The sequence below is a fragment of the Oncorhynchus kisutch genome, linkage group LG14 (genome assembly GCF_002021735.2).
Source record: "Oncorhynchus kisutch isolate 150728-3 linkage group LG14, Okis_V2, whole genome shotgun sequence".
In the NCBI taxonomy this organism is placed as follows: Eukaryota; Metazoa; Chordata; class Actinopteri; order Salmoniformes; family Salmonidae; genus Oncorhynchus; species Oncorhynchus kisutch.
Window position 1 is genome coordinate 30,520,489 of NC_034187.2, and position 72,089 is coordinate 30,592,577.

Here is a 72,089-nt window from a genome sequence, read left to right on the forward strand (position 1 = left end):
TATGCCCCATAGAAAAACATAACACATTTTCATTACCACCAGTGGATAAGTTTGAGCTTTGCATTTCAGAATCTCCTCGTCAGCTTATGAAGCAGAGTCATGGTTTTAATGGGATCATCAGGATTGGATTGGTAGTACAGAGGAGTCTTGTGTTCTGTAAATTATGTAGCCTGCATGGCAGAGGCAAAGGTTGGAAAGGTTACATGAAACATGATCACATTTGCTACATTTGAACAATAATGATGCATTCTGTCCTTTGTAAAGGGTATGCAGTGGGATGTGAATTAGTCTTCACGTGTGTAGATCTACACGCATGAGTGCGCTGGGTGGAGTCAGACATTTTAAAGCAACACGTGCACCTTTGGGTAACCTGATCCCTCACCCATCCCAAATAGCAACATTCATCAAGGGGTGACAGAGGTTTTCTTGTTGTCTTCTCATTTCTTGTGAAAGCAAAAGAAGAGTCTGGCTTGTCTTGTCTTCCCCTGCTGGCAAGTTGGCTAAACACTGCGTGCTAGCTAGCCTTTTAGCTTCCCAAATCTCATGTGAAATAATCTGATGTATAATTAAATAATATGCCCTGTCAAATATTCTTATAGTTCCCAGTGTAACCTACAACATTATCCCAATTTGATATGCTGCTTCAATGTATTCATTCCCATATCATCTAAAAAATATAAAGTCAAACTTTTTTTGTCACAGAGTAGATGAAACAAGCACTGCTTTTACATTTTCAAATAGCCTAGAATAAAGTTATCACTTCTAAACAAAATACCTTTTTGTGGGGGATTCTAATAAGGCTTTAATGTTGTTTGGTTTATTGTTTGAATAGTCGCTGAGATTATATGTATTTATCAATGCAAAATAGGTTACTTTGATACATAGCCTACAGATCAGATCAACAAACCATGCGAGCTTCAACGCTGCCCCCAAGGCTACGCGAGGAATGATACAGCGCTTTACAATTTTCATGTGGTGTGGCACGGGAGTACGTAGAATGTCGGAATGCACTACAAGGAGCCACCCCTTTTGTGACAAAAGAAAAATACATTGTGACACGGGGTCCGTATTCATAGGTAATAAATAGCCCTTAAGCCACCTGTGCAGCTGTGAGAGCAGACTAGAGCACCATACCAAAGACAGACGCATGGAAGACTCTCATAACAGTGATCATTACTTTTCTTTACCCAGAGATTGAGTAATCAGCCAATGGGCCTATTCTCTGATATGTTAAACTGAAAGGGCCTTCTGCCAATGCATTTTTAAGTCTGTGTCATCTTGTTCTGTCAGGGCAAGTTAATGCTCTTTCTCTATGCCACTGTGATGGGTGCTGCTAGATATTTTACTTGTCAGAAAGAATCTGTCAGCTTTTACCGTTTTTATACAAACCTCATTACAAAATAGAAGCGCCTGCATACAGGCCAAAATATGAAATCACCATCTATGCTACAAAATAAATATGCAATATGTAGATATGTCCTTCCAACATATTGCCAGCAAAACTAACTGGGAAAACGAGTTAAGTCTGGATTTTTGAAGAATGCCAAAACTTCCCTTTCAGACTCAGAGTTCTAAAAATAATCTTCCAGCGACAGTTCTGTCACCCTCTTTATTCCACACCCAAATGCACAGGCCTCTATGTATGTTATGATCATTCCAGTCAATGTGGTTGGCTGAACATAACTGCTCTCCTTTCAGACCATTGTGCGTGGGAGTATGATCGGCCATGGAGACTACATCTCAGCCATGATCTCCGACATGAGCAGGCTGTCCGTGACCAGCTCCAACTCCCTAAGGAAGAGCAGCCCTTCAGGCAGGAAGAGGGCCCAGTCCCTTGGCAGGCTGGGGGAGGTGAAGGAGGGGGACACCTACCAGTATGAAGACCTGGGAGAGGATGACATGGAGCAGCAGTGGAGGGACAGGGCTCATAACATCCACAGTGAGAGTGGGATGCCCCAAATGGGCATGAAGAAGAGCATCACCCTGCAGCCCAACGGGGATCTTCCCAGGGCTAAGTCCACCTACGAGGTGAGTGTCAGCTCTCTGGAGGGACCCCCGGTTCCATCCCAGCCCATACAGGTGCCTATTAAAGGGGCTTATATCAGCTGTGAGGTGGGCAGTCCCACAGAGAGACTGATGGTGAGGAGAGATTTCCAGGTGCCGAGGGTTATGCCACACAACCAGAGGCCCTTCTCATGCTTCTACAACCCAGCCATGGCTGTCCAGCAGCCCCATCCTGACCATGGGCGTCACCCCCCTCCGGAGTACCGCACCAACCTCTACATCCACTCACATAACAGCCCTAGCAGACCATACTCCTCCTACGACCTGAAGGTAAGCATGTCACTTCATCATTATCTCTCATCTCTATTTTAGATGTACATTGTCATAGCTTAGCTGATGTAATCAACTATGATATTTTATTTACAGACATACGTCAACCAATTTCACATTGGCCAGTAATGGCTGGCTTGTGGTAATGGCTGGAGAGGAATATGTATCAAATCCATCAAACACATGGTTTCCATGTGTTTGATGCCATTCCATTTGCTAATTTCGTGCATTATTATGAGCTGTTCTCCCCTCAACAGCCTCTTGTGGTGTGGTATATACAGCAATTAACACCTTTACTCATTGAAAACCCTGTGCATATAATGGACAGTGAGCTACTTCATAGACAGTTTTTTAGGTGAAACATTTATAGAAAACACTTGTAGAGCCCATAGCTCCTCTCCATCTTACAGCAGACTGCATCACTGTATTCTACAGTCGTTTACTCAATTAATGCTGTTGTTTTTTCAGAGGTGCTAAAATGTGATTTGTGACTTTATTGCTTGAATGTGCTTGTAAACGTTGAGAGATGCTATGTTTAGCAAGATCTCAAGGGTACATTGAGGTACCTACAGGTGTAGGATCTTAAGTTGACCTATATTATTACAGCAAAATAATCCTGCAGCAACAGGATTTGAACGTTAAGTCCATAATGTTGCTTGATCGGTGGTTAGGCTATTCACTGGCAAAAAGTAGGCTTCATGAAAAGAGCAAAAATTCTCAGCAACAAAAGAGTGATCAAATTAAGATCCTATATCTGAATGGCGTTTTAGCAAGGGGCGTACCAGGTGAAGTGAATGCATAGTGTGAGAGTAAAGCACTGTTATTTACATCCAGTAATAAAGCAGGGGAGGGACCTTGGGAAGACAGCCAACTCTCTCTCTCTTACTCTCTCATCATCCAGGCAGAGTCGGCTCTGAGGCACCACCAGTCAGGCTTCCTACCCAGCACCCCCAGCAGTCCCTTCATGAGTGGCATCAGACCCCACAGGACAGTGCGCTCCTCAGCCAGCTACACCCTGGGACTGTCTCCCAACATGGGCCTGAGACTCAATGGGCCTGACCCTTTTTTGAGACACTCAGGGTGCCCTAATGCTCCCTTCCCCAGGCAGGACAGCCCCTCCCAGCCCCGGCCCTCCCCCACCGGCTCCCTGGCCACCAGCCCCCCAGGCACATGCTCCCCTGCTTTCAGACCCCCTCAGCACCCCCAGAGGCCGCCACCAGACCCCCCCAGGGTGACCCATGAACAGTTTAAGGCTGCCCTGCAGATGGTGGTAGACAAGGGGGACCCTCGGTCGTACCTGGAGAACTTTGTGAAGATTGGAGAAGGGTCCACAGGGGTGGTGTGTATCGCTCGGGAGAAACACAGTGGCAGGCAGGTGGCCGTGAAGATGATGGACCTGCGGAGACAACAGCGAAGAGAGCTGCTTTTCAACGAGGTATGAAGACCTCCAGTCAACACCATCCTTAATGACCCCCAAAACCTCACCCCAAATCACCAATAAATCACGTTGGATACATCATATACATACAGTACCAGTCAACAGTTTGGACACACCTACTCATTCCAGGGTTTTTCTTTGCTTTGAATATTTTCTACATTGCAGAATAATAGTGAAGACATCAAAACTATGAAATAACACATATGGAATCATGTAGTAACCCAAAAAGTTGAACAAATCAAAATATATTTTATATTTGAGATTCTTCAAAGTAGCCACCCTTTGCTTTGATGAAAGCTTTGCACACTCTTGGCATTCTCTCAACCAGCTTCATGAGGTAGTCACCTGGAATGCATTTCAATTAACAGATGTGCCTTGTTAAAAGTTAAGTTGTGGAATTTCATTCCTTCTTAAAATGCGTTTGAGCCAATCAGTTGTGTTGTAACAAGGTAGGGGTGGTATACAGAAGATATCCCTATTTGGTAAAATAACAAGTCCATATTATGTCAAGAACAGCTCAAATAAGCAAAGAGAAATGACAGTCCATCATTACTTTAAGACATGAAGATCAGTCATTAAGGAACATTTCAAGAACTTTGAAAGTTTCTTCAAGTGCAGTCGCAAAAACCACCAGTGTTATGATGGAACTGGCTCTTATGAGGACCGCCACAGGAAAGGAAGACCCACAGTTACCTCTGCTGCAGAGGATAAGTTCATTTGAGTTAACAGCCTCAGAAATTTTAGCCCAATTAAATGCTTCACTGAGTTCAAGTAACGGACACATCTCAACATCAACAGTTCAGAGGAGACTGCGTGAATCAGGCCTTCATGGTCTAATTGCTGCAAGGAAACTAGTAGAAAAGACTTGCTTGGGTCAAGAAACACGAACAATGGACCATAGACCGGTGGAAATCTGTCCTTTGGTCTGATGAGTCCAAATTTGAGATTTTTGGTTCCAACCGCCGTCTCTTTGTGAGCAGCAGAGTAGGTGAACGGATGATCTCCGCATGTGTGGTTCCAACCATGAAGCATTGAGGACTAGGTGTGATTGTGTGGGGGTGCTTTGCTGGTGACACTGTCAGTGATTTATTTAGAATTCAAGGCACACATATTAACCAGAATGGCTACCACAGCATTCTGCAGCGATACCCCATTCCATCTTAGTGGGACTATAATTTGTTTTTCAACAGGACAATGACCCAACACACCTCCAGGCTGTGTAAGGGCTATTTGACAAAGAAGGAAATTGATGGAGTGCTGCATCAGATGACCTGGCCTCCACAATCATGCGACCTCAGCCCAATTGAGATGGTTTGGGATGAGTTGGAACGTAGAATGAAGGAAAAGCAGCCAACAAGTTCTCAGCATATGTGGGAACTCCTTCAAGACTATTGAAGCTGGTTGAGAGAATGCCAAGAGTATGCAAAGCTGTCAAGGCAAAGGGTGGCTAATTTGATAAATCTAACATTTAAATATATTTTGATTTGTTTTTGGTTACTACATGTGTTATTTCATAGTCTTTCATGTCGTCACTATTATTCTACAATGTAGAAAATAACAACAATAAAGAAAAACCCTTGAATGAGTAGGTGTGTCCAAACTTTTGACTGGTGCTGTATATCCTATCTTAATTTGATCTCTCTGTTGTCGCAGAAAATGTCCCTTCACAGCAGGAAATGCACATTGTAATGTATTCAAGATTTTAAAACGTTTCTAAAGTTTATAATTTACATTTTCAAATGTCAGACTTCATTTATCCTAAGAAAAAAATGATCACCCTCTACAAAAATGTCCATTCATTATAATCCACATAATAATTCACATTTCCTGTTGCTGCAGGATTATTTTCTGGCTGTGAGAAACTGGTCAAATTAAGATACTATATCTGTAACAGAGCCCACCTGTTATCAATTGAAACTGCGGAGGCACATGCCCCTTTAGATCCAGCTAGTCCTTATTTTGTCCATCAGTTAGTTATTGTCCCTGACAATAATACCCAAAGACCCTATTTTGCCCATCAGTGCCCACTTGAAATCATCAGTAACCTCTGTTATCAACTGTATTTGTTTGTCCAGGTGGTGATCATGAGGGACTACCAGCACAGGAACGTGGTGGAGATGTTTAAGAGTGCCCTGGTGGAGGAGGAGCTCTGGGTCATCATGGAGTACATAGAGGGTGGAGCACTAACCAACATCGTGTCTGAGACCAGGTATGGAGACACAGCACAGATCTGACCTACTACCCCATAAACAATTGGGGGCAAATTGTATTGAAGGAACAATGAAAAGTAAAATATAGTCATTTTTAAGAGACAAGAATTCAAAGACTTGTGACAGAATGATAAAGCAAAATTCTAGTCATGTCTTCAGTACCTATTTTCACCATTATGTGGTAGTGTGGTACTGACTGCATGAGGGGACAGGCACCTAAGCACAGTTGCTTTCATTCTCACTGATACAAGAGCAAAACACTGTGTCCTCCTATGGGAAACTATAATCTGATGACATAATTAGATTTGTGCATGTTGAAATGACGTGGTTAATTTAATTTGATCCAAAAACACAAATCAATCTATGCTCCCATGCTGTTAAATATATCAGAAACTGTATGCATAAACAAATTGTCAATGAATATTAACACTACCTGTCAATGTATTTGAATTCCAAACTGAAAGTTGACACATTCTCACTATATAGATAGGAGTTGACCCCAAAACCAGGTATCTAGAGACATGGGGACAGAGTGCATTTCTATCTAGCCAGCTGACATATTAAAATGGTCCAGATGGAGTCTGCAATTTTCATTGGTTGTCTGAGCCGTAGATTAGTATTTGTTTTGATTGAACAGTCTGGAATAAGACCCCTTTGCTAAAATATACCTCCTTTCCTTTTGAAACAATCAATATCGCTCTGGAAGCCTTAAAGGAACAATCTGCGATTGCTACTTACATTTTTTTACTTTTAAATTAATGATATATACCCATTGATTCTTTAAGAATATAACTAAGAATATAGCTTAAAAAGAGCATAGTTCAACTGTCGTACCCCATCAGAACCCAAAATCTAAGCTTGTTTTACCCTATTTATTTGTCAAAATTATATTTCTAACAAACATTGTATGGCCTCAGAACATGATCAAAACGATACATTTTTATATCATTGAGGTCAGTCCTTGCATGCATAGCTCTGTCTATGAATTTGAGAGCTCCAGCCCCATCCCTCAGCTATTTACCAGAACAGTGGTGAGGAGCCTGATTTGTTATTTGAACTGCAGATGTGTGCTAAGGTATTTACTGAGGAGTTTCTGAAACACAGTTCTTCAATGTTCAAAATATCCTAGGCTATATATTCAAAATGCATAAACGTGATACTCTGAATGCACATAGTCATCTGAACCTCACCTATGCCACCATTAATTTATAGCATCACCTGGGTGACACAACAACAGCCATTCTGCAGTGCAGTTTTGAGTGTTGTGTGTATCTATGTCACTCCCCCATGCAGGCTGAGTGAGGAGCAGATAGCCACAGTGTGTGAGGCTGTGCTGCAAGCCCTGGCCTACCTTCACTCCCAGGGAGTCATCCACAGGGACATCAAGAGTGACTCCATACTGCTAACACTGGATGGGAGGGTAGGTCTTTTGAATTGAGTTGAGAGAGAACACACCTGTTCATGTATTCATAACTGTTGATCATTTAATTGTAATGCTCCTGTCCTGTACAGATCAAGCTGTCAGACTTTGGGTTCTGTGCACAGATCAGTAAGGACATTCCCAAGAGGAAGTCTTTAGTAGGAACACCCTACTGGATGGCTCCGGAGGTCATCTCTAAATCTCCATACAGCACTGAGGTGAGAAAGAAGATATTCAAAACGACTCTGTATCCTAACTAACTTTACAGGTATATTACTGCATACTAACTGTGTCCAAACACATAATCATGATGTCCAGTATTCATGTGCATGTCAACACTGCTGATATCCAGTATACTGCGTACTGGTTTGTTGTGTCTGCCAGGTGGATGTGTGGTCTCTGGGCATCATGGTAGTTGAGATGGTGGACGGAGAGCCCCCCTACTTCAGTGAGACCCCCGTTGCAGCCATGAGAAGACTGAGGGATGAGCCAGCTCCCACCGTACGGAACACAACCCAGGTCAGAGGTCAAACAGAACACATACAGTACATAGAGAGACTCTCTTACACATGCACAGAAACACACACACATCTTTTCTCTATTTCAACATGTCTGCTGAATTAGCTTGGACTTTACACTATAGGTATCCCCGGTGTTGAAAGACTTCCTGAACCGTATGTTGACCCGGGACCCAGTGGAGAGGGCCAGCGCCACAGACCTGCTAGAACACCCCTTCCTCCTGCAGAGCGGCTCCCCGCAGTGCCTGGTGCCCCTGGTGGAGCAGTACCGCAAGCGCATGTCTCACTGCTGATCCCATGGTGGACCCTGATCCCTGATTACTACTGTACCCACCCTGAGTGTGATCTGCCCAGGCCCAACCCACCCAGCACCCACCCCAGTGTGGGAGCAGCACCAGAGAGCAGATCCATACCCAGAGATCCTGGTGCTGTTACAGAGCTCATGGCATCAGGCCTGTAGGCTTGGTAAACAATGGCACAGCATGGGCCTAGAGACCTACTGTAAGAAGCACTTTAGCAGTGAGTTGGTGTAGTGAAACAGTAGCATGCAAACAAACAGTATTCCTAACTCATTTCAACAACGTCTGGTTCTACCTGTGATAGACAACATCCAATGGGATTCCTCCCGACACAACACCAATCTAGCCTTGGTACATTATATACAGACTTGAAATCCAAGGGAACTGTAAACTGCATTGTGAACTTTTACTGTAATTGAGCAGTTTCCCATTGTAGTGTTTGGATAATAGTGAATTTTCAGCTTGTGCTATAGACTCAAGTTATGGTAGCTCATGACTTGGAGAGAAGCTTGATGTTACATACCTCTACAACCATATGGGACACTGACTGAAGTTCACCTTGTCAGTAAACAATTTGCATGGCCAAATGAAGGCAGACCTGGCCTGATCAGAATGTTTAAAACATGCTACTATGAGAGACCTGCCGCCAGTATCACCATGACTACCATAAATGTGTAGATGAGAGGATGTCTGTTCGTTTTTATTGTGCTCAAGCAATCATTTTCCTTTTAATATTTATTCTATTTTGCTTTCCCGAAAAGTGTTGTGAATGGTTTGTAACGTGAAATTGCAAATAAGTTTTCAGTTTATAATATCAACTTGAAATGTAGCAGATGAACAAATAATGTAAATACATCCTGTATATTAGGACTTACTTGCAGAGCCACTGTACTTAGACTACCGCTCAAAAGTTTGGGGTCACTTAGAAATGTCCTTGTTTTCCATGAAAACATACATGAAATGAGTTGCAAAATGAATAGGAAATACAGTCAAGACGTTGACAAGGTTATAAATAATCATTTTTAATTTAAATAATTGTGTCCTTCAAACTTTAATTTCGTCAAAGAATCCTCTATTTGCAGCAATTACAGCCCTGCAGGCTTTTGGCATTCTAGTTGTCAATTTGTTGAGGTAATCTGAAGAGATTTCACCCCATGCTTCCTGAAGCACCTCCCACAAATTGGATTGGCTTGATGGGCACTTCCTACGTACCATACGGTCAAGCTGCTCCCACAACAGCTCAATAGGGTTGAGATCCGGTGACTGTGCTGGACACTCCATTATAGACAGAATACCAGCTGACTTCTTCTTCCCTAAATAGTTCTTGCATCGTTTGGAGCTGTACTTTGGGTCATTGTCCTGTTGTAGGAGGAAATTGGCTCTAATTAAGCGCCGTCCACAGGGTATGGCATGGCGTTGCAAAATGGAGTCATAGCCTTCCTTATTCAAGATCCCTTTTACCCTGTACACATCTCCCACTTCACCACCACCAAAGCACACCCAGACCAACACATTGCCTCCACCATGTTTGACAGATGGCGTCAAGCACCCCTCCACTATCTTCTCCTTTTTTCTGCATTTCACAAATGCTCTTCTTTGTGATCCGAACACCTCAAACTTAGATTAGTTTGTCCATAACACTTCTTTCCCCATCTTCCTCTGTCCAGTGTCTGTGTTCTTTTGCCCATCTTAATCTTTTATTTTTATTGGCCAGTCTGAGATGGCTTTTTTTGTGCAACTCTGCCTAGAAGGCCAGCATCCCGGAGTCGCCTCTTCACTGTTGACATTGAGACTGGTGTTTTGCAGGTACTATTTAATGAAGCTGCCAGGTGAGGACTTGTGAAGCATCTGTTTCTCAAACTAGACACTCTAATGTACTTGTCCTCTTGCTCAGTTGTGCATCGGGGCCTCACAGTCCTCTTTCTATTCTGGTTAGAGACAGTTTGCGCTGTTCTGTGAAGGAAGTAGTACACAGCATTGACGAGATATTCAGTTTCTTGGCAATTTCTCGCATGGAATAGCCTTCATTTCTCAGAACAAGAGTAGACTGACGAGTTTCAGAAGAAAGTACTTTGTTTCTGGCCATTTTGAGCCTGTAATCGAACCCACAAATGCTGATGGTCCAGATACTCAACTATTCTAAAGTAGGCCAGTTTTATTGCATCTTTAATCAGAACAGCTGTGCTAACATAATTGCAAAAGGGTTATCTAATGATCAATTAGCCTTTTAAAACGATAAACTTGGATTAGCTAACACAACGTGCCATTGGAACACAGGAGTGATAGTTGCTGATAATGGGCCTCTGTATGCCTGTGTATATATTCCATTAAAAATCAGCTGTTTCCAGCTACAATAGTCATTTACAACATTAACAATGTCTACACTGTATTTCTGATCAATTTGATGTTATTTTAATGGACAAATAAAAGTGCTTTTCTTTCAAAACAAGGACATTTCTAAGTGACTCCAAACTTCTGAACGGTAGTGTATATGGTATGAATTTAACTTAATTTTTTAAAGTGTGTGTTTATGCCTGGATGCTGTTTTAGTGTTTGCCTCAACCATCCCTTCCACTGTGTTGCAACCAACTTTTTAAACTACAGAATGTGTGTGTTGCTACAGAAAATGTATGCGTGACAGCATTTGCATTGGTTTGCAAAGATAAAGCACACAGGCTTGGCATGTGATGCTGAAGAACGTCCACCAGCTGAGAACACATTGCACATTGTCTTTGTATTCTTACCAGTGATACAATATATTTAATGTATTAGTATTTCTATGTAGGACATTTATGACATTTTGTAAAAATCAATAAATAATGCATATTAACTCTTGATCTTGATCAACTAATCACTGCTATTTATCAACTAATCACTGCTATTTATCAACTAATCACTGCTATTTATCAACGAACCACCGCTATTTTGTTCCAATTGAGTTTGATGTTTAATGTCCCCTTTCACACAAGAGCATCTTTCTCTGTCTCTCTCCCTCTCTCTCTCTCTACTCTACTTCAAAGATAATATAAAATGCAGAAATTTGAATTCTGTCACATTTGGAAATATTTGTATAAATGTATTACAATTCATATAGCATAGCCTGTGCAAATTAACAACATTATTCATTATAAATAAGTTTACATTAGAATTAGAATATACACTACATATTTCAATAATAGTGTAATATATTATTATTTTGTCAGATAAAAGCAACATTGCCATTATTACGATTTGTGCAAATAGCACATGATTTGAATCTACAGACAAGGCATTGGAATAAATTCCTTAGTTACCATACTGTTTGAACATGTGGAATCTAAAGTGCTTTATCAAATGGACCGCCTCTAATTTTCCAAATTGAACAGTCAGTTTTCCTTTTACTCGAGGGAGACACTGCTCTCAAATTCACACTTCAACCCGCTGATGCTGTCCCACTTGGCTGACTGTAAACCTTCTGGTGTTATGAGAAAAGGGAAAGTTTTATCCCAGGACATCCTCCCTCTGCCCTGTGAGGAACCGGAGGAACAGTTATTTACCAGTCTCATGAACTTAGGGGTGGTGAATCGGTGCAGTAATCTGGTCCCCAGCCTGGTGAACCCTGGGGGACTGACAGGAATCTCCGACTCCATCTCTGCTCTGTGGAAGTGGAGTTTGTTTAGTCGCCCTTTCAGCGGTAGGCTGCCATGCTTCTGACTCCCTCTCCTACTTGATTGTGCAACGTCATTATTTTCATCTTTTGGCGCCCTAGTGGAATCCTCGGGCGCTCTCGGAGATTGACTTTGCCGTTTAAAAGTGCTTTTGGCGTGGAGACAGTTTTGTCAGCATTGTTTGTCACCTCACAGGTGCTCTCTTGACATTGGCTATTAGGGATATTTTGTCTGCAGCAAGGCTATCTTTAATTTCCTTGCTGATAGGCTCTTGTCAAGCACGTTACCCTGATAAAACTGCTTTTTGTTGCTCAGGAGGTGGAGGTGAAATTACTTTGCTTTGCCCCAGAGGGTTTAGAGAGCTTGTTGGGCTGTCACCACTCGGTCCCTGCCCCCTTCCCGATGCCGACCTCTCCTCATCTGACACCACCTTCTTTCTCCCAGAGTTCAGTGTCTGGACATACTTTCCGTGCCCAAAGAAGTTGGCCACCTGGATGGAAGAGTGCCCAGCCTGGTTGGCGCAGGCCAGCCTCAGGCCTATTCCTTTGAAAGCCCTTAAAACTTCTTAAGGTTAGGGGGCAATATTTTCACGTCTGGATGAAAAGTGTGCCCAAAGTAAACTGCCTGCTACTCAGGCCCAGAAGCTAGGATATGCATATTATTAGTAGATTTGGATAGAAAACTAAAACTGTTTGAATGATGTCTGTGAGTATAACAGAACTTATTTGGCAGGCGAAACTCAGAGGACAAACCATCTAGGATTTTTTTTTTTGAGGTCACTCTCTTTTCAATGGTTTTCTGTGGAGATCAAGATTTCTAAGGTTCTGTTCCTATCACTTCCACTGGATGTCAACAGTCTTTAGAAATTGGTTGATGTTTTTCCTTTGAGAAATTAAGAAGTAAGACAGTTCAGAACGAGGGTCGAGTAAAGTGTACTGTTTGTTAGAGGCACATGACCTGAAAGCTCGCTCCACTTTGTTTTTATCCGCTATTGAACGCAGTTTATCCCGTCTTAAACTGTATCGATTATTTATGTAAAAAATTGCCTAAAGTTGTATTAGGAAAGTTGCTTGAAATGTCTGGATCAAGTTTACAGGTAACTTATTAGATACTTTGTAGTCATATTGCGCAGGTTGGAACCGGTGTATTTTCAGAATCAAACGCGCCAAATAAATTGACATTTTGGGGATATAACGACAGAATTAATCGAACAAAAGGACTATTTGTGATGTTTAATGGACATATTGGAGTGCCAACAGAAGAAGATCTTCAAAGGTAAGGCATGAATTATATGTTATTTCTGACTTTTGTGTTGTGCCTGGCGGGTTGAATTATGATTTTCATGTGTATGTTTGATGGGGTGCTGTCCTCAGATAATAGCATGGTTTGCTTTCGCCGTAAAGTCTTTTTGAAATCTGACACTATGGCTAGATTAAGAAGAAGTTAATCTTTAAATCGGTGTATAACACTTGTATGTTTTATGAATTATTATTATGAGTATTTCTGGAAGGAATCACTAAGAGGTTAACAGGAAATCCAGCTCCTGGCTGTGGCCGGTGCACATCAGGGCACTGTTCTCCCAGGCGTCAGACACATCAGGGTCGGTGCTGAACTGCACCAGAATTTTGATAATGTCCAGTTGGCCAAACTCACAGGGCAATTTTAACAAGGGTCACAGGGACCAGTGGAAGCAAAATAACCTCATAAGATATAAAATGCCTCACCATATTCTACCGTAGGTATTAAATACTTTTCTGCATATGCTTTAGTTTTTCGATGTCAAACCCACCACTGATGTGCCTGCCCAAAGAGCTCTATTTTCATGTAATCCGACCATAGCACCATCTGGAGTTTGATAAACGGCATTGGCACTTGGATTGGAACCGGTGCTATAACCTTAGGAAATCACTGACATGGGCTTGGACCATAGAATGCGAGGCATGTTCCAACCAGCTCAGACAAGCTTTCATATCAGCACCTATTCTAGTTTATGCTGACTTACAGAAGCTTGTTGTATTAGTGATTGATGCCAGCCAGGGGTGGAGGCGCAGATCTATCACCTTTGTTATCAGAGCGCTCAAACCCATTGAGAGGAACATGGAGAATTACATCTCCATGAAGCTTGAGTTCCTGGCCCTTAAGTGGGCTGTTACAGAAAAGTTCAAAGAGTACTTGCTATGGACCCCCTTTAAAGTATTTACAGATAACAAGCAGTTGTGTAAGCGGTGCGTAACTGGCCGCAGGGAAGTCAGGCGCAGGAAAGCAGAAATGGGTAAAAGCCGGAGCACTTTAATGATGCAAAAACAAACTGCACCCAGAACAACAAAATACGGGTTGAAACAACCCGTCGCCAAACAGTCAGAAATGCACAAAACACTACAACAAGCAATTCCACACACAGACACGTCAAATAATGAGGGAATGTAAACCAGGTGTGTGGGAAAACAAGACAAAACTAATTTTCTATTTAAGGTGGATCAGCGATGGCTAGAAGATCGGTGACGTCGACCGCCGAACGCCACCCGAACAAGGTGAGGAACCAACTTCGGCGGAAGTCGTGACAAGTTGTGTCATCTGAACAAGGCAATCAAGCAACAGTGGGCCTCCCAGTTGGCCTCTTTTGACCTCATTCTTATGTATTGCCCTTGATCTAGGAATGGAAATGCTGATGCACTGTCCCGCCAGTATGTGAAGCCAGGCGAACTAGAGGAGGTGGTGACAAGTGGAGAGGATGAGCCAGTAAGAAAGTTGTCAAGTGTTCAATGTGAGATTTCTGCTCTTCCTGGTTGTTCGCAGGCAAACTTGACTGTTTTGCAGAAGCGAGATACAGTCATTGGACCATTCCTGACATACTGGAAGGATGCCAGAGCTCCAGGCCCAATGGAGAGAGAGAAATTGGGTGGACGTACAAAGGAGCTTCTTCGTCAGAGGTAGCAACTATGCCTCTGATGGAGGCAAGAAGAAGTATCATCTCGTACTGCCACAGTGTCACCATAAGTATAAAGGCATCAGTCTTCACAACAATCATGGGCACCAAGTGGTGGAGCGCACTTTGCAATTGGTACGGTCAAACTGTTACTGACCAAGCATGTCTGGAGACTTCGAGAAATGGTGCAGAACGTGTTGGAGGTGCATTCTACCTAAAGCAATTCAGCCAAAGGTCAATCTCTTTATTTGAAGCCTACAGGCCTCCCGCCACCATGATGTCCTAGCTATAGATTTCACTGTACTAGAGCCAGCTAGCAATGGAATCCAGAATGTTCTCCTGTTACTAATGTGTTTTTCAAGTGCATGCAGGAAATCCCTTCCATGGATCTGCGGGCAGGTACGGTTGCTGAGGTTCTGGTGAAGCATTGGCTATATCTGTTCGGCCCACCGTGTCGGATCAATTCGGAACAAGTGCAACATTTTTAGAGCAACTTGATCCAGCAACTGTGCAAACTCCACAACCCAATACCAGCCCCCAGGGTAACGGTCAGTGTGAGCGCTTCAACTGGATCCTTCATGATGTTGCCCTCTGACCAAAAGAGGCGCTGACTTCACCACCTCCATCAGGTAACCAATGCAAAAGGTTGATCAGTCTACTTGTCTGCCTGTTGACTTTTTGCTAGGTATGGACAGAGTGGATTCTGGAGAGGGCAATGTGGAGGATTAGGTGTAGGAGCACCAGGAGTCCTCGGGAGAAGCACATGACCATGCGCAGCAGTGGCTGAATGCAAGGAAGCAGCTCAGAGATCAAAGGTATCGAAGTCAAGTGAGCGACCCACAACTAAGGGAAGGAGAACTGGTCTACACCAGAAATCATTCGGTCAGAGGTCACAACAAGATCCAGGACGCCTATGGCCTGACACTCTATTGGGTAGTGTGATGGCCAGAGGACCATGAGCTGTTTATTCCATCACTCCAGCTGATCAGGATGGGTTGGTCGGGCAAGGGCACCTAACAGAGCTTCAAAGTGTTCTGACTGGTTCCCTGCAGGAAGAATGGAGTCTGGAGGATCGTGCACCATTGGATAAAGTGAGCAAAGATGACACTGGTAATTCTGATTATCTTTAATTAATTAAGATTAATATTATAAATATTCTTCAGGCTAGAGTCTATTTTTCTAAATTTCTGCCTGACTGACGTGCCCAAATAAACTGTCTGTTGCTCAGGTCCTGAAGCCAGGATATGCAAATAATTGGTACCATTGGAAAGAAAACAATCTGAAGTTTGTAGAAATTTTAAAATAATGTAGGAGACTATAACACAATAGATATGGTAGGAGACAATCCAAAGACAAACCAACCAGAATTATTTTTTTTGAGAGCCCATGCTCTTCCAATGGAACGTATAGGGAAAAATGTAATCTAGCTCCCAGTATGCAATTCCTATTTCTTCCACTGGGTGTCAGTAGTCTTCGTTCAAGGTTTCAGGCTTGTTTCTTCCAAAACGAGTAAGAAATATGAGTTTTACTACAGGGACACAGACTTGGAAATTCGTGAATGTGTGCGCGATTAAGAGGACACGCTCCTGCTAATATGGTTTTCCTATTGAACATACTTTTTCCCGTATTAAATATTATAGTTTAATTACATTTGAAGGTATCTGAGGATTAAATAGAAGCGTATTTGGACTTGTTTTAACAAAGTTTACTGGTAGCTTTTTGGATTTCTTTCTCTGCATATTGAATGAGTGGACTACTCAAATCGATGGCACCAACTAAACAGACTTTTTGGGATATAATGAAGGATTTTCTCTAACAAAACGACACTACATGTTTTAGCTGGGACCTTTTGGATGACAAATCAGAGGGACATTTTCAAAAAGTAAGTGAATATTTAATTGCTATCATTTGAGTCAATTTGAGGGGTACTTGTGGATTTATTTCAAGGCCTACCTTCAAACTCCGTGCCTCTTTGCTTGACATCATGGGAAAATCCAAAGAAATCAGCCAAGACCTCAGAAAAAAATTGTAGACCTCCACAAGTCTGGTTCATCCTTGGGAGCAATTTCCAAACCCCTGAAGGTACCACGTTCATCTGTACAAACAATAGTACGCAAGTATAAACACCATGGGATCACACAGCCATCGTACCGCTCAGGAAGGAGACGTGTTCTATCTCCAAGAGATGAACGTACTTTGGTGCGAAAAGTGCAAATCAATACCAGAACATAACAATGGCCATAATGACCATTGTTATGTTTGGAAGGAAAAGGGGGATGCTTGCAAGCCAGAAAACACCATCCCAACTGTGAAGCACGGGGGTGCTGGGCCAGGAGGAATGTGCCAAAATTCAAGCTTGTGGAAGGCTACCCGAAACGTTTGACCCAAGTTAAACAATATAAAGGCAATGCTACCAAATACTAATTGAGTGTATGTAAACTTCTGACCCACTGGGAATGTGATGAAAGAAATAAAAGCTGAAATAAATCATTCTCTCTACTATTATTCTGACATTTCACATTCTTAAAATAAAGTGGTGATCCTAAGTGACCTAAGACAGGGAATTTTTAATCTGATTAAATGTCAGGAATTGTGAAAACTGAGTTTAAATGTATTTGGCTAAGGTGTATGCAAACTTCTGACATCAACTGTATATATTTTGAGTCCTACAGGCAGTTGGAGATGTTTGAGTAACCTCTATCAATTGCTTTAATGAGTTAGGCGCAAGTACTTTTTACATGTTATGAAGAAGAACCCTACATTTTTCCCTTTTCATAATGTTCTCCCTTATTCCTCATTTTCCCCTCCCTTTTCTTCTCCCGCCTTCCCATTCTTTCTTCCTACTCCCCCATCCTTAACATACTATTGTTCCCCAGCTTTGGCGCAAGTCAAGCACTGTTAATATGTTGAAAAGGGACGCCTACAGACAACAGCTTAAAAACGTAAATTGTGAATGAATATAAAAAGGAGCTACTTCTTTCTTCATCCTTGCTAACAAACACTGCTATTGTCCACTAATCATATTGCATAGGCTGTAATACATGAACTTATACACCTAAATGTTGGCCTACAAGTTTAATATGCATTTTTTAAAATAATAATCTGCTTTGTCTCATATGCGTTATTTGACTAGAAAATGGTGAGCATTTCAACGTGTACAGTAGGTCGTTTGCACTCTCGTTATCATCCTACAGATGGAAGTATTGCAGTTATTTATTTTTGCAGTTACTTTTTCTAAATTTCCGCCTGAATGACATGGCCAATGTAAACTGCCTGTTGCTCAGGCCCTGAAGCCAGGATATGCATATGATTGGTACCATTGGAAAGAAAACACTATGTAGTTTGTAGAAATGTTAAAATAATGTAGGAGAATATAACACAATAGATATGGTAGGAGAAAATCCAAAGATAAAACAACCAGAATTGTTTTATTTTGAGAGACCATCAAGTTTAAGGGCATAGTGAAAGTTAGCTCCCTGGATGCAATTCCTATGGCTTCCACAGGGTGTCAGCAGTCTATGTTAAAGGTTCCAGGCTTGTAACTTCCAAAACGAATAAGAAATATCAGTTTTAGTACAGGGACACAGTCTTGGAAATTCGTGCTTGCGCACGCCATGAATACAGAACGCACCTGCTAAAATCGGTTTCCTATTGAACATACTTCTTTCCCTAAGAAATATTATAGTTTGATTACATTTTAGGGTATCTGAGGAGTAGATAGAAATGTATTTTGACTTGTTGAAACAAAGTTTAGGGGTAGATTTTCGGATTCTTTTCTCTGCATGTTGAACGAGTAGATTACTCAAATCGATGGCACCAACTAAACAGACTTTTTGGGATATAAAGAAGGATTTTATCTAACAAAACGACACTACATGTTATAGCTGGGACCCTTTGGATGACAAATCAGAGGAAGATTTTCAAAAAGTAAGTGAATATTTCATCTCTATTTGTGAATTTATGAAACCATCCTCAATCAATCGCATGGCATGTTTTCGCTGTATTAGCTACTGTAAATCGGACAGTGCAGTTAGATTTACAAGAATTTAAGCTTTCAACCGATATAAGACACTTATATGTACCTAAATGTTTAATGTCCATCATTTTTATGATTATTTACTTGAATTGCGAGCCCTCCAGTTTCACCGGAAGCTGTACCGCTAGCGAGACACTTAGGCTTATTAAAGACATTCATCACGAGTCTGCAGGACTCGAAATCGACAAGTCTTGTGTAGGCTACATGTACATCTAGGCTAGCCGCTATGCATTATTATATTCATCTACTTCGTAATGCGTTTTGAATCGAGCATAAGGACCAGCAGTTAATAGTTTTCTCCTCAACAAAAAAAAAGCTTACTGTGGAGGGGGCTGGAACCCACTGTTACAATCTATGGTTAAGGTACACTATCAATTGCGAGTCAACATCTGCCACAGAGAAGCGATGACGACAATGATAGCCTTCATGACTGCAATGATAGCCTTCATTGTTGATAAACTTACATGTTCTAAGGACCTCATTTATATTTTTCCAATTAAAGCATAACTGTGGGAAGTATGGGGTGCTCAGAGTTGGGTAGGTTACCTTCTAAATGTAATCTGTTACAGTTACTAGTTACCTGTCCAAAACTGTAATCAGTAACGTTACTTTTTGATTACCACAAACTCAGTAACGTAATCTGAGTACATTCCGTTACTTTTAGGATAAATCAATGTTAAAGTTTACATAGCTGGACATATATGGATGTTACATTTTACTCTATGGGTTGGTTATGTAGGCTTCTTCTAACCCATCACTTTTTACTACATATAATAATACGATTAAATTATATTATATATAATATTATATTATATTAAATTTAATGCTGCGCTCATGGAATGGCATGCTTTGAGCACTACTGAAAAGTACTATTTACATGTGAAAGATGGTGACACTTTGATATCTTGATAATATGCAGCTGTTTAAAGGGCAAATCCACAGATGAAACAATAACAAAATGGACAAGCTTATATTTTGGGTTCTCATGGAGTGTGACAACTGAACTAAGCTCGTGAGGCATTTATAAGTTATATTCTTCAAGAATCAATGGATATACACTACCGTTCAAAAGTTTGGGGCCACTTAGAAATGTTCATGTTTTTGAAAGAAAATCACGTTTTTGGTCCATTACAATAACATCAGAAAAACAGTGTAGACATGATATTGTTGTAAATAACTATTGTAGCTGGAAACGGCTGATTTTTTATGGAATATCTAGGCGTACAGAGGCCCATTATCAGCAACCATCACTCCTGTGTTTCAATGGCACGTTGTGTTAGCCAATCTAAGTTGATCATTTTAAAAATTCTAATTGATCATTAGAAAACCCTTTTGCAATTATGTTAGCACATCTGAAAACTGTTATGATTAAAGAAGCAACAAAACTGGCCTTCTTTTGACTAGTTGAGTATCTGGAGCATCAGCATTTGTGAATTCGATTACAGGCTCAAAATGGCCAGAAACAAATAACTTTCTTCTGAAACTCGTCAGTCTATTCTTGTTCTGAGAAATGGAGGAATACCATGTGAGAAATTGCCAAGAAACTGAAGATCTCGTACAATGCTGTGTACTACTCTCTTCACAGAACAACGCAAACGGGCTCTAACCAGAATAGAAAGAGGAGTGGGAGGCCCCAGTGCACAACTGAGCAAGAGGAAAAGTCCTCAACTGGCAGCTTCATTAAATTGTACCTGCAAAATATCAGTCTCAACGTCAACAGTGAAGAGGAAACTCGGCAGAGTTGCAAAGAAAAAGACATATCTCAGACTGGCCAATAAAAATAAAAGATTAAGATGGGCAAAAGAACACAGACACTGGACAGAGACGCCTCTTCACTTCTTGAATTCAACCATTATTGGGTTCAAATACACATTTAGATTTGTGAACAGCCATTGACAACAACCACAATCCGTAAGGTGCAAGTAGCTAAATGAGAGAGCAGCAGTGTGATTCACATCAATGCGCTATGTAGATATCCATAATAAGTGATATCCGTATCGCCGTAGACAACACCACTGCTGTCATCCTTACCTCCTAGCATTTATTCAAATGTGATAATCTTTGCATGCCGACAGCAGTCACACCATTTGAAGACTGCTCTTTTCCCACGATTCATCAAACACATGTGGTGTGTCATCATAGTGGTCTCTGACTTGTGGTCAGACTTGCTCAGGTGGAACAAATTTAAACATGCGCCTTTTTTCAATGTCATTGAGAAAACAATGAAGTGTCAAAGATTTTTTTCCGCAAAAATATTTTCTGAATTTAAAAGTAATCCTCGATGTAATCATCTAGTTTTTCAAAAGTATCTGTAATCTGATTACAATATTTTTGCTGGTAACGTAACAGATTACAGTTACCAGTTTTTGGTAATCTCTTACATGTAAGGGATTACATGTAATCTGTTACTCAACAACCCTGGGGGTGCTGAGGGTGCTGCAGCACCCCCATCAAAGTCTGGCATTCTCTAGATTTAAGGTTCTTTCAAGACAACTGGGAAAAAAACAAGGTTGAATCATGACGTCAGTAATCTTCAGGTCGGAGCTCTGGAAAGAGGCCCGAGTTCCCAACTTGGAATTCTGAGTTGGTTGACGGTTCAAAAGGTATTCACACAGTCGGAGATCATTTTTCCTGATTTCCCAGTTGTCTTGAACTCACTGAAGTCTGAGAGTACCCAGTTTTTTGAACGAAGCAGAAGTCATGCTGGATTGACAGCATGACCAATGTATTCAACCTTTTCTGGCCCATGGCGTTGCGTGTGAATGTTTATCCTTATAAGCTTTGAAAAAAATAAAACTTAGACCACACCCTCTCCATCGAATTGAAGGCAGGGGAAGCAAAATAGTGATGGCTTGGCAACCCTTGCAGTTAGCCACTGATTCCTTCCAAAACACTCATTGTTAAATTTGCGATTTACACTTGTTGTCTAATGTTTATGTCCAATGGCCAATGAGCACCAATATGTTTTATATATATAATTTATCTTCATATGACAACGATTGAAAAGGATTTGCCAGTAGATTGTTGACTTGATTCATGATGATGACTGCTTGTCTAGCTTGCTAGCTAACATTTGAAAGTATGAGGTTGACATGATCAGTCCAATCAAAACTACGGTAGATATAATGTGATTTGATGTCATTTAATCTGTGGCCAAGGACCTTGAGCCTTCTTGGATGGGCACTTCTAATGTAATTCTAGGGCAGCACCCAAGTGGGCTTGAACTTTCTAGCTCTCCCTGTAGATTTTGCTGTGATGTAGTGTCCCCATGAGTGACAGAACACTGAGCCAATCATGGTGCAACTAGAGAAGCTTGCCAACCCCTGTGCTCTATATTTTCTGCTGGCTGCCCCTCCACCACAGAAAGCACTGTGCTAAGCTGAAACACCTGCATTTTGAAGCTGCCTTACTCAGAAAGGCAAAAAAGAGATATCCTGTGTGCTGCTTTATCAACCCAATACATTTTTTTTTACATTGTTTGCAAACTGATATGTGACACGAGTGGCGCAGTGGTCTAAGACGCTGCATCTCAGTGCAAGAGGCGTCACTCCAGTCGCTGGTTCAAATCCAGGCTGCATCATATCTGGCTGATATTTGGAGTCCCATAGGACGGTGCACAATTGGCCCAGCATCATCTGGGTAGGCTGTCCTTGTAAATAAGTATTTGTTCTTAACTGACTTGCCAAGTTCAATTTTTAAAAACATTCATGCAAAACAAGAAAAGTACTACTTTTTAAATGTTTAGCTAAATAGGTGGGGGCTGAAATAGGTGGGTGCTTGGGATTCTAAATCGATTTGCTCTTTTTAAATATAAATCATCTCATTCATTCATTTCAATCTCTGAATTGTTTATTCAAATTGTTTGCCACTAGCTCAGGGCTTAAAAATGACAATCTGTCTACTGAACTAGCATGTCACTAGGCCCAAGTTTATTTTCCCCGGTTTTCATTGGCAAAAATAGCTGGCTAACTAACTATGCTAGTTTTCGTCCATTGCCAAACTTCATAAATACTGCAACTTCAACTTCAAAACTCATTTTCTAGTTATACAATCAGGCAACTAAGAAATTAGCTGGAAAGAAATTTGAAAATGATTTAATGTTTTATTGTTTTGTTGAATAGTTATGACTGGTTCAAGATATCTGTCCTAAGACTACCGTGACGAAGGATATCATTGCTACTTAACGCAGATCCAAATTCAGTTTTGAGATCTACCAGTGTCATTGGCGTAGGGTTAGCTGGACATTTCTGACTGTTCTTGTCCAGCGTTCAAGGCAACTGGGAACTTGCAACTCATAATTCCAAGTCGGAAATTCAGGCATTTTACTAGAGCTTAGACTTTCTAACCTAAAGATCACTGATGTCATTATTTGACTAGATTTTTTTATGAGTTCTCAGTTGTCTAGAACGCACCATTGGAACTGTGACAACGTGCAGCCTATCCCCGCTTGGCTCGATGGGATATGTAGTGATTTTGGCAACACAGACAGGTATGTACACATTTTTGTACCCTTAACATTTTTTAAACGGACTATTGCATTTGTTGATTAAATCGGACTTCATTCATATAATGAGGAATCCAGGAATGTCACACGTTATTGACACATGAAAACTAGAGAAAATAGCAACTCTACAAAGCGCAATGTCACCGGGTTAGATTCCAGGATGTATCACAACCGAGAGTGGTTGGGAGTCTCATAGGGCAGGGCACAATTGGCCCAGCATTTTTCGGGTTTGGCCGAGGTATGCCGTGATTGTGAATAAGAACTTGTTCTTAACTGACTTGCCTAGTTAAATAAATGTTTTTTTAAATGAATGGCTAAATTACTTGTGGAATCAAAGAAAGGGTCCACAGAGCTCCTCCTCACCACTCTACTGGGAACTCAGGAAAAATTTGCTCCCCTTGGATTTTTGTTGTTGTTGAAAGGTCATCCAACTTGGCAGAGTCGGAAACTCTGGCATCTTTCTAGAGCTTAGACTTTCCGACCTGAAGATCACTGATGTCATGATTTTTTTCAGTTCCCAGTTGTCTTGAAAGCGCCACTTGTCAAGGATGTATCAGTGCAATATTGGCACGCAACATTTTGTTAGGGACCAAAGGAACAAGTACAACTTCAATTTGTAGGTTTAAAATGTCCCTCTCGTGGCCAGGGTTGACCTATTTTAAGAAATGCTGTTGGTTGGTGGATTTAACGTCTAAATTCTTTCACAGGCTGATGGAGAAGTTGTGTCAAGATATATTTAGTAGGCTACCACCTTTTGAGGTTAACATAGGGCTAACTTGTGCCATGTTATCTTATGGGACCTGAGGTGCGTTCAGTTCGCTTGAACGTTTGCTACATTCCCGTAGGATTTGTACTGAATGACACGTTTCCGCGAAAAATTTAGAACAGTTTGAGGTACATTTTACGCGTTTGGTGGGTGTGGCCTGAATCAATGAGTGACGTTTAACTTTAAATTGTTGCTTATGTTTGCAAGTACGGCTCTCAGATCTCTTAGTTATATCCAACGTTATTAATTAACAACACATGTTTTTCTTGACCAAAAGCGACACAATCCCATTGCCTTCCAGTCAAAAAAACACACTAACCACTGTCTGCATTGGGTCTTATTTCACCCAGGACAGTGTGCAGAGTTGTATCTCTCGTTTCACACATGTCACTCTGGCTGTAAACCAACACTCACTTCCCAGAAATGAGTACTGGGCGGAGATCTCGTTCCTGAAGCTGGAAAGTGAAACTGGGAAAACCAGTTAGAATGCGTGATGCTGCTTGTAGCTGGAAGGTTAACATTATCAAAGGTTTGTAAAATTACTATCATCATTATAACCTATGTGTGCTGTTACCTCGACCAATCGGATGGCACGCATGTAGGGTGGTCGGCAAAAGAATGTGGAGTACAGATTATTATTATGACTTTCTCAAAAAAGAGGTGACGACGAATTAAAAAACAGAAAAAGTTTGAATACCACTGACTTAAGGTAATGTATGTGTGTGCAAAAAGACCTATCATTTGGAGCTTACTTGTGTTTACTTAGTGTTTTCAATATTAAAGTTAGTCATTTGTAATTTAGGGGTGTGCTTTCAATATTCAACTACATCATCTGTTATAGATGTTGTTTCAAGATCCGATGTGGGCATTCGTTTTTCGATGCGTGGTGATTTGCTTTTACAGTAGACGCGTTATGTTTCAACGTTCCATGTGACCTTTTGTTATTAGATGTGTTTCGCATTCAAGATTTGTTGTCATCATTTTACATTTTAATTGTGGCACAATAATGTTCCAAATACAGTACTTTCCTTTAACTCTATAGAGTTATAGAGTGCACTTTGCCCTGCCTTTTGAAATGTGTGTGTAATGAGAGAGTCAAATGCTGTAACTTTTCTCCCACTGTTTGCAGTTTGCATCTAAATTTCACCCGGAAGTTGCACCAACCCTGACTGAGAATTTGACTGAAACCCAAAGCGGTTAAACCCAAAGCAAACGAAGATGGCACCAGAATTAAACAAGTCTCCACCAACCAAATTTCTGCTGGTACCCGGTGAGCCGCAGGAGCCTTGGAATGACTGGATAGAATATTTTGAGTTGTACATAAGAGGCTCGCCAGAGGAAGAGAAGATAGCACTGTTAAACATTTACCTTGGGAAGGAGGGACTGCACATCTTAAATACTTTGACAACGATTGAAACATATGCAGCAATGATTGATGCCCTCAATGCTTACTTCAGCAATGCTCAGGAGCCTCGGGACTGTCAGGAGCCTCAGGACTGTCAGGAGCCTCAGGACCCGGATGATTCACAAAGAATCTATCAGAACGGTGAGTCAAACAGAACTTCCCAATTCTGATCATCAAAATGCGAGCACCATATTCAACATTTGTACTAATAGCAACATGCACCCATAATGTTTAAAGTTCATAAATACTTATGAAAACATTTAATAGTTGGCCAGAGAGTGTTAAGTACACAACACTTTTGGAATTTACCAAAACAGAACATAATGTGTTGAATCCAGGTCACAGCAACATGTCTGTATCCATCCAAGTATTATCTCACTGAGATAAAGCCCACCAAACTCACAAAGCCAACTCCATGACACTCATAGGTGGTATTCAGTAGTATTAACTATGACTAGCAATCCTGGAAAATATCCACGATAATGTGTTTTGTGTCATGGATATTTTCCAGGTAGTAAATGTAGGGTTTCTATTAGGATAGCTGTGAGGCTCTAGTGCACAATGTAATGATATCTTGGGAATATATGAAGGGTGGACTGGAGGAGGGGTGGGCAAACTTTATTGGCTCGAGGGCCACATCGGGATTTTGAAATTCAACGGAGGGCCACATTTTTGGGGGGACCAATTGTTTGTTAAAATCAATTTGTGGGGGCTTCCTGAGTGGCGCAGCGGTCTAAGGCACTGCATCACTGTTCTTGAGGTGTCACTACAGACCAGGGTTTGATCCCAGGCTGTGTCACAGCTGGCCGTGACTGGGAGACCCATGAGGCGGTGCACAATTGTCCCAGCGTCATCTGGGTTAGGAGAGAGTTTGGCAGGCCAAGATTTTCTTGTCCCATCGCGCTCTAGCAATCCTGTGGCGAGCCGGGTGCATGCACGCTGACATGGTCGCCAGGTGTACGGTGTTTTCTCCGACGCATTGGTGCGGCTGGCCTCCTGGTTAAGCGGGCATTGTGTCAAGAAGCAGTGCGGGTCGCGTTTCGAAGGACGCACGGCTCTCCACCTTCACTTTTCCAGAGTCCATCCGGGAGTTGCAGCGATGGGACAAGACTAACTACTGTCATGGAAATATTCAGTCAATCATATTTCTCAAATAGCGGAGCCTATGGACATTTATTCAAATGGACATTTATTACAACATAATAAAAGCCGAGCTGGTTCATGAAATCAAGTCACTTTCACTCTTGGTACATACTTCTTATACATTTTTCCTCCTTAAGTCACACTCATAGTAACTCCTCTTAATGACTCATCCCCTCTGGCATTTAGCCACCATTAGCTTATCGCCTTGTTCATTTTAGTTTGGTTTCATATTAGGGCATGGAAACTGTAGAGCCACACCTATAGTTCAAAAATATGTCGCTTTAAGACCGGTGCATGCATGTAGGACCACAGCAACAGTCATTGGCACAGAAATAGGCAGACATGTCATCCTGCCAACTCCTCTGAAAGGGACACCCATGATCTGGAAAAAACCCAAGAGGTGTAACCATAGCAACAGTACATATTAGGCCATAACACAGTTAAAGAAATAACCAGTCTTGTCCACTCCCCAGACAGGTGCATGTCTAATGGTGTCTAATGACATAGAGCACTAGTTTTGCTGACTATCCTGAAATGTATCCACACATGTGGATGTGTGGATCTCAATACTTCCAATTGTATACCACGAAATTGGGGAGAAAAAAGGGCTAGAAAAAATGTACATGTTTTGCGAGCCGTACTTTTCCCCCCTTGGATTAGATGGTTTATGAGTAAAATGCACCCTTTTAACCTTTCAAATCCCAAATAGTGAGTAGCTAGTTTACTATCTGTCACGATCGTCGTCAGGGAAATGACCGGACCAAGGTGCAGCGTGGTGAGCGTACATTTCTTTTTATTAAGAAAGTTGCCAAAAAAAAACAAGAAAAAAACACGACCGTGAAGCTTACTAGGGCTATATGGGCCACTATAACAAAGTAAACTACCCACAACTAAGCTGGAAAAACAGGCTGCCTAAGTATGATTCCCAGTCAGAGACAACGATAGACAGCTGTCCCTGATTGAGAACCATACCCGGCTAAAACATAGAAACAGAAAACATAGAAAGAAATAAACTAGAATGCCCACCCTAGTCACACCCTGGCCTAACTAAAATAGAGAACCAAAATAGAGAACCAAAACCTGACTCTATAGGGGAGGGTCCGGGTGAGCATCTACTTCGGTGGCGGCTCCGGTGCGGGACGCAGACCCCGCTCCACCTCTGCCCCCCCCCACTTTGGTGGCGCCTCTGGACTAGGGTCCCTCGCTGCAGGCCCCGGACTGGGGACCCTCGCTGGAGGCTCCGGACTGCGCATCTATGCTGGAGGTGCCGTGCCATGGATCCTCACTGCAGGCTCTGGGCCATGGATCATCACTGGAGGCTTTGTGCCATGAATCATCACTGGAGGCTTCGTGCCATGAATCATCACTGGAGGCTTCGTGCCATGAATCATCACTGGAGGCTTCGTGCCATGAATCATCACTGGAGGCTTCGTGCCATGAATCATCACTGGAGGCTTTGTGCCATGGATCATCACTGGAAGCTTCGTGCCATGGATCATCACTGGAGGCTTCGTGCCATGGATCATCACTGGAGGCTTCGTGCCATGAATCATCACTGGAGGCTTCGTGCCATGGATCATCACTGGAGGCTTTGTGCCATGGATCATCAATGGAAGCTTCGTGCCATGGATCATCACTGGAGGCTTCGTGCCATGGATCATCACTGGAGGCTTCGTGCCATGAATCATCACTGGAGGCTTCGTGCCATGGATCATCACTGGAAGCTTCGTGCCATGGATCATCACTGGAGGCTTCGTGCCATGGATCATCACTGGAGGCTTCGTGCCATGGATCATCACTGGAGGCTTCGTGCCATGGATCATCACTGGAGGCTTCGTGCCATGGATCATCACTGGAGGCTTCGTGCCATGGATCATCACTGGAGGCTTCGTGCCATGGATCATCACTGGAGGCTTCGTGCCATGGATCATCACTGGAGGCTTCGTGCCATGGATCATCACTGGAGGCTTCGTGCCATGGATCATCACTGGAGGCTTCGTGCCATGGATCATCACTGGAGTGAGGAGACGTACAGGAGGCCTGGTTTGCGAGCAGGCACAGGACTCACCAGGCTGGGGAGACATACTGGAGGCTTGGTTCTTGGAGTAGGCACCGGATACACTGGGCGGTGGAGGCGCACTGGAGGTCTCGAGAGCCTGCACAACCCGTCCTGGCTGGATGGTCACCTTCGCTCGGCAAATGCGGGGCACTGGCACAGGACGCACTGGGCTGTGCAGACGCACCGGAGACACAGCGCACAGAGCCGGCGCAGGATATACTGGGCCGAAGAGATGTACTGGAGGCCAGGCGGGCTGAGCCGGCACCATCCATCCTGGCTAGATGCCCACTCTAGCCCATCCATTGCGGGGAGCTGGAATGTAACACACCGGGCTGTGAACGAGCACTGGAGACACCGTGCGCTCCACCACATAACACGGTGCCTGACCAGTACCACACTCCCTACAGTAAGCACGAGGAGTTGGCTCAGGTCTCCAACCTGACGCAGCCAATCTCCTCGTGTGTCCCCCCCAAAAAATTGTGGGGGGGGGGGAGAGGCCTCCCGGTGTTTCGTGCCAGCCATGACCCTGTGTAATCCTGGGCCCTTTTACTCGCTGCCTCTGCCTTCCTCGCTGCTTCCACCTGCTCCCACGGCAGGCGATCCTTTCCTGCCAGGATCTCCTCCCACGTCCAGGACCCTTTCCCATTCAGGATGTCCTCCCATGTCCATTCCTCCAGAAAACGCTGCTCCTCTCGGCCACGCCGCTTGTTCCGTTTGTGGTGGGTAGTTCTGTCACAAACGTCGTCAGGGAAATGACCAGACCATTTTCCTTTATTGAGAATGTCCCTATAACAAAACAAGAAACACCAAAAACGACTGAAGCTTACTAGGGCTATACGGGCCACTAACAAAGTCAACTACCCACAACTAAGGTGGAAAAACAGGCTGCCTAAGTATGATTCCCAATCAGAGACAACGATAGACAGCTATCCCTGATTGAGAACCATACCCGGCCAAATCATAGAAACAGAAAACATAGAAATAAAGAAACTAGTCACACCCTGGCCTAACCAAAATAGAGAATAAAAGCCTCTCTATGGCCAGGGCGTGACACTATCAACAAATTACAATAGGTTAGGTTACTGTTGTGAATAACAAGTTGACTTACTGGCTAACACATACAGTATCTTTCTCAACAAGCAGGATATCATAAAGGAAAAAGGATGATCATTACAGGAGCAGCAGCAACAATGGGTGCAGGTAAGAATCTATTTAGTCTTTCTATTTTAGTATTTCTATTTGATCCCACTTATATGATTGATCTGTATTATATTTGTTGATTTTTGCTAAAAAGCTACACTTTCTGGTCAAAATCCATTGTAAACATACTTTTGATAAGTTAAAACAATGTAAATGGAACAATAATTGCCAGAAAAAAGAAACACAATATAAATGGCACAATAATTGTCAGAATAAGAAAAGGAATCTCTAGTCTATGCTCTGAACATTATTGGTTAAGCCCTTTCTAGGTGTTACCTTCAAATAATTTCACAGTTGTGTTCCTACTTTCTTTTGTCATTTAGGCCTAAGTCATTCACATTATAGTGATACCATTGTCAAACCTATAACAGGGAGCCATGTATGTTTTTGGTTGTTTGCTTGTTGCATTCTCTTGTCTGCTGGGCCTTCACAGCTGCAGCAGTGTTGGGGGCACCAGTAGCCCTGGGAGTGGCAGGTTTGACTACTGTTGGGGTTGCTGCTGGAGCAACTGCAGGGAGCGCCGCAATAGGTAAAATCAAAGAAAGCTTTAATGTCATGATGGAATAAAGGAAGCCAATGGTAGTGTTTGTGATTATACTGTTTAGATCATATGACTTATTGAGTAGAATTTATCATTGATGATTGACTTAGTCGTTTTCTTCTTTGCTCTTATAATATAAGGATGTGTATCCTGTGTGTATCCATTTTGGGTCACCCATGTTCTTTGAAACTATTAGCTCACTGAGCTAAAGCCCACTAAAGTCACAAAGCCACCTCCATGACATTCATAGGTTTAAGTGGTATTCCGCATGACCAGAAGTCCTTCAACATATCTATGATGATGCATCAAAAAGCATAATCATAGATTTTTCCCAGGAAGTAAATATAGTATTTTTATTGGGATAGCTTAGGATGGCTTTCGTATGCAATGTATATAATTATATTTTGGGACTATATGAAGGGTGGACTGACGGGCTAGAACATTTTTCTTTTTTAAAATCACATTTATTTTTCAATCAAATTGATTTATAAAGCCCTTTTTACATCAGCCGATGTCACAAAGTGCAATACAGAAACCCAGCCTAAAACCCCAAACAACAAGCAATGCCAATTTAGAAGCACGGTGGCTAGGAAAAACTCCCTAGAAAGGCAGGAACCTAGGAAGAAACCTAGAGAGGAACCAGGCTCTGAGGGGTAGCCAGTCCTCTTCTGGCTGTGCCGGGTGGAGATTATAACAGTACATGGCCAAGATGTTCAAATGTACATAGATGACCAGCAGGGGCAAATAATAATAATCACAGTGGTTGTGGAGGGTGAATCAGGTCGGCACCTCAGGAGTAAATGTCAGTTGGCTTTTCATAGCCGATCATTCAGAAGTAGAGAGAGAGAGTTAAAAACAGCAGGTCTGGGACAAGGTAGCCCTTCCGGTGAGCAGGTCAGGGTTCCATTGCCGCAGGCAGAACAATAGAAAAGAGAAGCAGCAGGTGGACTGGGGACAGCAAGGAATCATCAGGGCAGGTAGTCCTGAGGCATGGTCCTAGGGCTCAGGTCCTCAGAGAGAAGAAAAAGAGTTAGAGGGAGCATACTTAAAATCACACAGGACACCGGGATAAGGCAGGATAAATACTCCAGATAAACTGGTAACAGACTGATCAAAGTCCCCTGACAAACAAACAATTACAGCATAAAGCCCTTTAACCTTTTGAATCCAAAATGGTGAGTACCTAGTTTACAATCAACAACCAATGTTTCTCTGATGGATTGGGTGAATTACAAGTTGAGTTGCCATAAAAGGAAGTTATTGTAAAATAAGCAATATTTTCTTTACCATTCAGGAACAGGTACAATTGCTGCAGCAGCAACAGCAACAGTGGGAGCAGGTAAGATTATTTATTTAGTCAGCATGAATTCAAATGATCAATTACCAGCTTCAAATAATTTGTATAGATGTACAGTATTGCTACTTTGTTTTGTTGTTTAGGCCAAACATTCACATGACAGTGGTACTATTGTCAACCTATAACATGAGGCCAGGTATGTTTCTGGTTGCTTGCTCAAGTGTTTCTGCTGGGCCTTCATAGTTGCGGCAGTGGCAATGGCACCAGTTGTCCTAGGAGCGGTCGGATTCACTGCTGGTGGGATTGCTGCTGGATCATATGCAGCAAGCATGATGTCTGCAGCGGCCGTGGTAAATGGAGGTGGGGTAGCAGCAGGGGGTCTTGTTGCTGCTCTACAGACGGCAGGTAAATACGAAGAATCCTACAATCCTTCGATGAAATAAAGATAGCCAATGTTGGTGTTTGATGTCATAAATTACTAAATCATATGACTATATATTTTATCATTGCTGTTTGGATTTATTTTTATGTGGGACAGTGACAGATGTGTATGTGGTCAACCTAGGTGCTGCAGGGCTTTCCGGAGCAGCTACAGCGGCGGTGGGAGGTGCTGGAGCTGCGATTAGTGGAGCCATGGGATGGTTGGCCGCAGGAGCAGGGTTCTCAGGAGCAGCAGCAGCTACTACAGCAGCTACGGCAGGTGTGTGAGTGGCAGTGTAATGTAAGCAAGTTTGTTTTTCATATATGGGATAGTGACGTGTGTGGTCTTCTCTAGGTGCTGCAGGGCTCTCTGCAACGGCTACAGCAGCCGCGGGAAGTGTTGGAGCAGCAGTTGGGGGAACAGCAGCATGGCTGGCTTCAAGGACATGGATACCTGAAAATGAGGAAGGAAAAGATACAGGAGCAGCTACAGCAGCTGCTGCAGGAGGTTTGTCAGATTCATTTATCATTGATAAATTGGTCATGTAAGTCAAATTAATGTTTGTCCTCTAGCGCCATGGACTATATAGGCTAAGGCTGGTTCTTGTAGGTAAGCTACCACTATGGGGCAGTATTCAAAGTGCAAGCAGTAGTGGTCACTTTATTGCATACATGAAAGGACAAGGTACTTTTGGTAGGTAAGGTAAATGCTTGATCAGGTGTGGTGAGTTGCTGGGACGGGACGGGACGTGGCCAGAAGGTAATTGGGATAAGAGCCATGATCTTTCACAACAGTAAGTATGTTTGTATCGTATGTGGGACAGCAATGTGTGTGGTCTTCCTCTAGGTGCTGCAGGGCTTTCAGGAGAGTCTACAGAGGCTGTGGGAGGTGTTAGAGCAGCAGTTGTTGGAGTGTCTGAAGGGGAGGGAGGAGTCGAGGAGAGAGAGCTTTCAGGAACGACTACAGCAGCTGCAGAAGGTGTGTGGGGAGTCATTTATCATTTTAATTTGTAATGGAAGGATATTTGTGTCTCGTATGTGGAACAGCGATGTGTGTGGTCTTCATCTAGGTGCTGCAGGGCTTTCAGGAGAGGCTACAGAGGCTGTGGAAGGTGTTAGAGCAGCAGTTGGTGGAGCGGCAGAATGGCTGTTCTGGCTGACGTCTAAAAAGGAGGGAGGAGAGTAAAGAGGGAAGAGAGGAAGAGAAGAGATCCCGGAAGAAAAAAAAACGTATTGATACTGCAACATTCATGAAAGTGTTTTGAATGATTTCATAATGGTGTTATGAGTGCATGTGTATACCCCCTTTGGTGTTGCCAAACATACATATACAGTGCTGAGACTATCACAGTGCAGGTGCATTTATACGGAGACTTGATTACACACAGGTGGATTGTATTTCTCATCATTAGTCATTTAGGTAAACATTGGATCATTCAGAGATCCTCACTGAACTTCTGGAGAGAGTTTGCTGCACTGAAAGTAAAGGGGCTGAATAATTTTGCACGCCCAATTTTTCAGTTTTTGATTTGTTAAAAAAGTTTGAAATATCCAATAAATGTCGTTCCACTTCATGATTGTGTCCCACTTGTTGATTCTTCACAAAAAAATACAGTTTTATATCTTTATGTTTGAAGCCTGAAATGTGGCAAAAGGTCGCAAAGTTCAAGGGGGCCGAATACTTTCGCAAGGCACTGTATATCCACTCAACATGTGGTTAGAGCGTTGGGCCAGTAACCGAGCGGTTGCTGAAACGAATCCCCAAGCTGACAATGTAAAAAGAAGTCGTTCTGCCCATGAGAAAGGTAGTTAACCCAGTTCCCCGGACGCCGAAGACGTGGATGTTGATTTAGGCAGCCCCCCTGCACCTCTCTGATTCAGAGGGGCTGGGTTAAAAGCGGAAGACACATTTCAGTTGAAGGTATTCAGTTGTACAACCTACTAGGTATCCCCCTTTCCCCTTTACAAACAGACGCATGCACATCCACTCAGAGGAACACATAGGCATGTGACACACATACTTTCAAAATAAAACTGTTGTATACTGGAAAAAGTTTTTTTTAGTTGTCACCGTACCAGCCCTATGACATACCAAATACAGAGCAGGTGTGTAAAGCACTTTGCAGGTGTGGTTCCCTTGCGCATTCTGGATAAATGCAATTTAATCACTGAAAACCCTGACCAACTGTCACACCCTGACCATAGTTTGCTTTGTATGTTTCTATGTTTTGGTTGGTCAGGGTGTGAGCTGAGTGGGCATTCTATGTTACATGTCTAGTTTGTCTAGTTCTATGTTTGGCCTGATATGGTTCTCAATCAGAGGCAGGTGTTCGTCATTGTCTCTGATTGGGAACCATATTTAGGTAGCCTGTTGGTGTTGGGTTTTGTGGGTGATTGTCCTTGTTACTGTCTCTGTGTTACTTTGCACCAGTATTAGGCTGTTTCGGTTTTCGTGTTACGTTTATTGTTTTTGTATTTGATTCATGTTTACTTTGTTTCATTAAACATGGATCGCAATAGCCACGCCGCATTTTGGTCTGACTCTCCTTCACATACAGAAAACCGTTACACCAACAGATTTTGCGGTGGAGTTCTCATTCAATAGTGTTTTCAGATGATTTATCTAAAGCCATCCCTTTAAATTTGGTGTAAAGTACCTTTAATTCAAATTTTCTCAACAGACTCACTGTAATATATGGAGAGAATTTTCAGAATATTAGAGATCAATGAAATAACCCCATTTAAATATACGCATATTCGTCTCCTTTCAGCACCAATTTAAAAATACTCTGATCCTGTGTATTGTTTTTTTTAGGGTTTGGAAATCATTTATGAATAAAAAAAAAGGTTTGGAAAGCCTTTACACACGGACTGCATTGGTGAATAAAAAAATAGTGGTTTGATTGATCCTGAAAGTTGACATTTCATTTTTCAACCCATGAGAAAAGTGTACAATAGGGGTTGAACAAGGAGTCCTATAAATCTACCCTAATACTTGTCACTAATTACAGATGACAACGGTCCAGTAGTCGTGAACCATGCGCCAGACTCCAGGTTTTATACTGCTAGGTATGGTCTGCGTTCCATAAAGATTCATATAGGCTACATGCCCTTAATTATTGCACAACATGTAATACGTCAGCGTAATATGATCCACTATTGCTAGCAATACTAAAGAACAACCACACAAACATGACAGAGGAAAGATTTAACAATGGAATGGAATTATGACTGGAAACCTAGGTCTTTAGGCCTAGGTTTCCAGGGCTTCAACCAAAGAAGTTTTTGTTCCGGAAAGAAATTGTGTTTTTCTGACTAAACCACATATCTTTTGACAGTAACGCAGTGTCCCACTTTGGACTGAAGCTGAACTTTACAATATTATATTTAACCCCGTTTAAAATTAGCAATGTTGAGGTGGTAGAACTGACCAAATGAAATGAATCGTAGACGTATTATAACCTATTCCATTCTACAGGTTAAAGTGCTTGGATCATGTCTGTTATTTTCATATAGGCTATGTAACTATTTGTAAAAAAAAAAAAAACATATATATATATATATATATATAATAATTAGTGAATTTATTTCATTGAAATACCTGCAAGTTAGCATTTCATTGCACTGTGTACTACATGTGTATATGACGTTCCCCCCCCCCCCCCCCCCCCCCACCTTACTAGCTCTGTGCTTAATATTAGGAATGATGAGATATAAATATAGTAGGCCTAGCCTATGAAAAGCTGATGGGATCCTCCTCTTTTTAAAGAAGCCATATCATGCAATTGCATAGCCTACAGAAATGTTGCGCAACATGAGCTCATGGGCTCTCATTAGGTGTTTGATTAGATTTTAAACATGAGCTCATGGGCTCTCAGTAGGTGTTTGATTAGATTTTCAACATGAGCTCATGGGCTCTCATTAGGTGTTTAATTAGATTTTCGATCACATTTGCAGTGATGTCAGAGTGATTAGCGGGACAATAGAGTGCTGAGTATCAGGTAGTTAGCAAGTTTGGTAGGCTACTAATGACCATCAGCAACATCAGAGCTTGGAGAAACCTAATTACCGTGACTAAACGGTCAAGTGGAATTTGACTGCCTTCATTACTCGTGACCGCCGGTGTGGCGGTAATATGATCACCGTTACAGCCCTAATGCTGCACATTTTTTATTTTACCCCCTTTTCTCCCCAATTTCGTGGTATCCAATTGTTAGTAGTTACTATCTTGTCTCATCGCTACAACTCCCGTACGGGCTCAGGAGAGACGAAGGTCGAAAGCCATGCGTCCTCCGAAACACAACCCAACCAAGCCGCACTGCTTCTTAACACAGAGCGCATCCAACCCGGAAGCCAGCCGCACCAATGTGTCGGAGGAAACACCGTGCACCTGGCGACCTGGTTAGCGTGCACTGCGCCCCGGCCCGCCACAGGAGTCGCTAGTGCACGATGAGACAAGGATATCTCTACCGGCCAAACCCTCCCTAACCCGGACGACGCTAGGCCAATTGTGCGTTGCCCCATGGACCTCCCGGTCGTGGCCGGCTGCGACAGAGCCTGGGCTCGAACCCAGAGTCTCTGGAATCCTGCACATTTTCAAGTTAAAAGTCTCCATTCTCTAATACTCCTCAGTTTACTTCACATTTCGGTCACTAATATAATGGATTTTCCAGTGCAAGTCTAGATAGCACTAGCTGTACTATGCCTACAACAGTGAAGTTTCAGTCCGCTAGGTGTCGGTCTCTACAGCATGGGCATATCTCTGGGTGACGTGGACATCTCCATGCATGCACCTTCTCAAAATATGACTAATTCAATATTGCACCATCCCATTCTCTGGGCTCTGTCTGCAATCATAACCAGTAGTATATACCAGGAATAATGAAACATAGATTCACCAAACACTTATTATTATTCTATGAATTATGTATGACCACTGGAGTCTTTACTACTCAAAATATTTTTTATAGAACATTTAGACATTTATTTCATCACTCAAAATCTTGCCAAAGCATATTCTGTTTGAGGGATTAATATGAATTTAAAATAATTTGACATGTTTTGTATGAATCAGGTCATGAACATATGGACTTTTAAATGAACAAGGGAGAGGTTAAATGTAGGCTAAGTCTGGCATAAACATGCAGCCATAGAGTCCTACGATCGTAACGATACATACGTTCAAGCTTTTGGCAGCTACTGTATCTGTCTCCATACCAGATAGCTGCCAAATGGTTGAACATACTGTAGGTATCATTAGGATTCCGCAAGACACCAGTACTAAAAATGATAGCCTAAATTGCAATGCCTACAAGTTGAAGGCCTATTTGTTTATTTGGATAGGCCTAAATTAAACATTGAGTTATTCAAGTAATAGGCTTAAGAACTTTGGAGAATTTAGATGATTTTGAATACACACTTGGATTTCAATAAACAAATGGATAAGACTGTTCTATTCTCTTTTGATTTAGTTCCTATTGCAACTCAGACAAATGACAGAATGGATGACATACTGACTGACTGAACTGAATGAAGGATGAATTAAATGTTAAAATAGGTTGGAATGATGAGTTGCACGCATCATGCATGCTCCACTTTATTTGGCTAGTAGTCAAATAGGCCTACATTTGAGTATATATATGATTGCATGCCTTCAGAAGGGCATCTTCTGGCTTTACTCAAATTATTACCTAAAAATTATCAATTGAAAGTGTGGGTTCACAGCTCCAATCCAGATGTGTTGTTCATTACTGAGACGTGGTTAAGAAAGAGTATGTTGAACACTGATATTAACCTTTTAGGTTATAACGTTTTTCGGCAAGACAGATCTTCCCAAGGTGGTGGTGGAGTGGCAATCTTTACCAAGCAACATCATCAGTGCTCGGTTGTCTCCACCAAGTCTGTCCCCAAACAATTTGATTTGCTGGTTTAAAGCATTAAACTTTCCAATAGCTCTTTGTTGACTGTTGCTGGGTGTTATTGTCCTCCATCAGCACCGGCCTGTACCCTACCTGCCCTAAGCTCTCTCCTGGTCCCTTACATTAAGTCTGAATTTGTCAAGCTAGATGACCTAAACTGGGACATACTTAAACCACCTGACCAAGTCCTAAAGCAATGGGACTCCCTAAATCTTTCTCAGATTATTACCAATCCAACAAGGTATGACTCCAAACACACACAAAAGGCTACTCTCCTTGATGTTATCCTCACAAATAATCCTGATAGGTATCAGTCTGGTGTTTTCTGTAATGACCTTAGTGATCACTATTTTACAGCCTTTGTTTGTAATGGCTGCACAGTGAAACGACCTGTCCTGATTTGTCATAGACGCTTGCTAAAAAACCTTCCTTCATGAACTAGCCTCTGTAACTTGGTATAGAATCAGCTTGATCCCCTCTGTCCAAGACGCTTGGAACTTCTTTTTTAATATTTTCAGTGATATTGTCAACAAACACACCCCCATAAAGGAAATGAGAATTAAAAACAGGTTCAGACCCTGGTTGAACTGTGATCTGTCAAAGTTACTTCACCTCAAGAATTCCATTTGGCGAAAGGCTCAGCATACACATACTCAGGCTGACTAACTCTCGTTCAGGCAAATGAGAAATAAGTGCACTCAGGCTATCCAGAAGGCCGAAGTTAGTTACTTTAAGGAGCAGTTCTCTCTCTGTGGATCTAACCCCAAGAAGTTCTGGAAAATGGTTAAAGAACTGGAGAATAAACCTTCCTGCTCACCCACTTGGCCAAAAGCCAGGGAAATGCACCGCGGCAAATTATATAAAAATCTAACTTTCACTAAATCACACATGTAAGATACTAAATTAAATCTACACTCGTTGTGAATCCAGCCAACATGTCAGATTTTAAAAAGGCTTTTCGGCGAAAGCATAAGAAGCTATTATCTGATGATAGCACAACAGTAAACAAATAGGGTAGCATATTTCAACCCTGCAGGCGCTACACAAAACGCGGAAATAAAATATAAAACATGCCTTACCTTTGACGAGCTTATTTTGTTGGCACTCCAATATGTCCCATAAACATCACAATTGGTCCTTTTGTTTGATTAATTCCGTCCATATATATCCAAAATGTCCATTTATTTGGCGCGTTTGATCCAGAAAAAAACAGCTTCCAAATCACTACAAAATATTTCAAAAGTTGCCTCAAACTACTTTTGTAAAACAACTTTAGGTATTTTTAAACGTTAATAATTGATAAAATTGAAGACGGGTCTATCTGTGTTCAATACAGGAAGACAACAAACCAAGCTACTTTTCAAGTTTTGCGCAACTCTCAACAGTGTTACGCAGTTCCTAGATGGCCGTACATGGCCGTACATCTTCATTGTACAAATGAATAACCTCAAACCTCAAACCTCGAACTGAAAACGAGTTCCTAAGAAATATTGTTTCCAATGAGAACTCACTGAACAGACAGAGACCTCAAAAAAAGTTCTGAACGGTTAGTCCTCGGGGTTTTGCCTGCTTCATAAGTTCTGTTATACTCACAGACATGATTCAAACAGTTTTAGAAACTTAATCCAAATCTACTAATAATATGCATATCTTATATTCTTGGCATGAGAGGCAGAAAGTTGAAATTGGGCATGCTATTTATCCAAAAGTGAAGATGCTGCCCCCTATACCTTAAGAAGTTAAGGTGAGAGCCCCTATTATCTCCAAGCCTGTCTCTGACCTTTTTAACCTGTCTCTCCTCTCTGGAGAGGTTCCCATTGCTTGGAAGGCAACCACGGTGCATCCTTTATTTAAAGGTGGAGATCAAGCTGATCCTAACTGTTATAGGCCAATTTCTATTTTGCCCTGTTTATCAAAAGTGTGGGAATAACTTGTCAATAATCTACTGGCTGGCTCTCTTGAAGTCTATAGTATTCTCTCTGGTATGCAATCTGGTTTCCGTTCTGGTTATGGATGTGTCACCGCAACCTTAAAGGTCCTAAATTATATCACCATTGCCCTTGATTCTACGCAATGCTGTGCTGCTACTTTTATTGACTTGGCCAAAGCTTTTGATATGGTAGACCATTCCATTCTTGTGGGCCGGCTAAGGAGTATTGGTGTATCTGAGGAGTCTTTGGCCTGGTTTGCTAACTACCTCTCTCAAAGAGTGCAATGTATAAAGTCAGAACATCTGCTGTCTAAGCCACTGCCTGTCACCAAGGGAGTACCCCAAGGCTCGATCTTAGGCCCCACGCTCTTCTCAATTTACATCAACAAAATAGCTCTCTCATCTATTTATATGCCGATGTCTTATACTAAGCTGGCCCCTCCCCGGATTTTGTGTTAAATGCTTTACAACAAAGCTTTATTAGTGTCCAACAATCTTTCTCTGCCCTTAACCTTGTTCTGAACACCTCCAAAACAAAGGTCATGTGGTTTGGTAAGAAAAATGCCCCTCTCCCCACCGGTGTGATTACTAGCTCTGAGGGTTTAGAGCTTGATACAAGCTCATACAAGTACTTGGGAGTATGGCTAGACGGTACACTGTCCTTCCCACAACACATATCAAAGCTGCAGGTTAAAATCTAGACTTGATTTTCTCTATCGTAATCGCTCCTCTTTCACCCCAGCTGCCAAACTAAACCTGATTCAGATGAACATCCTACCCATGCTAAATTACGGAGATGTAATTTATTGATCAGCAGGTAAGGGTGCTCTTGAGATGTTCTTTACCATTCTGCCATCAATGCTCCTTATAGGACACAGTGGCACTCTATACTCCTCTGTAAACTGGTCATCTCTGTATACCGGTCACAAGACCCACTGGTTGATGCTTATTTATAAAACCCTATAGACCTCACTCCCCCCTATCTGAGATACCTACTGCAGCCTTCATCCTCCACATACAACACCCGTTCTGCCAGTCACATTCTGTTAAAGGTCCCCAAAGTGCACACATTCCTGAGTCGCTGCTCTTTTCAGTTAGCTGCCGCTAGTGACTGGAACGAGCTGCAAAAAAACACTCAAAAGTTTTATCTCCATCTCTTCATTCAAATACTCAATCATGGACACTCTTACTGACAGTTGTGGCTGCTTCACGTGATGTATTGTTTTCTCTACCTTCTTGCCTTTGTGCTGTTGTCTGTGGCCAATAATGTTTATACCATGTTTTATGCTGCTACCATGTTGTGCTGTTCCCATGTTGTGTTGCTACCATGTTGTTGTCGTGTGGTGTTGCTACCATGCTGTGTTGTCATGTGTTGCTGCCATGTTATGTAGTGTTGTGGTCTCTCTCTTGTCGTGATGAGTTTTGTCCTATTTTTTAAAAATTTAAAAAACAAGTCCCCATCCCAAAAGGAGGACTTTTGGTAGGACGTTATTGTAAATAAGAATTTGTTCTTAACTGACACTACTAGTTAAATTTAAAAATAATAATAAAAAAATCAGAAGGTGCTGAATGGAGATCACAAGCTCTTCTACTGAGCAGCAGTGTTGCGATGGAGGGAATAGCCTATATGGAGACTACCTAAAACCACTGTAACAGAGTTATTGTAAAGTGTGGTAATAAGCTTATGCCAGACTTAGCCTTCATTTACCCTCTCCCTTGTTCATTTCAAAGTCCATATGTTCATGACCCAATTCATATAAATCATGTCAAATCATTTTTAATTCATATTAACCCCTCAAACAGAATATGCTTTGGCAAGATTTTGAGTGATGAAATAAATGTCTATGGTGCAATATTGAATTAGTCGTATTTTGAGAAGGTGCATGCATGGGGATGTCCACGTCACCCAGTTATATGCCCATGCTGTAGAGACACCTAGCGGACTGCAACTTCACTCTTGTCAGCGTAATACAGCTAGTGCTATCTTGACTTGCACTGGAAAATCCATTACATTAGCGACCTAACTGTGAAGTAAACTCAACTGAGGAGTATTAAAGGATGGAGACTAGACTAGAAAATGTGCAGGATACCTTATACTTATACTTATACTTTATACTTTTTTGGGGGGGGGGGGGGGTGAGATAAAACTGCCAAAACTCTGAAAGGTACATCAGAATTGCAACACAAGATTTACTCAAGCCTTAAATGTTTGTCCATAATTGTATGTTCACAGATTAAATGAAATGTTTATGTTTCATGTTTCACACATGGCTATTCTTACAATCCTAACAATTTAAGTATGGGTTTTCTTACGATCCTAACGATACATACGTTCAACCTTTTGGCAGCTATCTGGCTCCATACATAATCCAACCTCTCCCCGTTTTTCAGTACAGCACTGTTTCCTATCAATTGAATGTCCCAGAACGTACAAAAGTATTGAACTCAGCCAACTACAATTTAGCTTTCTGCCACATGCAAGTAAATCGACGCTTTTCATTGGCTGATATGCATTTTTAACTCGAGAATCCATTTAACTTTAAATTGTTGCTTATGTTCGCAAGTACGGCACTGAGGTCTCTTAGTTATGTCCAACGTTATCAATGAACAATACATGTTTTTCTTGACCAAATGCGACACAATCCCATTGCCTTCCAGTCAAAAAACTACACTAACCGCGTTGTCTGCATTGCGTCTTATTTCACCCAGGACAAAGTGCAGAGTTGTGTCTCTCGCTTCACATATGCGACTCTGGCTGTAAACCTACACTCACTTCCCTGAAATGGAAACTGGGCGGAGATCTCGTTCCTGAAGCTCGAAAGTGAAAGTATAAGAAGCATTATAGAAGGCTTGATGCTTTTTGTAGCTTGATGGTTAACATTATCACAGGTGTGTAAACCGTGTAAGGCTTATCATTATCGTAACCTATGTGGGCTGTACATGGACCAATGAGATTGCTCGCATGTCGGCCCCTTCCTCAACTGTTCATCGAGTGTGTGCCACGGACACCACCATTTTTGATGTGAGTATTTGCCAATAGCACTACACAGCTGATTCAAATAATGAAAGATTGATGATGAGTTGGTTATTTTAATCAACCATGTTGACTATTAAAACCAACCCTAATGTGAGGTTCTGTGTTATACACTATAGCCCTTACCATATCATATGTGATGGAATATTATTTGCTGTTGGCTTGTGTGGGTATATGTGTTATGCAACACAGCTGACTTGAGACATTGTTACCAGTTTCAGGGCCATGGGCCTTTCTCGTGATGGAAACATACAGAATAACATGAAGACCGGCACTGTGCAATGAGTTGTGAGGGCACATTCAGAACGTAGTGTTGCGGGAACAAACGGTCTTTTGTTAGATAACAGGAATCAGGTGTGAGAACTGTATTGAGTGTGTGAGCGCATAGATATTCTACACAACTACAACGACTGACTGCTGAAGCGCTTAGGAGGCTGGGACCAGCCTGTGCGCCAACAATCAACGATAAGGCTGAGTGAGTTTAAACCATGCCCAGTCTCTACTCTGACAGGCCGGCTCGGAAGCAGGAACTACTTCCGTCGAGTATATTATTATATCTTTGTAAGGAACAAGTCAGTTCTCTGTTTGCCTTGCGAGGTGGGACAGAGAGCCCGTGTATATGAAAATTGCATGTACCACTTAATGCTTAGCTAATAAAAAATACATAGTATACAATCGGTGACTCAATGTCATATTTATCCTGATACCAGATTCTAATTGACGCAACCCTAACACTAACCAGAAACCGTGGATGGATGGCGGCATTCGCACAAAACTGAAAGCGCGACCCACCGCATTTAACCATGGAAACAGTTCTGGGAATATGTCTGAATATAAACATTGTAGTTATTCCCTCCGCAAGGCAATCAAAAAAGCTAAATGCCAGTACAGGGACAATGTGGAGTCACAATTCAACAGCTCAGACACGAGACGTATGTGGCAGGGTCTACATGAAATCACAGACAACAAAATGAAATCCAGCCATGTCACGGACAGCAACGTCACACTTCCAGACAAACTAAACACCCTGCAAGGCTGCTGGCCCAGACGGCATTCCTAGCCGCGTCCTCAAAGCATGCGCAGACCAGCTGGCTGGTGTGTTTACAGACATATTCAGTCGCTCCCTATCCCAGTCTGTTGTCCCCACATGCTTCAAGATGGCTACCATTGTTCCTGTACCCAAAAGGAAAAGATAATTGAACTAAATGACTACCGCCCCATAGCACTCACTTCTATCATCATAAAGTGCTTTGAGAGACTAGTCAAGGATCATATCACCTCCACCTTACCGGCCACCCTAGACCCACTTCAGTTTGCATACCGCCCCAACAGGTCCACAGACGATGCAATCGCCACCACACTGCCCTATCCCATCTGGACAAAATAAATACCTATGTAAGAATGCTGTTCATTGACTACAGCTCAACATTCAACACCATAGTACCCTCCAAGCTCATCATCAAGCTGGAGGACCTGGGTCTCAACCCCGCCCTGTGCAATTGGGTCCTGGACTTTGACGGGCCGCCCCCAGTTGGTGAAGGTAGGAAACAGCATCTCCAATTCGCTGAACCTCAACACTGGGTCCCCACAAGGGTGCATGCTCAGCCCTCTCCTGTACACCCTGTTCACCCATGACTGCGTGGCCATGCACACCTCCAACTTAATTATCATGTTTGCAGACGACACAACGGTAGTGGGCTTGATTACAAACAACGACGAGACAGCCTACAGGGAGGAGGTGAGGGCACTCGGAGTGTGGTGTCAGGAAAACAACCTCTCACTCAACGTCAACAAAACAAGCGAGATTATCGTGGACTTCAGGAAACAGCATGACCATTACAGCACCCGATGTCACAGGAAGGGCAAAAGATCATCAAGGACATCAACCACCCGAGCAACTGCCTGTTCACACCGTTATCATCCAGAAGGCGAGGTCAGTACAGGTGTGTCAAATCTGGGACCGAGAGGCTGAAAAACAGCTTCTATCTCAAGGCCATCAGACTGCTAAACAGAAATCATTAACTCAGAGGCTGCTGCCTACATTGAGACCCAATCACTGGACACTTTAGTAAATGGATCACTAGTCACTTTATACAATGCACTCTAAATAATGCTAAATAATACGTTACTCATATCACATGTATATACTGTATTTTATACCATCTATTGCACCTTCGCCATTGCTCATCCATATACTTACATGTGCATATTCTCATTCACCCCTTTAGATTTGTGTGTATTAGGTAGTTGTTGGGGAGTTGTTAGATATTACTGTTAGATATTATTGTTATGTTACTGCACTGTCAGAACTAGAAGCACAAGCATTTCGCTACACTCGCATTAACATCTGCTAACCATGTGTATATGACAAATAAAATTTGATTTTATTTGAACTCTAGAGAAAATCACCAGAGGACAGGAATATAAAAACAAAAACAAAGAAGGCATAGGTAAATTACCTCCCACCCCACCCTGCTGGAGAAACAGATGAGACCCTGGAGAGGGAGTGAGTGGAGCTACTGGGAGAAGTACAAATATGTGACAACTACAACATTGTGAGTGCCATAATGTCGTTCAGGCCCTTCCTTTGAAAGACTTAGAAGAAAGATGGCCAGCCCTGTTTGAGCTCACTCGGGTACAACATACAGCTGAATGAAAATAGTCAATGTAGGTAGAAAATGTATATTGATCAAAATATTTTTTCGTCTTGACCTAATATTCTAATCTACAATGAAATATGCATTAAAGATTAGTCAAGATTAGTCTGAACATTCTCACTCTGCACATGCTTTGGGAGGGGTTTCCCAATAGCATTATGGCTCTCAGATCATCTTTTGTCCTTATCTGTTCAGAAGATCCCCCCCTGGATTTCTGCATAAATTGGTCATAAAATTTGCTAGACAGTCTGCTTAAACTAATAACACACAAACAATTATACATTTTCATGTCTTTATTGAACACACTGTGTAAACATTCACAGTGTAGGGTGGGAAAAGTATGTGAACCCTTGGATTTAATAACTGGTTGACCCTCCTTTGGCAGCAACTCAACCAAAGGGTTTCTGTAGTTGCGGATCAGACCTGCACGACGGCCAGGAGGAATTTTGGACCATTCCTCTTTACAAAACTGTTTCAGTTCAGCAATATTCTTAGGGTGTATGGTGTGAACCGCGCGCGAGGTCATGCCTCAACATTTTAAATCGGATTGAGGTCAGGACTCTGACTGGACCACTACAGAAGGCGTATTTTCTTCTGTTGAAGCCATTCTGTAGTTGATTTACTTCTGATGATTTGGGTCATTATCCTATTGCATCACCCAACTTCTGTTGAGCTTCAATTGGCGGACAGATAGCCTTACATTCTCCTGCAAGATGTCTTGATAAACTTGGGAATTCATTTTTCCGTCAATGATAGCAAGCTGTCCAGGCCCTGAGGCAGCAAAGCAGCCCCAAATCATGATGCTCTCTCTACCATAATTTACATTTGTGATGAGGTTTTGATGTTGGTGTGCTGTGCCTTTTTTTTCTCCAGGAACAACTCAACTTTAGTTGAATCTGTCCACAGAATATTTTGCAAGAAGCGCTGTGGAACCTCCAGGTGCTCTTTTGCGAACTTCTGACTTGCAGCAATGTTTTTTTTGGACAGCAGTGGCTTCTTGTTTAGTGTTTTACGTATCGTAGACTCGTCAACAGAGATGTTAGCATGTTCCAGAGATTTCTGTAAGTCTTTAGCTGACACTCAAGGATTCACCTTAACCTCATTGAGCATTCTGCACTGTGCTCTTGCTGTCATCTTTGCGGGACGGCCACTCCTAGGGAGAGTAGCAACAGTGCTGAACTTTCTCCATTTATAGGTAATTTGTCTTACCGTGGACTGATGAACATCAAGGCTTTTAGAGACCCTTTCCAGCTTTATGCAAGTCAACAATGAATCTTACTGTAGGTCTTCTGAGATCTCTTTTGTTCGAGGCATGGTTCACATCAGGCAATGCTTCTTGTGAATAGCAAACTCAAATTCTGTAACTGTTTTTTATAGGGCAGGGCAGCTCTAACAATCATCTCCTATCTCGTCTCATTGATTGGACTCCAGGTTAGCTGACTCCTGACTACAATTAGCTTTTGGAAAAGCCATTAACCTAGGGGTTCACATACTTTTTCCAACCTACACTGTGAATGTTTAAATTATGTATTCAATATAGAAAAACACAATCGTGTGTGTTATTAGTTTAAGCACATTGTGTTTGTCTATTGTTGTGACTAAGATGAAGATCAGAACAAATGTTATGACTAATTGATGCAGAAATCCAGGAAATTCCAAAGGGTTCACATACTTTTTCTTGCCACTGTATTTTGTAACAATATGTGCAATGTATGTTTTGAAAACCCATGTTTTAATTAATCTAAAACAGTTTGAATGAGGTATTTGAGCTAAAGTTCATATTGTGCTTTGTCTAAAGTGCTAATTCCAAACTATCGCCTAAACCTTATGCAGTTGTGAACATCTGAAATTATTTGTAGTCAGGTGCAAGCTATCTGGATGTACAGGTAACTTTACCTAAGGAGGCAAGGTGTAGTTATACCCAGAATGCTTACAGATGACATAATAATGAGCTCTCCACAAATGCCTAAGGAGTAGGGTTTAAGGGGCAATTTGAGTTTGAAGAAATTATAACATTAATTTTATTCAAAATAAAGATGTTGAAGTTGAACACTGTTGTTTCTTTTTGCATATTCCCTTGTATAGAAATAACCATTTGTAGTAAATTATTATTATTAAAGTATGTTGAGGCAACTATTTACATCAGCTTTTTAAGTATAGTTGTGAGTATATATTTGAGTAGTAGGAACCCAATTTAAATACATTTTACTAACCTGAATACAATAAGTTACTACATTTGTAGATTAAACATAGAATATCAATTACGATACTGAGAAGATTCAGCAAATTAATCTTACAATAGTAGTTTGGTAACTAATTAAATTAAGTATATCAAACTTATAACATTAGTTCTGGGACTTGAAGGACTTAAGCAGGCTAAACAATAAAATAACTGTTCTGAACCTGATAAAATGAAGTTGGATGAAAGGAAATTTTGAGATCCAGTTGTTTGCACTTAATATATTTGAGTTTGTAATACACTAAAAGTGAAGCATATTATACTTAAAATATCCTCCTTCTTGGATTTACTTAAAAAGCTGATGCAAATAGTTACCTACATTTTTTTAAAGTAAAAGGGACACAATATTTTGTGTAGTGCACCGACCATATCTCTGCCGGTACCCGGTGAGCTGCAGGAGCCTTGGAATGACTGGATAGAATATTTAGAATTGTACATTATACAGGGCAGACATAACAGGCTTGCCAGACGAAGAGAAGATAACATTGTTAAGCGCTTGCCTTGGCAATGAGGGACTGTGCATCTTAAATACCCTGACAATGACTGAAACATGTGCAGTAATGATTGATGCCCTCACTGTTTACTTCAGCAATGCTCAGGAGCCTCGGGACTGTCAGGAGCCTCGGGACTGTCAGGAGCCTCGGGACTGTCAGGAGCCTCGGGACTGTCAGGAGCCTCGGGACTGTCAGGAGCCTCGGGACTGTCAGGAGCCTCGGGACTGTCAGGAGCCTCAGGACCCAGATGATTCACAAAGAATCAAACAGAACAGTGAGTCAAACAGAACATCCCAAAACTATCACAATTCTGATCATCAAAATGGGAGCACCATATTCAACATTTGTACTAATAGCAACATGCACCCATAATGTTTAAAGTTCATAAATACTTATGAAAACATTTAATAGTTGGCCAGAGAGTGTTAAGTACAAAACACGTTTAGAATTTACCAAAACAAACCTATATTTAATAACAGAACATAATGTGTTGATTCCAGGTCACAGCAATACAGGTCACATGTCTGCATCCATCTTGGGTCATCTGTATTCCTCTTAAGTATTAGCCCACTGAGCTAAAGCCCACCAAACTCACAAAGCCAACTCAATGACACTCCAAGGTTTCCTGTTGTCAAGTGATATTAAGTATGACTAGCAATCCTGGAAAATATCCATGATGATGTGTTTTGTGTCATGGATATTTTAAAGGTAGTAAATGCAGGATAGCTGTGTGGACTGAAATGTATAATGGCCACACATGTTCTGGAAAATTCTCAATAATCGGATACCACGAAATATACATACTTTGCCCCCCTTGGGTTAGAGGATGGGTTTTGAGTAAAATGCACCCTTTTAACCTTTCAAATCCCAAATAGTGAATAGCTAGTTTACTTTCAACAAACTACAATAGGTTAGGCTACTGTTGTGGATTAGGTGAATTACTAGGTGACTTGCTGGCTAACACATACCTGCTTTGTCAACAAGCAGGATATCATAAAAGAGCAATATTTTTTTTCTATTTAGGAAAAAGGATGATCATTACAGGAGCAGCAGCAACCGTGGGAGCAAGTAAGATAATGTATTTAGTCAGCATGAATATTATATTTGATCCAATAACTCCACTAATCTGATTGATCTGTATTATATTTGTAGATTTTTGCTATAAAAAATTTTTTAAAACACTGTGGTCAAAATCCATTGTAGACATAAGTTCAAACAATGTAAATGGAACAATAATTGCCAGAATAAGAAACACAATATAAATGGCACAATAATTGTCAGAATAAGAAAAGGAATCTCTAGTCTGCTCTGAACATTATTGGTTAAGCCCTTTCTAGGTGTTACCTTCAAATAATTTCACAGTTGTGTTCCTACTTTCTTTTGTCATTTAGGCCTAAGTCATTCACATTATAGTGAAACCATTGTCAAACCTCCTATAACAGGGAGCCATGTATGTTTTTGGTTGTTTGCTCGTTGCATGCTCTTGTCTGCTGGGCCTTCACAGCTGCAGCAGTGTTGGGGGCACCAGTAGCCCTGGGAGTGGCAGGTTTGACTACTGTTGGGGTTGCTGCTGGAGCAACTGCAGGGGGCGCCGCAATAGGTAAAATCAAAGAAAGCTTTAATGTCATGATGGAATAAAGGAAGCCAATGGTAGTGTTTGTGATTATACTGTTTAGATCATATGACTTATTGAGTAGAATTTATCATTGATGATTTACTTTTTTTCTTTTTTTCTTTGCTCTTATAATGTAAGAATGTGTATCCTGTGTGTATCCATTTTGGGTAACCCATGTTTTTTTTTAACTATTACCCCACTAAGCCAAAACCCACTAAAGTCCCAAAGCCACCTCCATGACACTCATAGGTTTCAAGTGGTATTCAGCATGACCAGAAGTCCTGGAAAATATCTATGATAATGCGTTTTGTGTCAAAAAGCATAATTGTAGATTTTTTCCCAGGAAGTAAATGCAGGCTTTCTATTAGGATAGCTATGAGGCTTTCTATTAGGACAGCTATGAGGCTTTCTATTAGGATAGCTATGAGGCTTTCTATTAGGATAGCTATGAGGCTTTCTATTAGGACAGCTATGAGGCTTTCTATTAGGACAGCTATGAGGCTTTCTATTAGGACAGCTATGAGGCTTTCTATTAGGACAGCTATGAGGCTTTCTATTAGGATAGCTATGAGGCTTTCTATTAGGACAGCTATGAGGCTTTCTATTAGGATAGCTATGAGGCTTTCTATTAGGATAGCTATGAGGCTTTCTATTAGGATAGCTATGAGGCTTTCTATTAGGATAGCTATGAGGCTTTCTATTAGGACAGCTATGAGGCTTTCTATTAGGACAGCTATGAGGCTTTCTATTAGGATAGCTATGAGGCTTTCTATTAGGATAGCTATGAGGCTTTCTATTAGGATAGCTATGAGGCTTTCTATTAGGATAGCTATGAGGCTTTCTATTAGGACAGCTATGAGGCTTTCGTTTGCAGTGTATATAATTACATTTTGGGACTATATGAAGGGTGGACTGACGGGCTAGAACATTTTTCTTGAGTAAAAGTCCTTTTAACCTTTTGAATCCAAAATGGTGAGTACCTAGTTTACAATCAACAACCAAGGTTTCTCTGATGGATTGGGCGAATTACAAGTTGAGGTGCCATAAAAGGATGTTATCATAAAATAAGCAATATTTTCTTTACCATTTAGGAACAGGTACAATTGCTGCAGCAGCAACAGCAACAGTGGGAGCAGGTAAGATTATTTATTTAGTCAGCATGAATTCAAATGATCAATTACCAGCTTCAAATAATTTGTATAGATGTACGGTTTTGCTACTTTGTTTTGTTGTTTAGGCCAAACATTCATATGACAGTGATACTATTGTCAACCTATAACATGAGGCCAGGTATGTTTCTGGTTGCTTGCACAAGTGTTTCTGCTGGGCCTTCATAGTTGCGGCAGTGGCAATGGCACCAGTTGTCCTAGGAGCGATAGGATTCACTGCTGGTGGGATTGCTGCTGGATCATATGCAGCAAGCATGATGTCTGCAGCGGCCGTGGTAAATGGAGGTGGGGTAGCAGCAGGGGGTCTTGTTGCTGCTCTACAGTCAGCAGGTAAATACGAAGAAAGCTACAGTCTTTCGAATGAAATAAAGATGGACAATGGTGGTTCTTGTGATGTCATAACTTACTAAATCACATGACTTGATGTCGTTCATCATTGCTGTTTGGATTTATTTTTATTTTTTTATGTGGGACAGTGACAGATGTGTATGTGGTCAACCTAGGTGCTGCAGGGCTTTCAGGAGCGGCTACAGCGGCGGTGGGAGGTGCTGGAGCTGCGATTAGTGGAGCCTTGGGATGGGGGGCCGCAGGAGCAGGGTTCTCAGGAGCGGCAGCAGCTACTACAGCAGCTACGGCAGGTGTGTGAGTGGCAGTGTAATGTAAGCAAGTTTGTTTCTCATATATGGGATAGTGACGTGTGTGGTCTTCTCTAGGTGCTGCAGGGCTCTCTGCAACGGCTACAGCAGCCGCGGGAGGTGTTGGAGCAGCAGTTGGGGGAACAGCAGGATGGCTGGCCTCAAGGACAAGGACACCTGAAAAGGAGGAAGGAAAAGATACAGGAGCAGCTACAGCAGCTGCTGCAGGAGGTTTATCAGATTCATTTATCATTGATAAATTGGTCATGTAAGTCAAATTAATATTTGGCCTCTAGAGCTAAGGACTGTATAGGCTAAGGCTGGTTCATGTAGGTAAGCTACCACTATGGGGCAGTAGTCAAAGTGCAAGAAATAGTTGTCACTTTATTGCATACATGAAAAGACAAGGTACTTTTAGTAGGTAAGGTAAAGGCTTGATCAGGTGTGGTGAGTTGCAGGGAGGGGGCGTGGCCAGAAGGTAATTGGGATAAGAGCAGTGAGGATGTTTGTATCTCGTATGTGAACAGCAATGTGTGTGGTCTTCCTCTAGGTCTTCCTCTAGGTGCCACAGGAGAGGCTACAAAGGCTGTGGGAGGTGTTAGAGCAGCAGTTGTTGGAGCGTCTGAAGGGGAGGGAGGAGTCGAGGAGAGAGAGCTTTCAGGAACGACTACAGTAGCTGCAAAAGGTGTGTGAGGAGTCATTTATCAATTTAATTAGTAATGTAAGGATATTTGTATCTCGAATGTGGAACAGCGATGTGTGTGGTCTTCATCTAGGTGCTGCAGGGCTTTCAGGAGAGGCTACAGCAGCTGTGGGTCGTGTTAAAACAGCAGTTGGTGGAGCGGCGGGATGGCTGTTCTCAAGAATCAGGACGTCTAAAAAAGGAGGGAGCAGAGTAAAGAGGGAAGAGGGAGGATGAGAAGAGGGCCCTTTACATGATGTCACATGCATAATACATAACAACTGTTGATGTTATGAATGTTTTTTTTGTTGCTCCTTAATTATTAGTTATTTTTATATTTTTCTCATTGGAAGGTTGCAAGTTCAAACCCCCGAGCTGACAAGGTACAAATCTGTCGTTCTGCCCCTGAACAGGCAGTTAAACCACTGTTCCCAGGCCGTCATTGAAAATAAGAATTTGTTCTTAACTGACTTGCCTAGTTAAAATAAAGCAAAAAAATATATATCATTTTTATTTCAGATTTTTTAGTTTATTTTAGAAAATATTTTCTTGATTAAAAAAACATGAGCAGGTGCAGAGTAATAGTTTGTGTGGAGGTGCACTGTGCCTTCCTCAGGGTCTGAGTTTACAGTAAGTATTTTCTCAACACAGTTTTTTCTTGGTTAAAAACTTCTTAGATTTCTTTTTTAAGGGCTTGTAAGTAAGCATTTTACTGTAAGGTCTACCCACACCTGTTGTATTTGGTGCATGTGTGAAATAACACTTGATTTGATTTTGATTTGAATGATTTCATAATGGTGTTATGAGTGCATATGTAAACCCCCTTTTGGTGTTGCCAAAACACATACTGGTATATACCCACTCAACATGTATTGTAAACAGATGCATGCACATCCACGCAGAGGAACAATTATGCATGTGACAAAATATTTAACAAACATACTTTCATAATATAATATATATATATATATATGTAATTTTCATAACATAATGGAAACATGTTTTTTTAGTTGTCACCATACCCAGCCCTTTGACACACCAAACACAGAACAGGTGTGTAAATGTGCTTTGCAGGTGTGGTTCCCTTGCACATGCTGAATAAATGTAATTCAACCACTGCAAACCCTCATACTTCCTGGCAAACAAATTTTCCGGTGGAGTTTCATTCAAATAAGTTTTCAGTACATTTATTTCTAAATACATCCCTTTAAATTGGCTGAAAAGCACCTGTTAAGTCGAATTTTCTCAGACTCACTAGAATATATGGAGAGAATGTTCCGAATTTTAGAGATCAATGAAAGAAAGTAATTTAAATACACATTCGTCTCACTTCAGCACTAATTAAAAAATACTCTGATCTTGTATATTATTTCGGGTCGGAAAGAATTTATGAATAAAAAAACAGGTTTGAAAAGCCTTTACTTAGAGAATTATATTGGTGAATCAAAAATACGGTGGTTTGATTCATCCTGAAAGTTTACATATTCAATTGGTCAATCCATTAAATATTGGAAGGTGAGAAAAGTGTACAATAGGGGTTGAACAGGAGTCCTATAAATCTACCCTAATAATTGTCACTAATTACAGATGACAACGGTCCAGTAGTCGTGAACCATGCGCCAGACTCCAGGTTTTATACTGCTAGGTATGGTCTGCGTTCCATAAAGATTCATATAGGCTACATGCCCTTAATTATTGCACAACATGTAATACGTCAGCGTAATATGATCCACTATTGCTAGCAATACTAAGGAACAACTACACAAACATGACAGAGGAAAGATTTAACAATGGAATTATGAGTGGCGTCTTTAGGCCTAGGTTTCCGGGGCTTCAGCCCAAGAGGTTTTTGTTCCGGAAAGAAATTGTTTTTCTGACTGAACCACATATCTTTTGACAGTAACGCAGTGTCCCGTTTTGGACTGAAGCTGAACTTTACAATATTATATTTAACCCCGTTTAAAATTAGCAATGTTGAGGTGGTAGAACTGACCAAATGAAATGAATCGTAGACGTATTATAACCTATTCCATTCTACAGGTTAACATGCTTGGCTCATGTCTGTTATTTCCATATAGACTATGTAACTATTTGTTAAAAAAATACAAAATAAAAGTGCATTTATTTTATTGGGCTGTATTTATTCACTTACCTACTTAGTTTTTCTATCGTTGTTGTTGCGCTGTCAAGAGGATAACCTGCAAGTTAGTATTTCATTGCACTGTTTACTCCATTTACTCCATGGCGGACTGCAATAGCGTTGAATAGTCCCCGCGATATGCAACTGTTCAGGGAAGTCAGGAACCAATACACGCAGTCAGTCAGGAAAGCAAAGGCCAGCTTTTTCAAGCAGAAATTTGCATCCTGTAGCTCTAACTCAAAAAGGTTCTGGGACACTGTAAAGTCCATGGAGAACAAGAGCACCTCCTCCCAGCTGCCCACTGCACTGAGGCTAGGTAACACGGTCACCACTGATAAATCCATGATAATCGATAACTTCAACAAGCATTTCTCAATAGCTGGTCATGCCTTCCTCCTGGCTACTCCTACCTCGGCCAACAGCTCCGCCCCTCCTGCAGCTACTCGCCCAAGCCTCCCCAACTTCTCCTTTACCCAAATCCAGATAGCAGATGTTCTGAAAGAGCTGCAAAACCTGGACCCGTACAAATCAGCTGGTCTTGACAATCTGGACCCTCTATTTCTGAAACTATCCGCCGCCATTGTCACAACCCCTATTACCAACCTGTTCAACCTCTCTTTCATATCGTCTGAGATCCCCAAGGATTGGAAAGCTGCCGCAGTCATCCCCCACCCTGGACCCAAACTGCTACAGACCTATATCCATCCTGCCATGCCTATCTAAGGTCTTCGAAAGCCTAGTCAACAAACAGATCACTTACCATCTCGAATCCCACCGTACCTTCTCCGCTGTGCAATCTGGTTTCCGAGCCGGTCACGGGTGCACCTGAGCCACGCTCAGACTGCCTTGCCTGGTTCACCAACTACTTTGCAGACAGAGTTCAGTGTGTCAAATCGGAGGGCATGTTGTCCGGTCCTCTGGCAGTCTCCATGGGGGTGCCACAGGGTTCAATTCTCGGGCTGACTCTTTTCTCTGTATATATCAATGATGTTGCTCTTGCTGCGGGCGATTCCCTGATCCACCTCTACGCAGACGACACCATTCTATATACTACTGTGCTATCTAACCTCCAAATGAGCTTCAATGCCATACAACACTCCTTCCGTGGCCTCCAACTGCTCTTAAACGTTAGTAAAACCAAATGCATGCTTTTCAACCGTTCGCTGCCTGCACCCGCATGCCCGACTAGCATCACCACCCTGGATGGTGCCGACCTAGAATATGTGGACATCTATAAGTACCTAGGTGTCTAGCTAGACTGTAAACTCTCCTTCCAGACTCATATCAAACATATCAAACATCTCCAATCTAAAATCAAATCTAGAGTCGGCTTTCTATTCCGCAACAAAGCCTCCTTCACTCACGCCACCAAACTTACCCTAGTAAAACTGACTATCCTACCGATCCTCGACTTCGGCGATGTCATCTACAAAATAGCTTCCAATACTCTACTCAGCAAACTGGATGCAGTTTATCACAGTGCCATCCGTTTTGTTACTAAAGCACCTTATACCACCCACCACTGCGACCTGTATGCTCTAGTCGGCTGGTCCTCGCTACATATTCGTCGCCAGACCCACTGGCTCCAGGTCATCTACAAGTCCATGCAAGGTAAAGCTCCGCCTTATCTCAGTTCACTGGTCACGATGGCAACACCCACCCGTAGCACGCGCTCCAGCAGGTGTATCTCACTGACCATCCCTAAAGCCAACACCTCATTTGGCCGCCTTTCCTTCCAGTTCTCTGCTGCCTGTGACTGGAACGAATTGCAAAAATCGCTGAAGTTGGAGACTTTTATCTCCCTCACCAACTTTAAACATCTGCTATCTGAGCAGCTAACCGATCGCTGCAGCTGTACATAGTCCATTGGTAAATAGCCCACCCATTTTACCTACCTCATCCCCATACTGTTTATATTTATTTACTTTTCTGCTCTTTTGTACACCGGTATCTCTACCTGCTTCACTCCAGTGTTAATCTGCTAAATTGTAATTATTTGCCAACCTCCTCATGCCTTTTGCACACAATGTATATAGACTCTTTTTTCTTTTTCTACTGTGTTATTGACTTGTTTATTGTTTACTCCATGTGTAACTCTGTGTTGTTGTCTGTTCACACTGCTATGTTTTATCTTGGCCAGGTCGCAGTTGTAAATGAGAACTTGTTCTCAACTAGCCTACCTGGTTAAATAAAGGTGAAATAAATAAAATAAAAATTAAAATTGTATATGACATAAACAAACTTGAACTTTTTTTCTCCACATTACTGTCACTGACTGCTGATAGCTACTTTGAGGAAAATGCACTTACTATGACTGATATGTGGTTGTCCCAGCTAGCGATTTTAAGATTAATGCGCTAACTGGAAGTCACTCTGGATAAGAGCGTCTACTAAATTACTAAAATGTCAATGTAAAATGCCAGGAGGGAGGGGCAGCTAGAAAGAAAGGGGAAAAGATGGCCAGCTTTGTGGTTAGATTGTAGGTGAATATTGTAATTTTTTTTTAATACATAGGCCCTTAACTTGGAACTATCCATCCCGGATCTGGGAGAATTGTCATCAACTACACTATTCATGAAATCACAAGTAAAATTTAGTGAAACATAGCTTAGCCTTTTGTTAATTACCCTGTCATCTCAGATTTTGAAATGATGCTTTACAGCCAAAGCAAGACAAGCATTTGTGTAAGTTTATCGATAGCCTAGCATAGCATTATGTCCAGCTAGCAGCAGGAAGCTTGGTCACGAAAATCAGAAAAGCAATCAAATGAACCGTTTACCTTTGATGATCTTCGGATGTTTTCACTGACGAGACTCCCAATTAGACAGCAAATGTTCCTTTTGTTCCATAAAGATTATTTTTATACCCCAAATACCTCCTTTTGTTGGTCACCTTGTGTTGAGAAATCCGGTCACGACAACGCCGAAACAAAATTCAAAATGATGTCCATAATATCGACAGAAACATGGCAAACGTTTTTAATAATCAATCCTCGAGGTGTTTTTCAAATATCTATTCGATAATAAAAATGACTACCTCTGTCTTTTACGCAAGAATCACTCTGAGAGCCCTCAGCTGGCCACTTACGCAATGTAGTCGTTTACGTTCATTCTTCAAAATAAATGCCTGAAACTATGTCTAAAGGCTGTAGACACATTAAGGAAGCCACAGAAAAAGGAATCTGGTTGATATCCCTTTCAATGGGCAATAGGGATACATAGAAAGACAGGGGTTTGAAAATAAGAGTCACATCCCGATTGGATTTTTCTCAGGATTTCACCTGCAATATCAGTTCTGTTATACTCACAGACAATTTTTTTTACAGTTTTGGAAACATTAGAGTGTTTTCTATCCTAAACTGTCAATTATATGCATATTCTAGCATATGGTCCTGAGAAATAGGCGGTTTACTTTGGGAACGTTATTTTTCCCCCCAAAAAGATAGTGCCCGCTAGTTTCAAGATTGTGTCCTCAAATGTTGTCATCTAAAAATCTCACATTAGCTGGTAGAACTGATGAGGTCGTATATCTTATTAGTTTCTACAATTTTTGTATTTTTTGCTCATGTATTTGTATAAGGTCAAACGGTTTGGTGGGGATACAGCTATAATTAAAACATGGAGAGAAATCTGTCGTGACTGTCATTGCGCAATGCCTTACATCACATGCTCACATGCACTAGACTAGATCAAGTGCCATCTAGATTAACCTAAAATTGTTCTTCGGCTGGCCCCATAGAAGAACCCTTTGAAAAAATATTTTTGGTTGAAGATAGAGCCCTTTTGGTTCCAAGTAGAACCCTTTCCACAGAGGGTTCTACCTGGAACCAAAGGGTTATCCTATGGGAGAGCGTAGATCAACATGACATGATAAAATTGACATAGCCCGATGAGTGAATAAAATTGCCTAAGAATTTAATTGAACTGTGAAGCCTACACCACGTCTATCCTGTACAAATGATAATAACATGTTATTATATTGATTTGTGCAAGTGTTAGAGGGTTATGTTGCCACGTTATTGTTAAGCCTATGGGTTTTTGGTTTTAGTTTTGTCTTGCCTTCACCTACTCAACATGGAATCATATTGGCTGGTTTGCGTGGCTTACTTACGAGGGAGGATGTTTCAGTTAGCACTGTACTTCAAAAGTGATTTTTATACTCCCAAGTGATGGTTTGAACGTACAATTTTGTAAATGTTATTAGAACATCATACACAAGATGCAGTTTTTTTGTACATAGTTGTTGTCGAGAATTTCAGCTAAAGCTAGCTAGCAACTTGCTGTGTCTGTTTCATTACATTCATATTGTAATGAAACAAGCAGGGAGCATGCCTCAAACCCTCGACCTTCTAGCCCGAAGTCCAGCGCGCTATCGACTGTGCCCCAAAAGCATGCTCAAGCGACATCCGCACGTACAAACCCAGGGTCGTTACGGTATATTTTGTACAGTGCGTGAGTGCAGAGTTGTGTGCAATTGTGTGCTCTTTCTATCAAGTACATTGTTAATATTATGTTTTATAGTAATTATTGTATTATTTTGGTAGCTACGTTGCCCAGTGAACAAGCACAGTGAACAAGCACCAAACCAGCATGCGTGAGTGCAGAGTTTGGATGGTGAGACGTGCATTGCATGACGTGAAATTTTGTGTTGTTTCTATCAGAATAAATCTCCATGACTGGTGCTAAAAGCTGGAGTTCATAACGATGATTGATTGTACACAACGCAAGAAGAGTACTGTTACACAGGCACGATAGCCACTACAATGAAGGACACATTATAATGACTATGCATATGCATTGCGTGCAGAACTTGATGAAGTGACAATGAGTGACGATGAATATCGTCAGTTAAATAGGTCCATCATGAATTATATGTGTGAGACACTACCAGCAGCATATATGCACCCTTGTCCCTGCAGAGGATAGCTATATTTTGAAATAACTCTTGCACTTCCTGCGGAAGAAAGAATATGACTAAAGGCAACATGCCATAATCAAATATTAATTGTAATGTTAATTTTGTCTGCCTTCACATCAGAGGGCACACTGATAATGGCATTTACTTCAGGCATTGAAAAACAGGCATTGAGTGTTTATTTATTTTTTTATTTCACCTTCATTTAACCAGGTAGGCAAGTTGAAAACAAGTTCTCATTTACAATTGCGACCTGGCCAAGATAAAGCAAAGCAGTTCGACACATACAACAACACAGAGTTACACATGGAGTAAAACAAACATACAGTCAATAATACAGTAGAAATATAAGTCTATATACAATGTGAGCAAATGAGGTGAGATAAGGGAGGTAAAGGCAAAAAAAGGCCATGGTGGCGAAGTAAATACAATATAGCAAGTAAAACACTGGAATAGTAGATTTGCAGTGGAAGAATGTGCAAAGTAGAGATATAAATAATGGGGTGCAAAGGAGCAAAATATATAAATACAGTAGGGGGAGAGGTAGTTGTTTGGGCTAAATTATAGATTGGCTATGTACAGGTGCAGTAATCTGTGAGCTGCTGTGACAGATGGTGCTTAAAGCTAGTGAGGGAGATGAGTGTTTCCAGTTTCAGAGATTTTTGTAGTTCATTCCAGTCATTGGCAGCAGAGAACTGGAAGGAGAGGCGGCCAAAGGAAGAATTGGGTTTGGGGGTGACCAGAGAGACATACGTGCTGGAGCGCGTGCCACAGGTGGGTGCTGCTATGGTTACCAGCGAGCTGAGATAAGGGGGGACTTTACCTAGCAGGGTCTTGTAGAGGACCTGGAGCCAGTGAGTTTGGCAACGTGTATGAAGCAAGGGCCAGCCAATGAGAGCCTACAGGTCGCAGTGGTGGGTAGTATATGGGGCTTTGGTGACAAAACGGATGGCACTGTGACAGACTGTATCCAATTTATTGAGTAGGGTGTTGGAGGCTATTTTGTAAATGACATCGCCGAAGTTGAGGATCGGTAGGGTGGTCAGTTTTACAAGGGTATGTTTGGCAGCATGAGTGAAGGATGCTTTGTTGTGAAATAGGAGGCCAATTCCTGATTTAACTTTGGATTGGAGATGTTTGATGTGAGTCTGGAAGGAGAGTTTACAGTCTAACCAGACACCTAGGTATTTGTAGTTGTCCACATATTCTAAGTCAGAACCGTCCAGAGTAGTGATGTTGGACGGGCCGGCAGGTGCAGGCAGCGATCGGTTGAAGAGCATGAATTTAGTTTTACTTGAATTTAAAAGCAATTGGAGGCCACGGAAGGAGAGTTGTATGGCATTGAAGCTCGTCTGGAGGGTTGTTAACACAGTGTCCAAAGAATGACCAGAAGTATACAGAATGGTGTCATCTGCGTAGAGGTGAATCAGAGACTCACCAGCAGCAAGAGCGACATCATTGATGTGTACAGAGAAGAGAGTCGGTCCAAGAATTCAACCCTGTGGCACCCCCATAGAGACTGCCAGAGGTCCAGACAACAGGCCCTCCGATTTGACACACTGAACTCTATCAGAAAAGTAGTTGGTGAACCAGGCAAGGCAGTCATTTGAGAAACAAAGGCTATCGAGTCTGCCGATGTGGTGATTGACAGAATCGAAAGCCTTGGCCAGGTCAATTAATACGGCTGCACAGTATTGTTTCTTATCGATGGCGGTTAAGATATCTTTTAGGACCTTGAGTGTGGCTGAGGTGCACCCATGACCAGCTCTGAAACCAGATTGCATAGCGGAGAAGGTATGGTGGGATTCGAAATGGTCGGTAATCTGTTTGTTGACTTGGCTTTCGAAGACCTTAGAAAGGCAGGGTAGGATAGATATAGGTCTGTAGCAGTTTGGGTCGAGAGTGTCCCCCCTTTTGAAGAGGGGGATGACCGTAGCTGCTTTCCAATCTTTGGTAATCTCAGACAAAAGAGAGGTTGAACAGGCTAGTAATAGGGGTTGCATAATTTCGGCAGATAAGATTTAGAAAGAAAGGGTCCAGATTGTGAAGCCCGGCTGTTTTGTAGAGGTCCAGATTTTGCAGCTCTTTCAGAATATCAGTTTATTGGATTTGGGAGAAGGAGAAATGGAGAAGGCTTGGGCGAGTTGCTGTACAGTGCTGTTGACCGGGGTAGGGGTAGCCGGGAGGAAAGCATGGCCATCCATAGAAAAATTATTATTGAAATTCTCAATTATAGTGGATTTATCGGTGGTGACAGTGTTTCCTATCCTTAGTGCAGTGGGCAGCTGGGAGGAGGTGTTCTTATTCTCCATGGACTTTACAGTGTCCCAGAACTTTTTTGAGTTTGTGTTGCAGGAAGCAAATTTCTGCTTGAAAAATCTAGCCTTGGCTTTTCTAACTGCCTGTGTATATTGGTTTCTAGCATCCCTGAAAAGTTGTATATCACGGGGGCTGTTCGATGCTAATGTAGAACGTCATAGGATGTTTTTGTGTTGGTTAAGGGCAGTCAGTTCTGGAGAGAACCAAGGGCTATATCTGTTCCTGGTTCTACATTTCTTAAATGGGGCATGCTTATTTAAGATGGTGAGGAAGGCATTTTTTTTAAATAACCAGGCATCCTCTACTGACGGGATGAGATCTATATCCTTCCAGGATACCCCGGCCAGGTCGATTAGAAAGGCCTGCTCGCTGAAGTGTTTCAGGGAGCATTTAACAGTGATGAGTGGAGGTCGTTTGACCGCTGACCCATTACGGATGCAGGCAATGAGGCAGTAATCACTGAGATCTTGGTTGAAAACAGCAGAGGTGTATTTAGAGGGCAAGTTGGTTAGGATGATATCTATGAGGGTGCCCGTGTTTAAGGCTTTGGGGTGGTACCTGGTAGGTTCATTCATAATTTGTGTGAGATTGAGGGCATCAAGCTTAGATTGTAGGATGGCTGGGGTGCTAAGCATGTTCCAGTTTAGGTCACCTAGCAGCACGAGCTCTGAAGATAGATGGGGGGCAATCAGTTCACATATGGTGTCCAGAGCACAGCTGGGGGCAGAGGGTGGTCTATAGCAGGCGGCAACGTTGAGAGACTTGTTTTTAGAGAGGTGGATTTTTAAAAGTAGAAGTTCAAATTGTTTGGGTACAGACCTGGATAGTAGGATAGAACTCTGCAGGCTATCTTTGCAGTAGATTGCAACACTGCCCCCTTTGGCCGTTCTATCTTGTCTGAAAATGTTGTAGTTAGGGATGGAGATTTCAGAATTTTTGGTGGTCTTCCTATGCCAGCATTCAGACACGACTAGAACATCCGGGTTGGCAGAGTGTGCTAAAGCAGTGAATAAAACAAACTTAGGGAGGAAGCTTCTAATGTTAACATGCATGAAACCAAGGCTATTACCGTTACAGAAGTCATCAAAAGAGAGCACCTGGGGAATAGGAGTGGAGCTAAGCACTGCAGGGTCTGGATTCACCTCTACATCACCAGAGGAACAGAGGAGGAGTAGGATAAGGGTACGGCTAAAAGCTATGAGACTTGGCCGTCTAGAACGTCCGGAACAGAGAATAAAAGAAGGTTTCTGGGGGCGATAAAATAGCTTCAAGGTATAATGTACAGACAAAGGTATGGTAGGATGTGAATACAGTGGAGGTAAACCTAGGTATTGAGTGATGATGAGAGAGATATTGTCTCTAGAAACATCATTGAAACCAGGTGATGTCATCCCATGTGTGGGTGGTGGAACTGAAAGGTTGGATAAGGTATAATGAGCAGGGCTAGAGGCTCAACAGTGAAATAAGCCAATAAACACTAACCAGAACAGCAATGGACAAGGCATATTGACATTAAGGAGAGGCATGCTTAGTCGAGTGATCATAAGGGTCCAGTGAGCAGTGAGGTTGATTGGGCTAACGGCGATTCATACAGCTAGCCGGGCCATCGGTAGCAAGCTAGCATAGGATGGAGGTCTGTTTTTAGCCCCCTTGTGCGTTTCCGTCGGTAGATTAGTGGGGTTCAGTGTGGTAGAGAGGATCAATCCAATTGGCAAAATAGATATAGTTATAGTGACCCAAGAAAAATTGTCCGATAGACCTATTCAGATATCAGCCGATAAGACAGCTAACGATTAGTGGGCCGCAGATGGGCGTTCAGGTAACGTCACGACAGAGGGGCCAGTTGGATAACTCCTTCGGGCAGATAACGTTGGTAGTCCAGTCGTGAAGGCCCGGTGGGTCTCCGCATCGGCAGTAAAACGTGTCCGGATAGGTGATTGCAGCCCAGGAGTGGCTGATTGAACTCTTCAACTGGCTAGCTCCGGAATAATTTATGTTTGCTCCGGGATCGACGTAAGCCAATAGTCACACGGATAGCAGATAGCTAGCTGAGAGATCCAGGTGTAAATGTCCAAAGCTTGCGGTTGAAATCCGGGGATATGGAGAGAAAAATAGGCCCACTATATTCTGGTCTGAGTTGCGTTGTACAAAACTGGCAATAGCTTTTCGAGCTAAAGGATAGCTGATGATCACAAACCGTGGTTAGCTGAATACTAATGTTAGCCAATAAATTGGCTAGCTTCTGGTTAGCTTCTGGCTAGCTTCTGGCTAGCTTCTGGTTAGCTTCTGGCTAGCTTCTGGCTAGCTTCTGGCTAGCTTCTATTGTGGATTTCAGATTTGAGGTAAATAATACTTTTTTAAATTGGTGAGGCAGGTTGGAGGAGAGTGTTTTGAAGTTGAGTTTTTGGAAAAGAAAATATATAAAAGATATGCGAAGAAAGATATAAATATATATATACACGGGATACGACAAGACGAGGACAAAGGACGTCTGACTGCTATGCCACCTTGATATATAAGTGTACGGGAAGCACATGTATTCTTCATCAGTTTTAATAAAGTTCTGAGTAATAATCTATTGTGATTATTTCACCAGCTAAACATTATATTCATGATTGATGGAAATAAATATCATATGGTTGAGTGTTCCCCATGAATAGCCTCGAGAGACTATACGTTTTTTTTTAAAGAGCATTTACGATAAATCCGACCAGATCTGATGTCTGAAATATATGATATTATATATCAATGTGGAATGATGGCTAACCACAAATCATAGAAATGTAATTTATCAACCTCTGTTGGGGATAACATGGAGCAAAACATTGCGGCAGATGCTAAATGCTACTACAAACTCTGCGATGTAAAGGACACGCTGTAGCCTGAGTTCAGAGGTTTTAAGGTTTTAAGGTTTTAAGACAGCTGGATAGCCGACAGCACCGGGTCTTGGTCACCGCAACAACGAGAGGGGCCAGGTGGTGGCGGTGAAGGTGGCCGCGGCACTGCAAAGGGAGTGGAGGAAGGACCAGCCTGATTGGGCAAACCCATAGGCTAGCGTCTTGAAAAATGGGCCTGTAAAAACAGCCAGCTCATCTAATTTCCAAGACCCCAACATTATTTTGGTTTTCCTATTGGAATAAGGTCACGCCAATCATCATAAGTTTATTAGCCAATCAGCAGCAATTTTATCCCGGGACTTAGCGTAATACCCGACCTGCCAGTTTGTTAGAATTAGTCTGTGCTGCTAGCCTATTTTCGGTTGTAGATCGCTCATGCTTATTATGTTTTATAATGTGTAGATATTTCTACATTAGTCTATTATTCTTTGTGCATCTAGCATGTGTTTGGGTCCACATAGCCTGTTTAGTTGCATATTTTTTGCAATACTGTGCTATAGCCTAAGTTCTCTTTTCTTTACAGAACCACAATTAGAATCAGAGAGAGTGGTGTTGTATGTGTGTGAGAATCTTCATCAAACCCTTGAACTGGAACTACTGCTTCCTCGTGTTCTGAACAGACACCCCGTGGTGGTTACTGACGGTCTAAAATCCAGCACCTCATTTTTTTATCCCTTTTTATTGGTCCTTAGAATTCATAAACAACCCATATTTTTCAGGGCCCACTTACATAATTGCTGTTCATTCACTAACTTATTCTCGGGGAAATCCTAGTCACGAGGAATCGCCTGGGAGTGGGTATAGATCGGTAGCTGGAAATCCAGGCTGTATCACATCTGTCTGTGATTGGGAGTCCCATAGGGTGGCGCACAATTGGCCCAGCGTTGTCGGGGTTTGGTCAGAGTAGGCCGTCACTGTATATAAGAATTTGTTCTTAACTGACTTGCCTACACAGTAAAAATAAAAGTGTTAATTTAACTCCTATAGATTTGAATTCAACACTGTTTCAGATAACATTTGGTCCCGGTCTACATAGTGTTAAATTTACCCAAAATGTACTAAAATGGTGTTAAAATTTTACTGAATTGAGTTGAATTTACACTGCAATGACTGCATAATTTTACACTCCGATTTAATTCTGACTCTAGTGCTCATTGACTCCTCATAGTGTAGAAATTACTCATCCTGGGTTAAAATAAGTAAAAACTGTTATTTTTACACCCCTTTTCTTTAATGTGTAGTTAAATAAAGGTTAAATCAACAACAACAAAAAATCAACAACAAAAAAAGGGTAAGTATCCTTTCCCCAGGGGAGCTTTTGGCATCTGACATAATTTACAACACGAAAAGCAGACACCGTCGTTCAACAACTGTTGCTGAAAAACAGCGAGAGAACATCGGTAAATTGAAGTATAAATACATCCCAAGATTTACACCCATTGGTTTAGAGAGATGAAGGTGATAATTGAGCCCATAGGTTGAACAGCAAGCATGAGGAATGTGCATTATTGTGCGATGCTTATAACCTATAAGGTAAATAGATGAATGGAGTTCCGCACGTGGCTAATAGGAAAGAAGAGAAGAAGCTATGAGGACACTATGCTGATGAGGAGGATACATTTGTATTCATTCCCACTATGCCCGTATAATAGGAAACAAAGTGAATTATGTTATTATTATTATTTGTTTAACCTTTATTTAACTAGGCAAGTCAGGCAAGAACAAATTCTTATTTTCAATGATGGCCTAGGAACAGTGGGTTAACTGCCTTGTTCAGGGGCAGAACGACAGATTTGTACCTTGTCAGCTTATACTTACTTGATTAAGTTAAATGAGCATTCAGACCAGACTTCCTGATTGAACTTCAGTAAACTACATTTGTGTGTCATGTTTTAAGCATCATCATTGGGGCGGTAGGGTAGCCTAGTGGTTAGAGTGTTGGATTAGTAACCGAAAGGTTGCAAGTTCAAATCTGTCCTTCTGCCCCTGAACAGGCAGTTAACCCACTGTTCCTAGGCCGTCATTGAAAATAAGAATTTGTTCTTAACTGACTTGCCTAGTTAAATAAAGGTAAAAAAAATAAATCATGTGACCCTATTGTCAGTATTTGGCTACATTATTTCCTTTATCATTTCATCATAATGTGCCTAGGAAGCCTGTTCGGTTACAGCATAATGTGCCTAGGAAGCCTGCTTGGTTAATATGATATACACTGAGTTTACAAAACATTAGGAACTGCACTTTAACTTTAACTTTAACATGACATAGACTGACCATGTGAATCCAGGTGAAAGCTATCATCCCTTATTGACGTTACCTGCTAAATCCGTCAATCAGTGTAGATGAAAGGGAGGAGACAGGTTAAATAATTATGTTAAGCCTTGAGACAATTGAGACATGGGTCTCAGAGGGTGAATGGGTAAGACAAGATTTAAGTGCTTTTGAACGGGGTATGGTAGTAGGTGCCAGGCACACTGGTTTGAGTGTGTCAAGAACTGCAACGCTGCTGGGTTTTTCACGCTCTACAGTTTCCTGTGTGTATTATGAATGGTCCCAAAGGACCCAATGGACATCCAGCCAACTTTGACAGCTGTGGGAGCATTGGAGTCGACATGAGCCAGCATCCCTGTGGAATGTTTTTGACACCTTGGTGTCCATGCCCCAACGAATTGAGGCTTTTCTGAGGGCAAAAGAGGGTGCAACTCATTAGGAAGGTGTTCTGATGTTTTGTACACCCAGTGTACAATAAACCAACCTCATTAGAACTGATTTGCTATATGTCATGATTATGTTATTGAAATGTTAAATTCAACACTGAAAAATTAACGTATTTACTGTAAAAAGTAATTAGTTCTGCTAACTACATCTTTCTGTTGAATCCCACTGCTTAGAACCATTTGAGACACCCAACTCAAAGAATGTCGTGTTTAATACTTAAAGTAATAACATCACCACCCATATAGTTATCTTTTTAAGTTCGAAATAGGAATGATGTATTGTGAACTATAAAGACTGAAGTTACTTGAACATGAATATTTTTTCAGTGAACATAAACATTTAGTGTCCCTTCTACTTAATTTATTTACCTTCATTACTCATTTTTGTCAAGTGTAAGTAGTTTTCAATGGCCATGTCTAAATGTTTAACTTTGTTTTACGTATTTGACGAGTTGTCATTTGAATCCACCTTAGCAGATACTCTTTAGCACAGTGCTCATTCCAGTAAGCTATAAGCATTACAGGATGCTGCATTAGCCTCTGTCATTAAGAGTGGTGCTAATGACTTTGTTGTTGGTGGGAATGGCTTGTCTCATTATTGAACATCAATTTGCTTGACGGTTTTGATATCCGTTTACCATGATCAATTACACCTCATAGCACAGCAAACTGCTTAATACTATTGTAGAAATATACTTTTCTTTCTTCGAACATGCATACAACATTGTGTAAAAGTATCATAAAGTCTAAACATTTTGAATTACCCGCAATACTCTAAAAACAGAGCCACGTGGCACTACTAAGTATTCATAACTAGAAAAAACATAATAATTTGATATCATCACAACACAGATAAATCAAGTGTTTTTTACTCAGATATCAATGTAAAGATGTAAGACAATACAATCAAGCAAGAACAACCTATATAATAAATGTTAGATTGACAGTAAAATATTAAACAATCATAACTTGAAAAAACTCATTCATATAGATCAGCAGAACAAAGACAAATAAAGTTAGATTTACTCTATAACCTAATATTTGTTTTGTTAACAGTACTCAAAAACATTAAGTGTTAAGAACATCTGAGTGAGTACCACTTACAGACGTGCTCAAATTTGTTGGTACCCTTACAGCTCATTGAAATAATGCTTCATTCCTCCTGAAAAGTGCTGAAATTAAAAACGATTTTATCATGTATTTGGAGAGAAGCTTGATGTTACATACCTCTACAACCATATGGGACATTGACTGAAGTTCACCTTGTCAGTAAACAATTTGCATGGCCAAATGAAGGCAGACCTGGCCTGATCAGAATGTTTAAAATATGCTACTATGAGAGACCTGCCGCCAGTATCACCATGACAAATGTGTAGATGAGGGGATGGCTGTTTGTTTTTATTGTGCTCAAGGAATCATGTTCCTTTTAATATTTATTCTATTTTTCTTTTCCCGAAAAGTGTTGTGAACGGTTTGCAACGTGAAATTGCAAATAAGTTTTAACCTTAGATGATCAACTTGAAATGTAGCAGATGAACAAATCATGTAAGTACAGGACTTACTTGTAATATTATATGACTTAATTGCAGAGCCACTGTACTTATATGGTATGAATTTAACTTAATTAAGTGTGTGTGTTTATGCCTGGATGCATAAAGTGTTTGCCTCAACCATCCCTTCCACTCTGTTGGGACCGACTTTTTAAACTAAAGGATGTGTGTGTTGCTACAGAAAATGTGTGCACCAGCTGAGAACACATTGCACATTGTCTTTGTATTCTTACCAGTGATACAATATATTTAATGTATTAGTATTTCTAGGTTTAAAAATAAAAAAGATACATTATAATCTTTTTGTAAAAATAAAAATAAATGCATATTGACTCTTGATCTTTATAAACTAGCCACTATTTTGTTCCTATTCAGTTTGATGTTTAACGTCCCCTTTCACACAGGTCCATCTCTCTCTTTCTTTCTCTCGTCCCCCCTCTCTCACACATACATTGTATCAAATGCAGAAATTAGAATACTGTCACATTTGAAAACATTTTAATAAATATATTACAATTCATATAGCATGGCCTGTGCGTGATTCATTATAAAAAATGATACATGATCAATAGAATATACGCTACACATTTAATTAGTAGTGTAATAAAATATTGTGTCAAATAAAAGTGAATCTACAGACAAAGCAATGGTCTGTACTCGTTATACTCAAGAAACACAAGCTTAGCTTAGCTATATGATCATTTTTCATTTCCAATCTAAGAATAAAGGAATGTAAAAATGCTTTATTAAATCAACTGCCACTAATTTTCCAAATTGAACAGTTGATTTCCATTTTACTCGAAGGAGACACCGCAGGAACTGCTCTCAAATTCACACTTCACCCCGCTAATGCTGTCCACGCTTGGCTGACTGTTAACTCTCTGGTGAGTGTGAGAAAAGGGGAAAGTCTCAGACCGGGACATCCTCCCTCTGCCCTGTGAGGAATCGGAGGAAGAGTTAATTACCAGTCTCATGAACTCAGGAGCGGTGAATCGCCGAAGTAATCTGGTTCCCAACCCGGTGAACCCCGGTGGACGGACAGGAATCTTCTCCGGCTCCATCTCTTCTCTGTAAAAGAGGAGTTTGTTGAGTCGTCCGTTCGGAGGGAGGCCGCCGCACTTCTGACTCCCTCTCCTGCTTGATTGAGCGATATCATTATTTTCATCTTTTGGCGCCCTGGTGGAATCCTCAGGCACTCTCGGAGATTGACTTTTGCCGTTTAAAAGTGCTTTTTGCGCAGTGACAGTTTTGTCAGCATCGTTTGTCATCTCACAGTTGCTCTCTTGACATTCAGTCTTGACTATCAGGGATCTTTCGTCCTGCAGTGAGGCTCTCTTTAATTTCCTGGCTGATAGGCTCATGTCACGCACATCCCCATGATAGGACTGCTTTCTGCTGCTCAGCAGGTCCAGGTTAAATGACTTTGCCTTGCCCCAGACTGAAATAGTATCTGGCTCCTCCTGTTTCATTCGTCCGTTCCTGCTGACATCTTTCTGGCTTGGCTCTGGGCAATGGCTCATTGTTTTAACCCCCCTTATGTGCTTTAGCTTACAGTTCTGTGACTGTATCTGTTTGGCTGGGAAAATGTCATCCTGTTCTTCTTCTGACTGGCCCCTCTCTAGGCAATTGCCTTTTCTCTCAAGGGACTTATTCTGGCATTTGATGCGTGCCCACAGCTCGTGGCTGTCCCCGACCCTCAGCTGTCTCTGGAACACCTTAGGTAGCTGGGCTTCATCCGTGCTGTGGAACGGTTTAGAGAACCTCTCCAGAACCTGCCTGGGGAGTTTGTTTGGTTGCCTCCGCTCGGTCCCTGCCTCTTTCCCGATCCCGACCTCACCTAGTTGGTCATCTGACACCACCCCCCTCCTCCCAGAGTTTAGGGCCTGGACGCACTGGTCGTGCCCAAAGAAGTTGGCCACCTGGATGGCAGAGTGGCCAGCGTGGTTGGTACGGTCCAGCCTCATGCCCATTCTTTTGAAAGACCTGACCAGGAACTCCAGCACGTGGCTGTGGCCGGTGTAGGCTGCATACATCAGTGCGCTGTTCCCCCAGGTGTCAGACACATCAGGGTTTGCGTTGAACTGCACCAGAAGTTTGACCACGTCCAGTTGGCCCAGCTCACAGGCCAGGCTCAAGGACGTGCGCCCGTAATCGTCCTGGCAGTTCACGTCAGCCTCTTTCTCCAGCAGTAGACGGGTAAACTTGGCCCTGGCCATGGGGTCCTGCAGGCAAACGGCGAACATCAGAGGGGTGCGGCCGTTCTCTGTCTTGGAGTTGATGATGCGGTTGTCCAGCGCGTCCAGGACAAAGCGTGCTAGGTGCACTTTGCCACCATGCATGGCATCCAGGAAGGTCTTTGTGCCAGAGCCCTGGCGCAGATCCTTAGGTCTCATCATACTTAACAGTCAATTCTGGAGGTGAGCCTCAGACTGTGTTCTGAGATAGGAAGAGAGAGTGAATCCCGACCCTGTTTGTGTTGACAGTGTGTGTATTTACCTCAGAGTGAGCCTCAGTGAGGAGCTGCTGGCATTTTATACCTCTCTCTCGACACGCCCTCCCCACGTTGCCAGGGAAACAGCCATCTGAGGACCATTGTGCTGCTGCAACCTCCATTCAGAATAACCTGCCTCCGCCAGAAGAAAATATATGCTATTTCAACTGAATAATTACTCAAGGAGAAAAACATGACCAGTGTGTTTCATGTGTGCCAGGTAAAAGTGGCTGCAAAAGAGGTGCTTAAATCAGTCTCTTGTTTTTTCCCAGGCTACCATTCTTTCACACAGCAACTCTAATTAACTTTACCAGACTCTCTCACATGGATGAAATTAGAGAGCTTGGAGTCTCCATTTATGTCCTTTGTTGCTAAAGGTCAGCCAATGCTGCATGTTATGAAAGTTATAGTATATCATATAATGACTCATACATATCCATCTTCTCTTCCCAAAGGTTTCAGAGGAGAATAGAGTATAGTCTGGTTAGAAGCACTGATTTATTAATAGACAAAACATTTGCTTTT

General features: G+C 41.8%; 3 protein-coding genes across 7 annotated transcripts in view; all 3 read left to right on the forward strand.

Annotated features, from left to right (window-relative positions):
- Positions 1 to 11,054, forward strand: part of LOC109904527 (serine/threonine-protein kinase PAK 6) — a 21,177-nt gene extending 10,123 nt beyond the window's left edge. Inside the window, exons 3-9 of the mRNA XM_020501742.2 lie at positions 1,699 to 2,334; positions 3,236 to 3,769; positions 5,848 to 5,981; positions 7,276 to 7,402; positions 7,495 to 7,620; positions 7,787 to 7,921; positions 8,046 to 11,054. Of these exons, the coding sequence (XP_020357331.2) occupies positions 1,699 to 2,334; positions 3,236 to 3,769; positions 5,848 to 5,981; positions 7,276 to 7,402; positions 7,495 to 7,620; positions 7,787 to 7,921; positions 8,046 to 8,213 (1,860 nt within the window). The 3' untranslated portion in view covers positions 8,214 to 11,054. The remainder of the gene's footprint in view (positions 1 to 1,698; positions 2,335 to 3,235; positions 3,770 to 5,847; positions 5,982 to 7,275; positions 7,403 to 7,494; positions 7,621 to 7,786; positions 7,922 to 8,045) is intronic.
- An 11,981-nt stretch (positions 11,055 to 23,035) lies between these two features.
- Positions 23,036 to 34,683, forward strand: LOC109903988 (interferon alpha-inducible protein 27-like protein 2B). 4 transcript variants are annotated; one of them, XM_031788232.1, is made up of 10 exons: positions 23,036 to 23,317; positions 25,228 to 25,644; positions 29,849 to 29,905; positions 30,339 to 30,434; positions 31,741 to 31,785; positions 31,987 to 32,148; positions 32,309 to 32,443; positions 32,519 to 32,671; positions 33,011 to 33,142; positions 33,234 to 33,738. In XM_031788232.1, the coding sequence occupies exons 2-10, from the start codon at positions 25,317 to 25,319 to the stop codon at positions 33,347 to 33,349; spliced, it is 1,224 nt and encodes a 407-aa protein (XP_031644092.1). In that variant the 5' UTR covers positions 23,036 to 23,317; positions 25,228 to 25,316; the 3' UTR covers positions 33,350 to 33,738. The 4 variants fall into 4 exon arrangements, with proteins under 4 accessions (XP_031644092.1, XP_031644089.1, XP_020356627.2 ...); XM_031788229.1 differs by lacking the exon at positions 23,036 to 23,317 and adding an exon at positions 24,431 to 24,627 and having other exon boundaries at positions 33,234 to 34,683; XM_031788230.1 differs by lacking the exon at positions 23,036 to 23,317 and adding an exon at positions 24,518 to 24,807.
- Positions 34,684 to 42,707: 8,024 nt separating this feature from the next.
- Positions 42,708 to 54,665, forward strand: LOC109903987 (predicted GPI-anchored protein 23). 2 transcript variants are annotated; one of them, XM_020501037.2, is made up of 11 exons: positions 42,779 to 43,033; positions 45,445 to 45,600; positions 48,531 to 48,709; positions 49,459 to 49,503; positions 49,940 to 50,035; positions 51,142 to 51,186; positions 51,388 to 51,549; positions 51,723 to 51,857; positions 51,933 to 52,085; positions 52,405 to 52,539; positions 52,631 to 53,659. In XM_020501037.2, exons 2-11 carry the CDS (start codon positions 45,533 to 45,535, stop codon positions 52,771 to 52,773), a joined length of 1,161 nt encoding a protein of 386 aa, XP_020356626.2. In that variant the 5' UTR covers positions 42,779 to 43,033; positions 45,445 to 45,532; the 3' UTR covers positions 52,774 to 53,659. The 2 variants fall into 2 exon arrangements, with proteins under 2 accessions (XP_020356625.2, XP_020356626.2); XM_020501036.2 differs by lacking the exon at positions 45,445 to 45,600 and having other exon boundaries at positions 42,708 to 43,033; positions 52,631 to 54,665.
- Positions 54,666 to 72,089: the final 17,424 nt, after the last annotated feature.

Coding starts and splice junctions, on each gene's coding strand:
- LOC109903988 (XM_031788232.1), top strand. CDS start 25,317: ATGGCACCAGAATTAAACAAGTCTCCACCAACCAAATTTCTGCTGGTA. Junction 30,435..31,740: donor TGCAGGGAGCGCCGCAATAG/GTAAAATCAAAG, acceptor TTTACCATTCAG/GAACAGGTACAATTGCTGCA. Junction 32,444..32,518: donor TACTACAGCAGCTACGGCAG/GTGTGTGAGTGG, acceptor GGTCTTCTCTAG/GTGCTGCAGGGCTCTCTGCA.
- LOC109903987 (XM_020501036.2), top strand. CDS start 42,939: ATGTGGGCTGTACATGGACCAATGAGATTGCTCGCATGTCGGCCCCTT. Junction 43,034..48,530: donor CGGACACCACCATTTTTGAT/GTGAGTATTTGC, acceptor TGTTTACTTCAG/CAATGCTCAGGAGCCTCGGG. Junction 52,540..52,630: donor GACTACAGTAGCTGCAAAAG/GTGTGTGAGGAG, acceptor GTCTTCATCTAG/GTGCTGCAGGGCTTTCAGGA.